At 38.8% G+C, this 69,222-nt stretch overlaps 5 protein-coding genes across 9 annotated transcripts in view; 3 read left to right on the top strand and 2 right to left on the bottom strand.

Moving 5' to 3' along the window:
• Nucleotides 1–11,630: 11,630 nt before the first annotated feature.
• On the top strand, nt 11,631–21,560 carry st8sia3 (ST8 alpha-N-acetyl-neuraminide alpha-2,8-sialyltransferase 3). The gene is made up of 4 exons (XM_079486250.1): nt 11,631–12,107; nt 13,966–14,085; nt 14,618–15,175; nt 18,107–21,560. Exons 1-4 carry the CDS (start codon nt 11,944–11,946, stop codon nt 18,387–18,389), a joined length of 1,125 nt encoding a protein of 374 aa, XP_079342376.1. The 5' UTR covers nt 11,631–11,943; the 3' UTR covers nt 18,390–21,560.
• Nucleotides 21,561–28,382: 6,822 nt separating this feature from the next.
• Nucleotides 28,383–41,548, top strand: onecut2 (one cut homeobox 2). Of its 2 annotated transcripts, none has more exons than XM_079486247.1 (2): nt 28,383–29,726; nt 40,251–41,548. In XM_079486247.1, the coding sequence occupies exons 1-2, from the start codon at nt 28,595–28,597 to the stop codon at nt 40,532–40,534; spliced, it is 1,416 nt and encodes a 471-aa protein (XP_079342373.1). In that variant the 5' UTR covers nt 28,383–28,594; the 3' UTR covers nt 40,535–41,548. The 2 variants fall into 2 exon arrangements, with proteins under 2 accessions (XP_079342373.1, XP_079342374.1); XM_079486248.1 differs by having other exon boundaries at nt 28,383–29,736.
• An 8,044-nt stretch (nt 41,549–49,592) lies between these two features.
• Nucleotides 49,593–58,449, bottom strand: fech (ferrochelatase). Of its 3 annotated transcripts, none has more exons than XM_079487422.1 (12): nt 58,396–58,447; nt 58,225–58,319; nt 56,423–56,534; nt 55,794–55,913; nt 55,365–55,513; nt 54,802–54,936; nt 54,557–54,663; nt 53,817–53,915; nt 53,630–53,737; nt 53,314–53,478; nt 52,043–52,102; nt 49,593–51,886 (listed from the first exon to the last, which is right to left on the bottom strand). In XM_079487422.1, exons 2-12 carry the CDS (start codon nt 58,259–58,261, stop codon nt 51,758–51,760), a joined length of 1,221 nt encoding a protein of 406 aa, XP_079343548.1. In that variant the 5' UTR covers nt 58,262–58,319; nt 58,396–58,447; the 3' UTR covers nt 49,593–51,757. The 3 variants fall into 3 exon arrangements, with proteins under 3 accessions (XP_079343548.1, XP_079343549.1, XP_079343547.1); XM_079487423.1 differs by having other exon boundaries at nt 58,225–58,286; nt 58,396–58,441; XM_079487421.1 differs by having other exon boundaries at nt 58,225–58,449.
• A 569-nt stretch (nt 58,450–59,018) lies between these two features.
• Nucleotides 59,019–64,803, bottom strand: nars1 (asparaginyl-tRNA synthetase 1). The gene is made up of 15 exons (XM_079487168.1): nt 64,596–64,803; nt 63,170–63,252; nt 63,002–63,067; nt 62,726–62,818; nt 62,557–62,646; nt 62,359–62,437; nt 62,036–62,106; nt 61,397–61,483; nt 61,044–61,265; nt 60,582–60,781; nt 60,318–60,453; nt 60,115–60,228; nt 59,808–59,939; nt 59,495–59,626; nt 59,019–59,355 (listed from the first exon to the last, which is right to left on the bottom strand). Exons 1-15 carry the CDS (start codon nt 64,627–64,629, stop codon nt 59,224–59,226), a joined length of 1,671 nt encoding a protein of 556 aa, XP_079343294.1. The 5' UTR covers nt 64,630–64,803; the 3' UTR covers nt 59,019–59,223.
• A 3,040-nt stretch (nt 64,804–67,843) lies between these two features.
• The window catches only part of txnl1 (thioredoxin-like 1), a 3,683-nt gene continuing 2,304 nt past the window's right edge, over nt 67,844–69,222 (top strand). Inside the window, exons 1-3 of one of the 2 annotated variants that reach the window (XM_079487133.1) lie at nt 67,844–68,172; nt 68,710–68,806; nt 68,886–69,059. In XM_079487133.1, the coding sequence (XP_079343259.1) occupies nt 68,075–68,172; nt 68,710–68,806; nt 68,886–69,059 (369 nt within the window). In that variant the 5' untranslated portion in view covers nt 67,844–68,074. The remainder of the gene's footprint in view (nt 68,173–68,709; nt 68,807–68,885; nt 69,060–69,222) is intronic. The other variant, XR_013788267.1, reaches the window with a different exon arrangement.

Genomic DNA, 69,222 nt, shown 5'->3' with positions numbered 1-69,222 from the left:
TGGAGTATGTACACCGTGTATAGGAAGCTTTTCTACGTTTGTGATATCTGGTTGACCTGCGGTATGCGACAGAGCACCCTGCATGAATAGCGTATCCCAGAATTCAATGCGCTCAACTCGACATTCCACCTTCTCCATGCATGTTCAGATGAAATAATAATCTTTTGTGTACTGTATATTCCGTTCTTTATCTTCTGTCACGATGAAGTCAAACGTGCTTAAGACAGCGACGCAAATAAGAGCGAGAAAGTGAGACATAGAGACGGGCCGAGCGACCTTCAGCCGCGTTGAGTGAGACAGTAAAAACTGCAGCGCTGTTCTTTGGGATCATAAACTCTTCTGGATTTATTACATCTTAAAATTACCGCTCAAACCACTTCAGACTCCAGGAGTTATTGATCGATCAGCATGTGATCTGTGATGAGGAATCAGAGCAGAAAGGGATTATGGGTGAATGAGGCATGATGGGAAAAGTAAGACAAACACACACATGATCTGTATTGATTGTCACTAATTATTTTGGTGAATCTGTCCGTCTGTCCCTATGTGTCTGCATTACCCTCAGACTGATGCTACGGTCTGAAACAACAGACCAATCACAAGCCCCGACCTGAGGTGGAGAACCAATCACAGCGCAGCTCCTGTTCTGCATGAGGAAATAACAGAATGTGTACAGGTGAGAAAAAAAGATTTTTCGAGCGAGAGAGGTTCATGAAGCATCACTCGTACAGGACGTGCGTACGTTTACTCATCTCATTAGCATTTTATTTTACATTTATGCATTTGGGTGATCATGTTTTCTAAACATGTTATCAGTACTGGGAATTTACCTTTTTCAGATTTCAAAATATCTATTTGTTTTTTCATTTCTCTTTATTATTAACTTTTCGTGTGACGGTACTACGAGTTAATGATGATGAAAAAAGTATTTACTGTTTTGTATTTATTTTCAACTAATTGATTGTGTTTTATTAATGTGTGAGAGTTTTTGCAAATGACAGATTCATGGATGTGTATTCTAGAGAAGACTAAAATGATTTTTATAATATTTTAATAATTTAGGCCAAATAATTATCAATCATGTTAGTGCCTTCAAATATCATTTACCATTTTCTAGTTCTGTTCCTTGATTCTGATTGTTTCAATCCTGTGGAGATTTACAAATTGTTGGATAGGATTTAAAATGTTCTTTCTGCTTCTGAGATTTGACTTTGTAGATAAAACCTTTTTTATTTTTAAAAGAAAGTCCCACAATGTACCAAGCGTAAAGAATAAAAAGAATTGCTGACCATTTCTCATCAGAGACGAGGAGAATATTGTTAAATCTGAAATAAAACCTCTGACACACACTCATAAAGCACAACAGTCTGTCCGTCTTCTGTCTTTCTGTTGACTTTGCGTCTGAGTTTTGTCCTGTGAAGAATAACTAGATTTATGTTCTCTTTATTTCCAGTGTATCAGCCTGTGATGTTTCTCCTCATTTTCCTTTAAGTGAGTTCACTTTATAAGCGCCCGCTCTCAGGAAATATGATTTGCTCTCTTGAACGCACAACAATATTTCAGGTCCGATCGGGCAGGTGGCTGTCAGACGGTGAAACTCTGGGATAGTTTAGGGTAAAATATCGTCCTCCAGACCTCGCACCCAGACGCAACCCCAAACAAGCCTGGCACGAGCCGGCCGGCCCAGAGCAGCGAGGGGTTAATGAAACGTCGCTTCTGCTCTAATTGAAAAAAGAAAGCGAGGCGGCCGAGGCCGTGTTCAACGCTGGGTTATTGCCGGGAATAAGTGGCTCCCGGAGATGAACGGTTCACCTGCGTGGAGGTTAATGAAGATCCACACGTGCCGCGTTTGCTCTGGACATGAGGGTTAACTATCTCTGCTCATACTTCTGCCATGATGCGACCCCCCCCCCCCCCCCCCCTCTGCAGAGAGGACGGGGTCATACGTCTGAAGAACACCACAAGACCAGATAAGAATGAACACAGACTTACGGTGACCAGAAACACAAACCTGTTCAATCAGCCACGGCTGACTCTGCTCATTTTAGACATACTGTATGAGATCTCCTTAATATCTCAATGATTTCTCCTGGACATCAAAAGGTTCAATGAGCTCAGTAAGGCTCAGTATGTCTCGATAAGGCTCAGTTTGTCATTTAGCTTTTATCCAATGCGATTTACAAAGAATTGAGGGAGCAATAAGCGATATGTTATACAGGAGCAATAATCCAATAGGTGCTAATACAGAGATACTAGTTTCAACAAAAGCCAGAACAAAACCTGTTGAGAGAAAGAGAGAGTTTTTTTCCTAGTTAGGCTCAGTGTGTCTCGATAAGGCTAAGTTAGGCTTTTTAAAGCTCATTAAGTCTCAGTATGTCTCGATAAGAATCAGTTAGGCTTTGCTAGTCTCAGTGAGGATCAGTTAGGCTTTGCTAGTCTCAGTGAGGATCAGTTAGGCTTTGCTAGTCTCAGTGAGGATCAATATGGCTTTGTAAAGCTCAGCATCTCTTGATAAGGCTCAGTTTGGCTTTTCAATGCTCATTAAGTCTCAGTATGTCTCGATAAGGATCAGTTAGGCTTTGCTAGTCTCAGTGAGGATCAATATGGCTTTGTTAAGCTCAGCATCTCTTGATAAGGCTCAGTTTGGCTTTTCAATGCTCAGTAAGTCTCAGTATGTCTCGATAAGGATCAGTTAGGCTTTGCTAGTCTCAGTGAGGATCAATATGGCTTTGTTAAGCTCAGCATCTCTTGATAAGGCTCAGTTTGGCTTTTCAATGCTCAGTAAGTCTCAGTATGTCTCGATAAGGATCAGTTAGGCTTTGCTAGTCTCAGTGAGGATCAATATGGCTTTGTAAAGCTCAGCATCTCTTGATAAGGCTCAGTTTGGCTTTTCAATGCTCAGTAAGTCTCAGTATGTCTCGATAAGGATCAGTTAGGCTTTGCTAGTCTCAGTGAGGATCAATATGGCTTTGTAAAACTCAGCATGTTTTGATAAGGCTCAGTTTGGCTTTTCAATGCTCAGTAAGTCTCAGTATGTCTCGATAAGGCTCAGTTAGCCTTTGCTAGTCTCAGTGAGGATCAATATGGCTTTGTAAAGCTCAGCATCTCTTGATAAGGCTATGTTTGGCTTTTCAATGCTCAGTAAGTCTCAGTATGTCTCGATAAGGCTCAGTTAGCCTTTGCTAGTCTCAGTGAGGATCAATATGTCTTTGCAAAGCTCAGCATGTTTTGATAAGGCTCATTTAGGGTTTTCAATGCTCAGTAAGTCTCAGTATGTCTCGATAAGGCTCAGTTAGACTTTGCTAGTCTCAGTGAGGATCAATATGTCTTTGCAAAGCTCAGCATGTTTTGATAAGGCTCATTTAGGGTTTTCAATGCTCATTAAGTCTCAGTATGTCTCGATAAGGCTCAGTTAGCCTTTGCTAGTCTCAGTGAGGATCAATATGGCTTTGTAAAGCTCAGAATCTCTTGATAAGGCTCATTTAGGGTTTTCAATGCTCAGTAAGTCTCAGTGTGTCTCGATAAGGATCAGTTAGGCTTTGCTAGTCTCAGTGAGGATCAATATGGCTTTGTAAAGCTCAGAATCTCTTGATAAGGCTCAGTTTGGCTTTTCAATGCTCAGTAAGTCTCAGTATGTCTCGATAAGGATCAGTTAGGCTTTGCTAGTCTCAGTGAGGATCAATATGGCTTTGCAAAGCTCAACATGTTTTGATAAGGCTCATTTAGGGTTTTCAATGCTCAGTAAGTCTCAGTATGTCTCGATAAGAATCAGAATCAGAATCAGAAAGAGCTTTATTGCCAAGTATGTTTGCACATACAAGGAATTTGTTTTTGTGACATAACCTTCCAGTACACAGAGACAACAACACACAGACAAGAAATAGGCAAATAAATAAGTGTATAAACAATTGTTCTAGAAATTATAATGGGATAGGATTAAGTAGATGCAGGGATGTACTAGGATGGAGGGGTAACAATAAATATAAGGATATTGCACATTTTTATTGCATAAGTGGGGAACATTTAACTGTTAATAAGGCTCAGTTAGACTGAAATTGTGTTTAAAGTTTTAGTCTTGCACTTGAATGGGCATCACCTATAAATGAAGTGATGTATACTTGAGTGACGGCCAAGGCAACAATCCTGTTTTAAAATGGAGATTATTAATAAATCTCATTAAGATCAAGCAGTTTAGAGACTCAGAGGATTACAACAATCTCACTTTTATTCATCTGAAATTTTGATTTGATGTCAGGAGGGAAAAAGCACACAAATCTCACACCATCCCATATACTGGCATTATTTATTAATGTCTAGAAATGTGCTTCAGACATTAGTAATTATTTTCTCTCTCTCTCTAAGTCATTGGTTTGCAGTATACAAGACAGGCCGAGCTTTAATTCCTGCTGTATAAAACGACTAAAGATGTGGAAACTCTTCCGGTCTGTTCATTAGCTTCCTCTAGTGGATTTCACACACAATCATTTATTTATGCATCCAGCACCATCATCTCGCCATCAGTGCATCCTAAATGCTGCGGCCGCGGGACACGCACACCTTAAAACACTTCAGGGGATGCTCCGAGGTGATGAAGATGATGATGAGGTGACAGAGAGATGGAGAGTGTGAAAACCACTCAGATACACACTGGGGATAAAAAACACTCCAGTCTTTGTTTTAGGTTTTAGGAAAGTAGTGTCTGAAGTTACAGAACAGTCTCTTCTGTTCTTAAAGAGAAAGTTTACTCACAAGTCTATCATATATATTTCTTTCTCAACCTATAAAACCTTTTTTTGGTGGCCAGAAGTGGTTCTCTCACAACTACACGTTCGTTCAACCCCATAAAAAATATGTAGATATTTCAGAAGAGATGTCAAACTGAGCCCAGATTTGTCAGGTCTGCATCAAACATCAATATTATTCAAGATCTCAATGTGAACTTAAACATTTCTCATCAAATGTACCCAGATCCGAATGATTTTACCTCTTCATTTTACGTTTATTTACATGTTTTCATATGTTGTCACGTGTACAGTATGTTTGTTCCAGGTCTGTACCAGATCACAATCCAACACTGTCTGATGTCAAGCCAGCAAATGAGATACAAAAAAATCGTTTTTTAATTTGTGTATTTCATGCGGCACACTATTAAAGTGTCTGGGGGCTGTGGGCGGATTCTAAACATTACACTACGTTTCCTCAGAGAGAGGAGAGAAGAGCTAACAGGATTTTAGTGTGACCTCATCTGGGATCACCTTTTCAATTAAAGATGAATATAAGTGTGAAAGTCCCCTGATGTCTTATCAAAGAGCTGGCGTGTTTATATTATTTGAATGGAGTATTTCACCTATTCTTCAGTTGTGTGTTTGGGTTTATATTGCAGAAATCTACAGTGTTCTCCTGGACCGGAACGGTTCCACATCATCAGACAGGATCAGCTGAAGACCTCTTCATGTCATTGGAGAAGATCCATTTATTTAACTGATGAAAACAGCAGTGTGGCATGGAATGCTGGGTAGATTTTCAGCCTCGTAGATCTGTATGTGTTTGACCACTCCAGATGTGTCCGCCATCTTGGAACAGTCCAATAAGCGTTCAAATGTAGATAAACAAAGATTAAAAAAATATCCCGTTAATCCTTCCCCATTAGTTAACACTGTGGTATCCACTTCAATACAAAATGACATACACATTAACTTCCATGAAAGTTCTCCTTCAGAAACCTGTTGTTCTCTCATTCCACCTTAACTAATAAAATACCACCAGCCGTTACCACACAACAATATTACAAAAACCTTTGATTCTTAACGTTATCATTTGAAGTAAACACACAGACGATTATCTCCTCTGTGTTCTTTGTGTGCCGGTTGAACACCCAGAGAGAATGCGCTCATTTATCTGTCGTTCCTTCATTTATTAATGACTCTTAAATAAATATGTGACTGTTAGGTGGGCTGACTTTATCTTGACAGAGAGACTCTTGTGTTATCCAGACAGTTAATAAACAACCAGTGAGATTACAGCATCAAGTGAAGACGATCTCTTAAACACATGCTTTACCAAGACTGGATGTGAATTGTAATCTGAAACGTCTCCAGGGTTTGAAGGTATTGAAGGGAACGACTGAGACCTTAAAATGCCCTGACTACTGAACAATGAATCTGATTGAGACGCACCCACCTCTGTTTAATTTATCACTTACAGGGTTTGTTTGCTATGTCTGAAATTGCTGCTTTACTTGATAAAATATAAATTTCTCCTTGAGAAATGTTTGACATCTTTCCATATTACCCCATGCCCAGGTCAACAGTGTTAAGGTTGGAGAGAGAGAGAGAGGTTAAGTTACAACTGAAAGTGTTTTTGAATGTAAATTCATCATCTGTTGAGTAAAGTATAATGGCCGGTTGTTATAGCAGAAATAATCCCCAACAGTGTGATCGGGACATGAAGCGGAGGGTCTTGTTTCACACCGAAGGGGCTTATATCGCGATAACAGCTGGATGACTGTACATTATCCCGCTTATCACACGGCTACTTGCCACATGAGAAAAAACTGGACATAAAATGTGAATTTGAAATGTTTTATTTCCTCATTTTTACCAAATGCTTTAATTTCGGTTTTAAGGTAAGAAACGACGTTCAAACGTCACGAACAGGCAATTTGGTTTAATCATTTGTAAATATAATGTCATTTGAAGACATATTTATATTTAAATGGACAAAAAACATCAAAATGATTTGCTGCATCCGGGTTAATGTGTGTTATTAGTTTTGAGAGGTTGTTATCTGGGAATAATAAACCTGCAAATGTCACGAATGGATAAATCAAACATTCCAACGAGCCGTGTAATAACTTAATATTCATTCAGTAGCAGAATGTAAAAGCCCAACTTCCGTCTCATTATCTCAATATTATCTCAGTGTTATCTCAGTGTTAGATATCCTCTCATCTTTATTAATGAACATGTGACATCATCAAGACGTCTTGGACTTCCTGAAGCGCTTCTTAGAAAAGAAGAATCTCTTTACCGTCTGAGAAAATGCCTTAACGTGCTTATGTGAGCTTTGTAAGCGCTGTTTTTCTTTTATTTAAGTGAATGAGAAAAGAAAATGTGTGTGTAGGCCAAATGTCTGCCAGATGTCAAAAACTGACTTAACATTGTAGGTGTTTCTCACTAGTATAAACACTCATAAAAACCAAACGTAATTCTTTTAAATCTTATCATGTTCACAGGCTTGTGTGTGGCTTTGATTTAGAAGACAGAAAATATCATTAGTCTGCTATGAAAGTAATGAGATGTCCTGACTAATCTAGAGAAAGAAAGCTGTGTGAGATCTTTCCTGTCATTGTGTGTGTGCACTGTGTTTTAATGTTATCAGTGAAGCTCTCGACAGCAGCACATCTTATCACACACACACAACCAAAGGAATGTGATAAGAAATAAACACACACATACACACACACGTGTCATTGGAGGTTAACAGAGAGCACATTCCCTCAACGTACAACTAATATTTGTTCAGGAAAATCTTCTGTTAATATAAGACTGCACATCATCAACACTTGCAAACATTGAATTCATTTCAGATATTTTATAAAGGATTTAAAGAAACTTTATATGCATAAAAACAGCATTTTCCTTTGAAGTGTCCACAAGCATAGACTGTAAAAACTGACGTGTTGACTTCACTTAAAATCTGCTTAAGTTTAATTGACTTAAAATGTATATACTACATTTCGTTACACTGTACTTGTATATGTGTAATGACAATAAAGTTGAATCTAATCTAATCTAATGTGCACCATTTTTGCATCAAGGTTTTTAAGTCAAAATAACGAGAGAATCTTGGTTGCGTTTACACAAATATATGAGTTTGCGTGACCTTCTTTACTTACAGTGCTCATGTAGGCTGTACTACAATATTTCATTCATTACCTTAATGTTCATAGTGCAAAGTGAAGTATTTTATTATAAGAAACAGTTTTGTAATAAACGATGACTGGTTTGATGTCAGTCATTAGATGATTCCTCACCTAATCACACAACTTACTACATTTCTGATGTGCGTCTTCATTATTGTGGTAAGAGATATGTTGGGTCTATGAATAATGACTTCACAGAAAACGATTATTCACTGCAAAACAACTTCAATAATACTAAATACATCTTAAATTTCGTTTCATCTCATTGACATCTATATAAATGCCCCAAAAGTACTTATTATTTAAAAAGCATGAATAATCAAACTTTTCAGGCGCAAGGGCTTATGGGTATTCCTCACAGCATCTGTACTGATAACATTAAGTTCATTGCAATGGAAATGTATGTTAGATTTACTTCATTTTAACAATAGTTTGCACAAATACATTTTTTCCATTCACTTTATGCGTACGTTTGAGCCTTTCTTGTGTTGCATGAACAAAGGATTTTAAGTTAAGCAAGAAATGTTATAAATTTGTTTATTTTTAACTACAAGCTACTTACAATATGGTTGTTGAGACAACGAATCACTTCCAAAGTGTAATTTCAAAACATGCAAACACCCAACGCATAAGACACCTTTGAAAATATTTATATTTTTATGTTATTAAATTATTTGATAATAAGATGAGATTAGGCTACTCATGCCAAAACTCTCTCTTTAATGTTTTCTGATGCAGAGAAATTCAGTTCAAACATTAAATAAATGTATATAATATATAAGTAAATATAAGATAATATAAATATATACAGTATATATTTTCATTTTTACATTTGGCAGACGCTTTTATCCAAAGCGACTTACAAAGCATTATCCTATACATTTATACATAGGTATGTGCAATTCCCTGGGATCCAACACACAACCTTGCATTGTTTACTCGATAGTCCTCTAGTTGATAGTTGACAATAATCTCTCTCTCTCTCTCTCTCTCTCTCTCTCTCTCTCTCTCTTTCAGGTTTAACATTTTTGTTGTTACCAGTGAATTATTGTTTCATTTATTAATGACATGAATCTTTATTGCAGATCTTTTCCTGATGACACGCCTGAGATTATGGGATTCAATATTTCTTCAGGTATGATTCATTTTTGACAGTATGCAATAATTTCCATAAACTCACAGGCATTTTGTATTATGATTCGCATGTTTAAGATGGGATGAGTGTGAGAATTTCTGTTTTTTATCCTCGCTTGTGAAAGGGATTTGGGGTAAAAGCATAATTTTCTTTCCGTCCTTTTTAATCTAAGCACTTGATGAGGAAAAATACATTTTGAAAAATACTGTGTGTGTGCGTGTGTGTGTGTCAGTGTGATGCATGAGCTCATGACCAGCAGGTTAAATGAGCTTTTACACTAAAGAGAGAGAGGGAGAGCGCGAGGGTGAGATCAAGCCCCTTGTGATGACAGCAACACTAAAGCCGTGTTTGCACCTTCTATTGAAACACGTTTGGAGGATCCCATCACAAGTGCTCAGTTGAGACACGAGATGTTTACACCTGATCATAACATCCGTCTAAATGCGTCTCCCATGACAGCTTGTGTTTATATGTTGAGGTTCCTGATTTAATCAATACATTCATCACTTAATACATCCGTCTGTTGATAACATGAATTTTGAAGTCAATAGATTTCTGTATAAACCATCATCTTGTGCCCTGTCTATACTGTCATATTCTCCTACACCGACCACGACACAAAACTGAGCTCAGATATATGAAACTTAAACCACACTCTTTCTCTCTCTTTCTTTGTCTCTCTTTGAATGAATGTTTCTGTGTTTGTGATTGACTCTGGTCATCTTCTACACGTGGAAATGAATCCCACGAAACTCCAATCAGATGGTCAATCTGTTGCTTGGCAACTGCATCTCTCCTTGGCCTGACTAACCATCACACACACTTGCACGCAGAGGTCTTACACCCACTGACCCCGAGGCTATACATCAAAACCCCAGCAGCCGTCTCTTCATATAATACCCTCATTCATCTGCCCCGCGCCGCTGCCGTTTCTACCTCAACATCTGCAGGTGCATCCCCCTCTCCTCTCTCTCTCTCCCCTCCACTGACCACTCATGACAAATTCTCACTACTGACCAACCATCTCTAGACACCCAGAGAATGTAAACTCTGCTATTAAAGCTCATGGTCAGAGAGAGAGAGAGAGAGAGAGAGAGAGAGAGAGAGAGAGAGAGAGAGAGAGAGGAGAACGCTGCAGACTTCTAAATACTTTAGGTGTAGATGTGAAGGTGTGGACTAGAATGTTTTGAAAGTTACAGTCACTCAAAGTCTTTCACGAATAAGTGTTTTTCTATTCTTTCTGTTCATATACACTGTCAGAAAAAGCTGTGCTTTTGAATGTGTTCATGAAACAGATACAGGATTACTGTTGCTTGTTGCAGTTCGGGTTGTTGTTTCTGCTCTTTTGTATATAAAGTTCAGTATATGATGTTTGATTTTGTCTGGTTGTTTAATGATAACTCTCTCTGCTTCGGTAAAGTTGTTTATTTTAAACTCCCCCGCATCCCATTTACAAATATATTGTGCTCCACTAAACCGATTCTTTGAACACTCCCTGAAGCTACAGAAATTGATGAGTTTTTCATCATAATTCCCTTAGAAACTTTTTAACTTTTCACGAGAGAGACAACTATTTTGCAGTGTTCATTGTGTTCTATAGAGAAGCGCGATATAAGGTATTGATGTTTGTGTTGTTTATATTCTGCCGCTTCCACTAATGTTTGTTCTTATATAAAGTTGCATTAGATGTTCAGTGTTTCTTAAAGACGGCCTCATTCATCACCTGTGTTTAATAATAGATTTGTGTAGTTAAATTGTACAGGTGGCTGATTTGACTAAAGCTATACGTGTACAGGACTGTAAATGCTTGCGGGTATCGCTTTGTTACTGAATAATGTGTGGATGTACTTATATAATGTGTATGTAAACCCTGCTGACTTTGTGGGTCAATTTCTGTACAGATGTGTTTAAAAACAATCCCACAATTCACTGTGACAAAGTTTGCAAAAAAGAAATGTTGTGTATTGAAGGTTTCTGTTGATTGACAAACATATTGATTATTTAGAAGTAATTGTAATAACAGAGCCTTATGTGACTAAATGAACTAAATAAATCCATAAGAGACTGTAGACGGGGTTAGATATCTGTCTCTTAAAGTAATGCTGCCCCTAATGTGAGGATAACAGTAATCTCTGCCACACCACACATTCACTTCATCGCTGCAAATTTTTTTTCAATTCTATACATTCTCAATATTTCGTAAATTGTGCATGCAACTGTTTTGTGTGGTCCTGCTTTATCCTAAAGCACAGAATTTTTCCGTCTTGTCACATGTTTGGGGGTGTGGCCATGAATGCAGTAGTGTATGATTATTATAAAATGTGATTAAACAATATGAATATAATGTTGTATCGCTTAAAAATGATAACATATAAAACATATAATGCATACACTGCTTGGGTTCGTTCGCCAGAATTTTTTGAGATAAAAATGTCTTAATTATATTTAAAACGATTAAGTATTATAAAAACGTATAAATAATATAATATATCAGTCTCAAAAACGGAATGTCAATATTATTTGTCTTTTTGAGCGTGTAAACAGGATCATGCGTGTAACCCTTTCATGTCCGCGCCCTCTCGCGCATCTCCGCATGCGAATCCTTGTTTATGTCTCGGATATGGGTGAATTGGGTCGAGTCTCCTTTAAATATCTGCTCGAGTAAATGCATTTGACTGGGAAAAGCCTCATTACGACCGGCGATGTTTTAACCTAAACGCAAAGATCCGACAGAGATGCACGCGGCTGGTCCTGATGAGAGACGCGGCGGACCGCAGCATCCGCATCCCTCATCCAACATCACCATCATCATCCTCTGAAAATGATGCCGCACACATTCATCATGTTGATTCTCTGTGTGTGATCGCAGTGTTGGGGGTTTGAGATGGTTCGGGTCGTCAGTGTTCTGGGTCTGGTGATGTTCAGCGTCGCTTTGCTCATTTTGTCACTGATCAGTTATGTGTCTATAAAGAAAGATTTCATCTTCACCGCCCCGAAATACGCCAACGACGGAGGACCGCGGATGTACATGTTTCATGCGGGATTTCGGTATGTAAGCACGTTTCTTTCTTATATGTCATCATGTATGTCGTGTGTATGTCTAGCGGAAAGCACGTTTCAATCCGCATGGATTTGGCATTGGATCAATAAGCGTTTGCTGTCATTGAATCATGTTTTGTGTGTCTGTTGTACGGTGATTTTTGGAAAGGCCTGTTGTCATGGTGCGCAATGCGCATGCGCGGATCATTTGCAAATAACCTACATTCTCGTATTTCGCGGAGTAATGACTTCCACACAGCAGCAGCCTTAATATTACCTGCATATACACAATAATTATTAATGATATTTCTCAAACAAAACATCTTACACCTGTAATAACCTGTAACTATGTTCAAATAAATGTTTTTTGTCACATTTACTGAAGTGTTTTTCCCTCTATAAACACTCAGAACTGTGGTTGCTCACTTAGTGCTTCTGATATGCTGGTCTAAATTTACTTTGGATTCCGTGGACCCGTTTGTGTTGTTGGACAGATGAAAATATCACATCTCTATTAGCAAGCCACACGTTTTGGTTCAGAATGTTGTATGGGCCAAATGTTTAGAACAGAAACCAAGTTGAACCCAGTCATTTTGTGAACACTCAAATCTTGGAATGCTGCTGTAAACAACAAGTACACAAGTATTGCTTTCTATCTCATTGGCAGAGTATTGTGTTATTGTGTTATTGTGTAGTTGTGTTGTTGGTGTTTGAGGGTTCAGGCCGCTGTCCTTGGTGCTGATTTACTCGTGTGGCCGTTTCATTTCTGCAGTAATCACAACTGTTTTGATGCACTCAAGGTTACTTGGCAGGAGTCATTGACATCAGCCGGAAGATGGGGAGGGGGTCCATATGTTACTCAGGTCTGCTGCTTTGACTCATTTCAACTTCTGCCAGAGATGAGACCTCAAACCAGCAGAACTGCATTCAAATGTCTTTCACTAATTCGTTGTTGTTTGGGGTTTCATCATATTAATCAACTTCCGTTCATGAAGACACACATTTGTAAAGCAACATGAGTTTAAGAACATAAAAATATAGACCACAAAATGGAAACACTGGTCCAGAAGCACTTCCCATTTCAGTTTCTTATAATTTAATTTTGTTTTTATCTTACACATATAATATGATCTTAAAGATATTGATTTATCCTTTTGATTTGGTTATACATGTTGGTAGTATTTTGTCAAACGTTAGTGTAGTTGGATGAGTGTTGTTTACATCATCCAAAGGGATCAGTTGTTCTTGACACACTAATGGTGTGTTTCTTTCTGCGAGGGTGGGGTTTAGGGGATGGACATTTTCTTAAGTCTGGATGCTTCATGTGAAAGTTAAAGTGTGTAGTTTCTGCAGTGTTTGGATCTGTTTGAAGTTTCAGAGGAATGAACTTGCACAAGAGTGAATCGATTCTTGCAGACTTCAAACACAAAACCCTTTGTTTACTGGCCTCGATCTTCACCAACATCAGATCTTTAAGCACAAAGCCAAGCATTTGAATACTGATAATCAGACAAACTGGACTGTTTTATTCTTACAGAGTCAGCGGACTGTAACACAAGCCAACGCTCTGACCTCTGAAGCGCTAACCCAGACTCTAATAAGTTTGTTAATGAAACGGAACAAGCTTTAACAAATGAGAGTGAGAAAGCGAGCAGGCGTGGAGTCTAAAAGCGCTGCTTTAATTAGAGCGGGCATCGAGCGCCCCGGGCAGGGGGTGACTGACAGACTGCTGGATGACTCGCAATTGATTGGAAACACTTTCAACATCTGCCATCCGGGTCACAACGGGACCAACTCTTCCTGTGCAGAGGAACCGTGTTGAGGTTTTTTTCCTGACGTTTGTTTCCTCTGTGCTTCTTCCCATCAGGTCCCAACTGGCGATGAAGTTTCTGGACCCTGCCTTCACATCCCTCAATAACGCTCTCAATGAAAACCTGCAGGAGTCTAATAACTGGAGGTTAAATAAGACTGCTTATGTAGAGCAGAGGTGAACATCACACACACGAGAACAATCACTTTAATAAACTTAAGAATAATAAAACTGGATTTCGTTTGAAATATTTCAAGTATCTAATTCAAGTTTATTGTCTCACCCCAAAGGCAGATTGTTTGCTTGTTTTAAACATAAACTTGCCTAATCTCATTTTCTTTCATAAAACAATATATATATATATATCTAAGGCCACTTTCTGTTTTTATGATTAATTTATTGCTTGATTACTATATAATATTTTTCATATGTTTACATTTATGTACTGTATATGTCTATATTGATTTCTATGTTCGACTATATTTATATTATATAATTCTATTACATTTAATTTATTTCTATATTTTTCCACAATGTTTTTGCAGCAATGAATTGCTTTGAAAAACACGTTAGAAATAAATTGTGTGATTTTTATACCAGTAATCGTTATAAATAAAAAAAGATGTTAAAATGCGTCAAATACATTTGTAAGTTTGTGATCACTTCTCACACTTCTGTGTTTCTGTTGGTTTTGTCTTCTTCCTTCCAGTAAAGAAATCGCCCAATACATCGACGTGCCGCACAACTTCACCCTGACCAAAAACAGCGTGCGCGTGGGTCAACTGATGCACTACGACTACTCCAGTCACAAATACGTCTTCTCCATCGGGGAGAACCTCAGGTCTCTGCTTCCAGACTCTTCTCCCATCATCAACAAGCGCTACAACACCTGCGCCGTCATCGGCAACAGCGGGATTCTCACCGGCAGCCGCTGCGGTCCGGAAATCGACAAGTACGACTTTGTCTTCCGCTGCAACTTCGCGCCCACCGAGGTCTTCCGTAAAGACGTGGGCCGCAGGACCAACCTCACCACCTTCAACCCCAGCATTCTGGAGAAATACTACAATAACCTGCTGACCATCCAGGACAGAAACAATTTCTTCTTGAGTCTGAAGAAGCTTGACGGTGCCATCCTGTGGATTCCCGCCTTCTTCTTCCACACGTCCGCCACGGTCACGCGCACGCTCGTAGACTTCTTCGTCGAGCACAAGGGCGAGCTGAAAGTGCAGCTGGCCTGGCCGGGAAATATTATGCAGTATGTCAACAGGTAAGAGGTTTCCTTCCAAACCGCTCAGCAGTTTGATGTCATTTGCTTCTTACAAAACTGCACTCTAGTTTGGCTTCACCACAGTAATGGGATGGTATCGGGGAATTTTACAATGGTACTTTTGACTGAATGGTTCTTTGTGCAACCAAAAATGGTTCTTCTATGGCATCGATGTGAACGACCTTTTAACCGCCTTTATTTGTTTCCCACCGTTATATTTACTACTTTTGTGCTTTTGCAACTTGTAGCAATTTAATTTACAGGTATGTCTGTGAGGGAATAAATTTGAGTTTTAATCTCATACTGAAGGTCTTGGCCAAGGCCCGTCCAAGAGGCCATGTGACTGACAGGTAAAGCAACCAATGACGCTTCGTTTTGCGCCATGTTCAGAGACGTGGAAATGTCCCCGCAGTAACAGACGGGTGTACATTCACCAACGTGTCAAACGTTAACAGCAACAATGATTATTTGTTTATGCCGTGATCTTCCCATACTTTCACGATGTAAGCGTCATGAATTCTTATCGCAACCGTTGTAAACACGACAGCTTCATTCTTACGATGTAAAACTTTGCTGTCGTTTTTGCAGCAGGTTTGCCAGTAGCTTACTGTAGATTTAATTACGACTTCATATACTTTCCAACTAGTAATGTGTTCAATGAAAATAAAACACTTTTGAGATTCAAAATGAACAAGAAGAGGCTGGCATTAGCACAGCAACACTGTTTTTGTTGTTTTCTGTAAAAATATTTAAAGCATCTTAAATTACGTTACATCTTCATAACAAGAAAAGTGACCCAAGATATTTGGTCTTGTTTTATGAAAGAAAAATATATAAACTGGGTAAGTTTATGCTTAAAACTAAATTTTACCGAAAGATTTCTCAGCTCAGAACTCGACGCTGTAGATGTATTTTCTGGCCTCACAAGCTCACTGCAGTTTATGCTGCATCACTTCTGCATGCAGCGTCCTGCAGCCTATAATGGCATCAGTCCAGAATCATCTTCATTGTACTGAGAGACCAGATCAGATGTACATTTAGCGAGATATCATCACTGTCAGGCAGAAACCTCCATTCGTCATGACGTTTTTATAAATCATATACCGTTAGAGTTTCAGTCCGACAGCAACGAAATCACTTACAAATTAAACTGAAGTACACTGTAATCATCGGTATGGTTTTCACAGTGAGGTTAACAAGGCCACATAAAATATCAAGGATTTTGATGAATTTCAAAGGTTGCATTCTTGCTTTATTGATTTGATCGCATGCTGATGTCATTAAGACAACACATCAATGACGAAATCATACATTTTTCAAATCAAGCTTTTATTCTGATACTGTGATTTTTATCATGAAAATTTCCAAAGAATCCAAATTGTAGTCAAGACGTTTGCACCCCACTGTGTATGAAAGGAACCGTTCTCAATGAAATAGATGATTATGAACACAGCTGAGGTTTAACCCATCGTTCAGTGTGAGCTGTTGTCCTGTAATCTTCAACAATCCCATTAAAGCGAGTCACTGTGACAGAATTAACTCCTGTAAGAGGCTCATGAGCTCTGTTAGGAGGTTTAACAGATACTGAGACAGCTAAACGCTGTACACAACATCCACATCAATACACAAAACCCTGGCATACTTTCATGCTCTCTCTCTCTCTCTCTCTCTCTTTCTGGGTTAATCAGAGCTATATCAGTTGCATTAGAGATGGTGGTTGAACTAACCTTGCTCTGAGCAAAAGTCCAGTTTGAAGACCGTGTGTGCGCACACACACACACGCACAGAGCCGCTGACCTTCATGCTTGTGTCGTTTATGTCACATTTTTCCGCAGACACATGTGCCACTGAGAGGCATTGCTTTTGTTTCCCGGGGGTTTATGGGTAACCACTGTTGAGTGTGCGATGGGTTACAAGCGTTAACTGTGAACACACATTTGTCTTGTTTCACGAAGCATTCGAGCATCTGTTTCTTGTCGGAAGGGATTTTAATCTGAGCTCTCTATGAACACACTGTACTGAGGTCAGCTCTAATGGAAAGATTTTGGTTTGTGTGGAAAACGTGCCAATGGCTTCACGTTTCACATAAATGGGCGAATCACGTTTTAAGACATCCAGGTCACATTTCACCTCTAAATTGAGTTTTTGCGGCTTTTAGTTCAAGGACATAAGGCAGCGCAGGAACACGCTCTTAAAAGAATAGTTCGGCCAAAAACTAAACCAAATCATTTATTCTCGCTCACGTGGTTGTAGATCTGTACGTGAGTCTTTCTTCTGTGGAACACAAGAGAAGATATTTAGAGAAATGTTTCAGTGGTTTTGTGTTCATATAATGTAAGTCAATGGAGTTCAGTGTTGTTGGATGATCAATATTCTTCCACATATCTTCTTTTGTGTTCTGAAGGAGAATGAAACTCATACAGGTTTGACATGACACAAGGATAAATGAATGTTGAAAGAATTGAATGGTGAAATTGTGATTTTATTTCAATGTTATTAAAAACATTTTGTGAGACTCACACAGCTGCTGGGTCATGCTTATTGATTTTGTTAATCCTCTTTCTAAGGTGCTTTTCCTCAAATTCAAATAGCAAGAGCTCAAGAAGAAAACTTTAATAATGAAACAAAACTGGTTTTTATTCCATCTTCTCAGTTTTTCAAATGCAACAATACACTTCCGTTTAAAACTTTAGGGTCACTTACTCATTCTCTTTTCATATTAGTCATTTTAGAATAATGTTTACAATTGTAATTTTGGGAATTTTGTTGTGATTTATAGTCAAAATATATCAAGCTGTATTAAATACCAGTCATACATTTTAATTGTTTTATTAAGAGAAATGAATACGTTGGCACAGTCAAATATATTTTCAGACATTTAAGCATACGAGACATTTCAGTCAAGTATCATGAATTCTTCTCTGTCCGCAGGTACTGGAAGACCAAGCATCTGTCCCCCAAGCGTCTGAGCACAGGGATCCTGATGTTCACGCTGGCCACGTCCATGTGCGAGCAAGTCCATCTGTACGGCTTCTGGCCCTTCGGCTGGGATCCAAACACCGGCAAAGAGCTCCCGTATCATTACTATGATAAGAAGGGAACCAAGTTCACCACCAAGTGGCAAGAGTCACACCAGCTGCCCACCGAGTTCAAACTGCTCTTCAAAATGCACACGGATGGCATCCTGAAACTCAGCCTCTCCCACTGCGCCTAGAGGTCAAAGGTCAGGGGTCAGAGAGTCAGGACTGCGGGTCGCTTGCTTCTGCTAATGGACGTTTGTCGTGATTCGGGGCGGCGTGAATTTTATTCTGCAGCGGGCTGATGATATTATCGGTAACTCATGATATCAATGAATGAGGCGTATAGATGATGTGAAGATCAATCTGCTCAAAGCGTCATGTTACAATATAACTGCATACAGCCTAGAAAAATACACAGAAAATATTATGGCTTTGTTCGTTTGCTTGTGACAATTCTTGCCATAACACAACTCGTCACTTCACTTCTGTAAAACAGAGGGCTTAGTGACTTGAACAATCCTGTAACCCAAAACATTTCTCTTGTCCTGTAATAGCCGTGCTACAGACATGACTGAACTCACACGTGTGTGCTGTTACTCTTCCAAATTATCAACATGACTGATTTTCAATCAGAGGGGTAAACTCGGGTCATGTCTATAGAGCAGAATATCATGAGACGTCTGGATGAGCTCCTTGGTCTTGGGCCAGCCCTTTAGAATAATAACCATGATCTTACTACTCATAAACAGAAACATAGTTACTATAAAAACGGGTCATTCTCACGAAACCACTGAAACATGGCAGTAAAGATTTCACTTATAAAACATCCAGTTTGATCATCTTAATAAAGATAATTCTGTTCTCTACCTTGGAGAAAAATCATTTTGACGAAGGAATGAATTTTGTATGTATTTTCTTGCTGAACTTCTCAAAACCGTAACGCGTCCCGATTTGTCTGAGTGCATTATATGTTGTAATTCAAATTTAAATATTCTGAAAAACAAACAATTGGATGTTCTACTAGATGAAGACGTAGAGATTTTGTAATCTCAAATAACCAAAAAAAAAGATAGACAGGATATTCATGTATAAATAAAATGAAGAAATATTTGAGGAAAAGATGTGCCCAGGACTGATATTCTCATCCTCCGTAACGTTTTTTAAAGTCTGTTTTTAACACACACAAAGATGATTACATTAAGTTTGATTTTATGTAAAGAAACACGTCTTTCAAATGGCTAACAAGTTAACAAATTACTTATATTTTTCTAGTTAAAAACATTATATTCTCTTGTCACGATGTGTACACAACTTTTTCCCTTTTCATTATCGATACTGTTAGTTTTCTACATTTGAAGAAATTTTACATGCATAATATTCTATTAAAGTATAATTCTGTAATGTCTTATTATGTACGATTAATAAAAAACTAGTGTTTCTAGCAAAACACGCAATGAGATTGAAATCGGCCTTTTGTGCTTAAAATAATTATAATTCATTGTGTTAAACTGTCAGTAAAAGTTTTGAAATCAACGCCTTTAAACATATCGTACCTTGTTTTAAATGAATGTAAAGGAAATTTGATGATACAAGAAAATCGTGTTTGACATCTTGAACGCAAGATTTCGTGAGAATCACCCAAACTGAATCATGGTTTTTCCACAGTAACCACAGTTTATCATGGTATTTGTAGTAAAACTATGGTGTTACAAATAGTGATCAATACGCCAAAACCAGCGTTGTTCTCTTTATAATAATAAACCAGGGTTAATTAGAGAGAACTCAACAGCACAGAAGCAACATAGCAACGTGCTAGAAGGCTCTCAGAACACCCTAGTAACCCCATAGCAACACCATGGCAACGAGCTGTAACGCCTTAGCATCACTACAGTGTGATTTTACTAAAACCTTCACAGCTTCTTCAGATTTCTTCAAAAGTAAAAATCTATTTTGCATAAAGTTATAATTCTAAACATACAAGACAGAGATGAAGGTAAACTTATTTTCAGCATGCAGGAGATCGTCACGGCTGGTTTGTTGTTCAATACACAGATACAGTGAGTTTATCACTTGAATGTGTCAATCAATCCAGTTTCACGGGCTGGTGGGCGGGACTTTCTTAATGAGAGGCTGCGATTGGCTGCAGAAGTATGTTTACTTACATATAATTATATGAATGTGTGCACATTATGAGCATGTGTGTGTCAGACATTAACTCACACGTATTGATTGTTTATTATTATTATTATTATACAGTATGCTTGTGTGTGTGTGTGTGCCTGCGTGCGAGTGTTCTTTAATCAAATTCTGCAATTCTTTGAATAGTTTATACAGATTTAACATAACAAACTATAATGTATCAACATTACACACATATGGATATTTTTTGAGTTTCGTCGTGGCTTTTTTGTGAGATGTGTTTGGCGCAAATCTCAGAATGTCAGACATTTTACTACATCTCATCCAATAAATTCAGAAAAACTGACTCGGTGTCAGATAAACAGGTACATCTATACACAAAAATCACACGAGAGAAGTCGTGATATATTGGCAATTTGCAGAAGAATTTAAAGAAGCATTCGCAGGAAATCAATTGTTGATTTGGTCTGACAGTGATCAGCTGTGAATTATGGGATGGCTGTTTCATCCGCCAGGAAAACTTTACTCAAATGGTTTACACATGCAGATTTGCTTTGTGTGACCAAACGGATTAGCTTATGAATGTTCAACAGAAAGAATCGAAGAAAGCTCACACAATATTTACCAAAGAACTTGACTCGCAAAAGTCCGTCAGCTGACATTTGAAAGTTCTTGTGTGTTTGTGAGACCAACCAAATCATTTCAAACAGTGAGTTTCAAGGTTTCCAGTGGTTTGGGATGAAGGTTTCTTTATATCTGTCTGATATATGAGAGTGATCTGCCATTTTTACTTTCAGATTTGTCTATTGTGATTTATAGTGCAACAGTATTCACGCACTGGGAATCTTCCAGTTCTCTTTCTTTCACGTTTTGCTCTCTGACTGTATGAATCTCTCCGTGATCATGAAACGGATCAAACCTTAGACTCTTAGAGAATCATTGGCTCTGAAAGTTTCATTATGTTTGTTTCTAATGCTCAATTCTTTCGATCGTATGTGTCTTTCTGTGTTTTGTGCCGGCGAATGACAGCAGATCTTGAGTTTGTAATCATTTATAAACCAAACTTATCTAGACATCATCTGTATATTCAATATTATTTCTTAATATTTCCAATTAATTGATTGAATCCTTTTTATTGTGAATGTAGGACTAAGTTATTGTTGATGTTTCCATGGCAACGGTTGTTCATCAAAGAGAATGTGGACGAATAAACTTCAGTTTATGACATTAAAGTTGTGTCACTTATTTATCTAACACATCACTGAAGGATGTGAAAATATAGTTTAAAATATAAAGTATTTTGTCATTGTGACATTCTGTTGTTGGGCAATTCCGTGAAAATGTCAACCGTAGCATGAAAAAATTACTATGGTAACAGCACAGATATTAACATTTGGTGGTTAAAATCCCCATGTGAGATCAAATTTGTAAAGCATTTATTTTTACTGCGTGATTTTTCATATTCAAGTACGTGCCATTTTCAGGATTGTCACATCCATAACGCTACACATTCCTCATAAATGGACACATGAAAATAAAATAAAGTCACTATATAATGTCCCTATAAAGAGGGATCCCTGCTCCTTTCACTGTGCATTTTATTTCACAGAAATCCTACAAAGTTTGCCGCCTCCTTATTTTGTCACATCCGTAACCTTTTTAAGCATTGAAAATGTGTTCATAGACTGACATGTTTTGATGTTAAGACTCAAATATAAACACATGGTTCAATATATTCCTAACCAATTCCTTCTCTAAGCATTTTTATATCACGTCCATAACGTTGTTCACTTCACAGATGGATATTTCTGCGGATGTTGCGATTGGCAGTGTAATGGCACATCAGAAATGTTCCTTAAGCAGTAAATGTTGTCAGTGTTGTGTTTACAGTTTTCATAAATCAGGATTTACATTGTCATTTCTCTTCGGTTTTTAAAGTACTGTTCAATACGGCGCCATTACACCACACTTCACAAGAGAATTTCCTTCAAAAATGCTTCTACACATGATTTAAAACACGAAACGTCAATTAAAAACAACAACACACGTGATATGCTATTGATAATCCATGTTCAAAGGAAGACAGAACATTGATCACCATAAGAGGAAAAAACATTTTTTATATTGCATGTCATGATGGCATCTCCCATAATGCACTTTACGTATACATGAAATCAATTTATTATTTATATTTGGCTACACACACACACACACAACTAGGCATTGTAAATCAGTTTTGTATGTTTATAAACAAAAAAAACAATTATGATTAAAAGAAGAAAATTCAATTGTTTAATGGTTTTGTTTGGCTCGTGTGTCTGCTTGACCCTTGACCTTTCAGCTTTAAAAGAGAGAGGTCATAGTTTAAACAGAGTGAGGCGACAATACCCTAAGTAGTGTCTTTTAAAACATTGACTAACAAGAATATAAAAACGTCTTTTAATGATGTTATTAAGATAAACAATTTAGAGATTTAGATTTATAGTGTAGATTATCTGTATTATAAATATATGAAAATATATCTAAATATATAGATGACATGTGTATAGAAAGAGAGAGATTATGGAAATATTAGATTACAATAAAAATACTTGCTTATTTTAATTATTTTAATTGGTAAAATATTATTTGGTGCGATTGATTCAACCTATATATATATATTTATATATACATACACCAAATTTCTAATAATAATAATACAAGAATTGTCCTTTACGGTGAACATTTGTCCTTTAACACTGCATAGTGTAGTTATTTGTAACCACGGTTAGATTGTAGTGTGTAGAGATGGTTTTATAGAGTCATTGATTTCCGTATTGACCAGCGGACTGACTGTGTCTATAGAAACTCACGCACCGGCCCGAGACACCACCACACCATACATGTGAGTATAGCCTACATCCTTAATTTCATTCAAAGGGTTCATGCTAACTTGTCAAACATTGTGTTTGCAGAGCAAGGGTTGGAGTCCTGACGTACACTTTGAAAATAGAATGCACCGGAACAAAATGTAATCTGCCAAAAGCATAAATGTGATGTGCTGTTGTGTGTTTTGTAAATCTACAGTTATGTGTGTGTGTGTGTGTGTGTGTGTTTGTGTGTGTGTGTGTGTGTGTGTGTGTGTGTGTTTGTGTGTGTGTGTGTTAGGAGCAATCGAGAGAAAATCAGTTCTGTAAGAAAACACAGCACACCTGCTCTTTGCTTGCTTAAAGATTTTCTACATTTTATTTTAGATGTTGCACCAATGTGCCTGTGAATTCATATTAGTTTATTAATAATAATCATAATTACAGAATATTATTTGATTTCTTCAGAATAAATGTCATTGTTTTGGGCTTTTAATGTATAAGCAGTAAGTGAATGTAATCATTAATAGTGTGTTTGTGTCTGTAATCTCATCAGACTTTAAACCATAGTGCATCATAGTTTCTGAGCATAAACACTTAAACCAGAGAGACATTTAAACCATCCTCACATCATGATCAATACACACACACACACACACACACACAGGCCTGCTGAGGGAGCGGAAGTGCTTAGCACTCCGGCAGAGTGTAAAAAAACAAAATAATGGACGTGTGTGATGTAAAAAGTCAGTTTGTGTTTGTCTAGAGAATTTCATCTTTTTTTCTACATGATTACGTCATATTGAATGGTATAAATGTAATTTACATAACGAAGCAATTTTTTACTTGTAATTTGGAAGCAGTTGTAACTTTAAAAACATTTTTCATTTTTTGTCAGATATTTGGGAAACACTTCACAACAAGCTTGTAAATCTGCTAACAGTAGTTAATGCACCATGATACATAATAATAACTAAATATAAAAATATGATATTACTCATTGGTTCATTTGATCTAATGCATTTTACGGCTTTATTGTAATGTGTTGATGCTATTTGTCCTAATGTCTGCATTACTCAACAGTAACAGAGCTGCTTTAATGTATTTGTTTTACATTCTTTAGTGACTATTTGAATATTTAGGGAAAATGGAACAAAACCAGTAAATAACTCAGAAATGAAACAATAGTCTGATATGTGATACATGCAATATCTCAGTTTATTGTTTGATGTTTACAAGCATCACACACACAGTTTTCTGTTTATATTTCTCAATGGGCTACACATAACGAAAGAGTTGAGCTGTTGTCCTGTCAAGGGTTAAAGGTCACGCGTTGCCTAAAACACAAGCAAAACAGCATTTTTAGTGAATCAGACAAATAAACAAGACATGGAATCACATGATAGATTTGAGCAATATTTAAGTGTTTGTCCAAAAAACAGTACAAATGATTTGAGGTCAACAGGTCAGTGTTAACATGCTCACACATGCAACCAAGAGAAGTTATTAATTAACCCTGAACATTCACTCAAAATAATCAATAAACTGCTCTCTAACTTCAGTGTCCAAACAGAAAAACAACATCATCATCAATGTCACAAAATACATATATTAGAAAATATTTATAGGGTATGAATTATAATTATGAAAAATCAAGATATAAATTAATATACATACATAGTTTAGCAGGTCTGAAAAAACATAACATGTCAAACTTGTAATCTTGGTAATTATATATTAACAAATATTGTAGTATTTACTATGGTAAGATTCCTATATTCTACAATGTTTAAACCTTACTATAGTAAATATTACAGTATACTACGGAATTTGGGCAGTATACAAACTTCATGTTGGCTTTATTTCTTTCGTTCATTTTTTTACCAAAACTCTTTTTTAACGATGACAGTTTATTTGATTTTCGTCATGTTTATAAGTAACATTTACAGACCATTTGGCAATTTTTACCTTTTGAATGATTAACATAGAGCAACATATATATATATATATATATATATATATATATAGGCCCATTATAGCCTATGGCCTAGTTCAGCTCTTGTAGATGTTGATGTTAAAAGCGTCAAATATACAGAAGGAACTAAATCGCGGTCAAAGACTACAGCTGTTGTAACTTTGCATTATGTCTTTAAATAATGTTCATACCTCCCTCTCTGTTCCTCAAAAGATTCATCTACACTTAAGTAAATCTTATAAATACATTTTTTTCTGATTATTGAAAGCTGAAGAACTAACCTGTTTTTATGCTTACACAATTTTAAACGGCAAAATAAATATGATGATAAAATAAACATTTTTGTCTGATCGCTCCGGTTGATCTAAAAATGAGAAACGTTCAATCGCTCTTACATTAAGATAAAATCATAATGTAGCCTACAGGTGAATCCTCGTTTTTTAGAGGTAATGATATGAGAAAAATGTCCATGCATTAAAATAAAAAACAACAGTTTCAAACGCATTTCTTTGCAAAAGCATTGAAGAATGTTTACTTTTTTTGTTATAAAAAATACAATTAATAATAACAAACTCGTAATGAATCTGTATTAATTTTGTTATCTAATTAATAATGTGATATTATTCATATAGAAGGACTGACGCTGTGTAACTTTACAACAGTTGAACTCAATTAAAACGAAATGAGTCTTTGGGCACCTGTTAAAGAATTTAATGCATGAAACAATCCAAACAAAAGATCCAAACCAACAGCCTTCAGTGTGTGTGTGTGTGTGTGTGTGTGTGTGTGTGTGTGTGTGTGTCTGTCTGTCAAATCAATGCCATGTTTTCTGAAAGCATGTTTGGACAAGACATGTTAATCATGGATCTTATTGTGTCGACTTAAGTTAGTTTATTTTCGTTATTTCGTCTAATACAATTTACAAAGCAAAAGCAAAAGTTTTCTGCCGTCGACATGGCATTATTCCTATAAATCTTCAGACAATTGAACTTAACACTGAGGAGTTTAAACGTTTTTTAACGGTGTGCTGTAAGTAAATGATATTTAAATACGCACAAGCCCCCGCGGATATTAGCACATCGAGCATGGGAGGTTTATTTCCTATTTTGATTATAATGTCATATTTACATGCAGTCAAGCCAAGCTAACCAAAACTATAAACGTCTTTAATACAGTTTATTTCAGATACTAATTTTAAAGGATCTTCTGGACATGCATGTACCCGGTTGATGTGATTTGCTTGTGCGCTCTGGATAAAAGCATGACGCGCACGATGACTCCCAAACGAATCCTACAAAGAAACCCCTCCGAACGGCATTTCTGACACCACGATCCTGTTTAACCTCCAAGAGTAAAAACACAGACTTACCAAAAGCTGTAGGATGACTGAAGGTGAAGGCGAAGCATCCGGGTCGCCCGGAACAGATGCAGCGCAGAGCGCAAACTGATGGCCACTAACGGCACACACCATCATGGGGTCCGAGGCGCATTGATTCTGATCAATAGAGCTGCACTTACTCAGCAGATGGCCTGAGAGGGGACAGAAACGAGCGAAGACAAGGCGAAAAAAACTGTCGAAATCGAGCAGGCACTCGGGCCGCCTTCAGCGTAAAAGAAACGTGGTGAATAATAATACACTCAACTGTAATTCATTCACATTGTTCACGTGCTTAATCCATTCAGACGAACACACGGTAAATTAATCCAATCAGTTATAAATCTTCGGCCTGACACGAGGTTTTTATTCCTGTAGGCCTCTAATAATGCAATTATTTCCGTTTGAGACAAATGACAGTTTTTGGATTTAAAGCATTGAAATTAATTCGAGTGTTGAAATAGATGCATTTCAAATCACCAAATGGGTTAAATAAATGATTTTAAAATACAGTGTAAAGTGATGATGTTGATAAATATTGTTTGATACAGACTTAGGAAAAAGTTTGTTGTCTTGGTTTGTGATTAGCTGAAATATTGGCCCTGTAGGCAGGTTAATAGGCACATGTTTGGTCCATTTTGGTAACACTGCCATTTAAAATATATATCATAATAATAATAATAATAATTAACACTGAATGTTTAGATTTTTGAAATGCTCAAATTAAAAACAACATCCACGCTGTGTCCGTATCCGTGTGCGTGTGTGTGTGTGTTTCTCTCTCTCTCTTTCAGATATCGATTTTCTTTGACATGAATAAGGGTCTTTTCCAGCCTGTGATTCTTCGCTTTAGAAAGGAGCAGCAGCACAAAAGCTCTTAAAGAACATCAGAGCAGGAATCAAACTTTTGTGTATCCGTCACTGAGTTTACCCCAGTCGCGTGGCAGGTACGCGCACTTTTCCTCCAATTTGTGATTTCGGCAGCTGAAAGGGCGAAAAGGGGCCCGTGGAGGACAAGAGCCCCCAGCACCTCCTGCTCCTCCTCTGACAGCTGATCAAAAGAAAAATGGGTCACGCTTTTCAGACTTCTGTCGCTCATCCTTAATTACAGTCTCTTTAAACAAAAGCAACATCTGCGCGAGCTCCAAACAAAATAGCAACTCTAAAGTAAACGGCGTACGACAAATCTGCTACTTCTGAAACAGTTTACGCTTCTTTTCACTGTCCCGACTGGATTGATCAATTAAGACCACATGCTTAAAATCTCTTGTCATCTGTTCTTTATGCACATGGCGATAAGTTTCTTTAGAATACATGTGTGTTTCGGGACGAAAAGTGTTAGTTTTCATATGAAATGTATTCACCAAATTAGTATGAAAACATGTAATATTTTTTGTATTTTGTGTATGATATTTACAAGCCATTGTTATAAAATAAATATGCATAATTAATCATTTGAATACGAATGTAAATTCGAGGATTCGCACAACAACAACAACAACAACAACAAAACCGTACTGTAGGTTTCTGCTGGTTCGTTGATATTCGTGCGATGTGTTTTTTAGGGAGGATAAAGTGGACAATGAAGCGCTTTGGAATGACAGTCAACGGGATGCGCACGCACGCACGCACACACACCGTTGTCTGACGTGATATTCCAGATGCAAAGCTTGCGCACAAATCTCAACCGGTCCTGACATCGCCAAACGTCCCCCGTGAACCTTCGACGATTGGTCGGAGACGCGTACGCGCGGCGCCAGACATCCATCGCGTTGGGCGAGAGCGACGTCGATCAAAGCGCAATCTCCTCCCCTTTCAGCAGGGTCGGGTGCGAGCGGAGCAAGCCCACCCCGAGCACCTCCAGCTGGCCAAACAGAAGACGCAGGAGGAGTAGAGGGCTCGGACATGGGGAGGAGGAATCAGCACTGGCCCGTCTGATAGAGATCGGTGTTTTGTTTTTTTTATTATTTATTTGGGGTACAAACCGAGAGGCCTTAGAGAAGCGTACGAACGGAGAGGAGAACCCATCCCTTGCACAAAGCTCGAAATAAATCAATGGACTGAATGAAGACTGCATATGACGCCTATCGATGCCTGGCCAAGGATTTGGATGCGTACGCCATGAACCCAGAGATGACAATGGACATTGGCACCCTTCACGGCGGAATAAGCCACGAGCAGGACTTGATGAGCAGCCACAGCTCCCATCACAATCGTAACGCGCCGGGGGCTTCTTTACGGATACACCAGGACCTGAGCGTGGCATCGTCGCGCTCCGCCATGGTGTCCAGTATGGCATCGATTCTGGACGGCGCCGGAGGAGAGTACCGTCCGGACCTGTCTCTGCCGCTCCATCACGCCATGAGCATGCCGTGCGACACGTCTCCGCCCGGGATGAGCGGTACGTACACCACGCTGACCCCGCTCCAGTCGTTACCGCCCATCTCCACGGTGTCCGACAAATTTCACCATCCGCATCATCACCACCACCATCACCACCATCATCAGCGTCTCTCTGGGAACGTGAGCGGGAGTTTCACTCTCATGCGGGACGAGAGAGCTCTACCGGCCATGAACAACATCTACAGCCCCTACCACAAAGACATGAGCGGGATGGGTCAGAGCTTGTCCCCGCTGGCCAGCAGTCCGCTCGGCAACGGCTTGGGCTCCATCCACAACGCCCAGCAGACGCTCCACAACTACGGAGCGCACGGGCACGATAAGATGCTGAGCTCCAACTTTGACGCCCACACTGCCATGTTGGCCAGAGGGGACCAGCACCTCTCCAGGGGCCTCGGTGGCCCCACGGTGGGCATGATGCCCCATTTGAACGGAATGCACCACAGCGGGCATCCGAGCCACCCTCAATCCCACGGGCCCGTGTTGGCTTCCGGCCGGGACAGGCCGCCCTCCTCCTCCTCCTCGTCGCTGACTCCGGGCGCCGGCTCGGGACAGCTCGAGGAGATCAACACCAAAGAAGTGGCTCAGCGCATCACGGCCGAGCTAAAACGCTACAGCATCCCGCAGGCCATCTTCGCGCAGCGGGTCCTTTGCCGTTCGCAGGGAACCTTGTCGGACCTGCTGCGCAACCCCAAACCCTGGAGTAAACTCAAGTCGGGACGGGAGACGTTTCGGAGAATGTGGAAATGGTTACAGGAGCCCGAGTTCCAGAGGATGTCGGCCCTTCGGCTTGCAGGTAAGACAAGGTATCTGCTTTTTTTAAACAATTCCCCGACTGAACGCGCTTTGCTGTACTGTGGATTTATATTTCGCACGTATTGATTCATATTGATTTATAATGACGATCGATTGCCTTTTAGAACAACAACAACATTCTTACATGTATTTTATTTGTGTAAACCACAATGGACAGTGTTTCAAGAGTGGGGTTTGATTCAAGCTTTTATTACTCAATCTTCCTTGTGCGCCTATAGTGTTTCATGAACGCAAACACACTCGCTTTCGTTTTATTTTGTAAACACTCAGAGCATCTTGAATTTAGTGTTGATATTTGTTAAAATTATTCAATTTTTATCTTTAATTAAAATATATACGCTATATATTCTGCTTGGACTGTGTGCAGCTATTGTTTACCATCACACACGGTGATAGGCTTTGCTTATTTTTTTTACTATTATTTAAGATGACATGTCATGTGGAATGCAATGGAAGAGGAGTTTTATTGTGTGTGTGTGTGTTAAAGAAAGGCGCTGAATAGGGATGTGTCGGTAATTGCTGTTATTCCCAATCAAACTGCCCTCCTGCCCCTCTACTACACGCTTGTTGCCCCCTCTAGCGATGGTTAGCGCAGGCTCTTTTTTTCCTTTGTTCAGCTGAAGAAAACGCAGGGTCTGAATTTACCTCCACTCGTTTAACATATGGGTCGGTTTGGATCTGCTGTTTAAAGGTGTCAGAAACGCTGTCGAATGGGATCCTATCAGTGCATTAAAATAAAAGCTTGGTGCGCATCGATTTTTCATTTGTAGGTTGATGCACAATTATTCACTGAAATAATGGACAGCAGTGATGTCTCGTGCGCGTCGACCAACAAAACATGTAACACGGAATCTATGCTATCTATTAACACCTCAGCTGGTTTATTTATAGGCTATTTGTTGTGTGTAAATATTATTGGATATCATCCTTCCATACAAAACCATCCAAACTGATATTTTTAATATGCATAAATAAGATTTGCATTTAGAAAAAGTGATATGCAATAAAAAGGAAAGTGTTTAGAAAATTATGTTTTGGATTCTGTAACGTGTACATTATTTTGCTCATCACATACCAAAACATTGTTTTGTAAATGTCATTGATGAACTACCGACATATGCTCAATACATCCAGTTCAAAAAATGTTCTGCAAGAGCAATCATAATAGTAAACAAGACAAATGCTTTTTTACTTCCTAAAGAAATTCATGTGGATATGATCCAGATATTTGTAGTGTTTGTAGCTGCATCGGTGCAGAAGCTCAGTGGACGTTTGGAGATGTTGCTGTAGGAGCTTTAATGCTGTGTCCCTGCAGGGTTCCAGTCTCACAGATGGCTTTGGGTTGGGGGGGTATTATGTGATCTGCAGGGGAATTGAAAAGAAGAACAGAGGCCGCAGCGACTCCATGAATTATTGATAGAAATCTCTGCGTGACCCTCAGCCTCGACGCACAAAACGTCACCTTGTCTTGGGTTAAACAGGCAGAGATGCGCGGCCCAGCACCTGCCTTTTGTTCAAGCCTCGGCGAGCGTTTTCAAAGAGAGAAACCCGACAATAAAAGATTAAGCAACTGCACATTATGACATCATACCATCATAAATGACATCATGGTTTGAGCAGGACGGAAGAATTTTTGTTATCGCTGTATTGATGTAATTTGCTGCAAAACTTAAAGAATCATCGAATGTGTAATGTAAAGCAATCCGTGCACGTCAATGTATGAAAGCGGACTGACCGTATACTGTAAATTCAGCAAAGAATCCCCCTTTTTTATTTATGCAGTTATAACTGCTTTATAAGGCATTTGTAAATGACTAATAATCATTAATGAACACATTTATAAATGCTTTATAAAGGATACCTTAATGTAAAGTGTTACCGATATTTTGAAGAATGTTGATCATCAAACAACACTGAACCCCATTGACTTCCATCGTATGAACTCAAAACCACCGAGACATTTTTCACAAAATCTTCTGTTGTGTTCCACTGGAAAGAAAAGCATTTTATAATATTAGTAAATGACGGCAGTGTTTCTTTCAGGTTAGAAAGCGCAGCGCCTGATATTCCAGAAGAAAACAAGCTTGTCTTTGTGCTATTAATTTAGTCAAATGAAAGGTGACGTTTGACTGGACCTCATTGGAGTCACAGCGCACGAGCAATCACCGCTGTCCGGTGTGGACAAACAACTTTATTAAGGAAATGATGAAAAGGGACAAGAGCTGTTCTACGAGTGAGGGACTGATTGAAAAACAGGCCAGTGCAGGGGTCTCGTGTATCCAGACCCTAAATAACATAAATAAATATACCTCTGTCTGAACCATGCTGGCAAGGCCGCGGTTTCGGTTTAAATTAGTGCAAGCGAAAATATGACCTATAAATGTCGCCCGACCGCTCCGAACATCACAAGTGACCCTTAATTTTTTTTCTAAATTGATGCATTTTCCTCACAGGATTATATGATCAGCATTACAATTTAAGGAGAAAAGAAATTGACAAATTTCACATAAATTGAAATACATCTCAGTATTTGTTATGCCGAGTAAGTAGAGCAAGACCAAACGTGTTCTTCAGATCAATGTGCTGTAAAGACTTTTAGATTTTTTCAAAGAGCTGAAAGGAACAATATGAGCTCCAATATGACATCACTACCTATGGAGCAGTGAAAACAGCCTCTTGCAACTGATGGGTATTTCCGTTCTGTCGTCCAGTAACGCGTGGGATGCGTTATGCGTGTTATGTCACTTTCTCAAACAAATATGTGTTGCCGAACGGCGGCGGATCGATGCGGGTAATCTCTTAAAGATTAAAAGGGCATTAATGCTGGCAACAATAACATAAACGTGTGCACCCGATGCGCATTGATCTGGAACCCGATCCGGACTTGTTCCAGTAAAGCTGACGCTGGAGGAACGTTCCCAGCACCCGACTGGCTCCTGCTGATCTATTCTGAGCCGGGTTGTTTAAGAGGATAATTAAAACCCAAGACAACCAAACGCAGATGTTTTCAGGTGAATTTCAGGGAATCGCTCAGGCCGTGTGTGGAAAGAGAGGCGGCCGGTGACCTTGACACGCCACGCCGGAGAGGACAGAGCTTGATCATTCTAATGGCTTTGAGGAACCTTTTAGTGATGAGATTCTCTTAACCCAATAACACACCAGAAGAGACTGAAATCATCTCAGAAATATGATTGAGAAGACAATCTAGAGAAAACAGGCACTATTCTGAATCTACATGACTAACGTGTTCTAGCATTAAATAATAGAAAAATACACTTTGTTATTATCAGTAAAATGATGCATTTCAGATTTTATTAGACCGTTTAGATCAATGTTAGAAATTTCTCTAAATAAATAATAACAGTTATTGGATATCACAGCATTTAACTCACAGAAATCTGACAAACGTCATTGGAGTTTGAGAAGAGATGTCCACCTAATGTGTCAAACTGAGCTCAGATCAAAGTCAATATCATTGAAGATCTCAATATCAACTCAAACTGTTATTTTCTCATCAAATTCACTCAAATCCAGATTATTTGACATCTTTTTATTTCTTCTGCATTTGTAATCTTAAGAGAAACATCTGAGACTAAGTGGATGTTGGTTTCAGGACAACAGTAGTAAAGTGTTGTTTTTCTGTAGCGATTGTGTTATCTGTGTTCGCTCTGAATGTCTTGTGATTTTGCTGTCAGCACAGTTCAGCTCGAGCAAAGGGCAAAGTTTTTGGCCTTGCGGAATCACCAAACTGCTCTCAGTAAGCCAACCCAAAAACATGTTTGATCAGACGAGAGGGGAATCTATGGAGGATTTTTGTGTGTCTGGTTTTGTCTGAAGTAAATCAATAGAATTAAACTTATATGTTGTGCATGTTAAAGTTGAACTCGTGTGAAAGCACAGTGTGTCAGGTAGATCTACTCTGTCACCCTCGCTGCCAATGGTGACATGATGGAACGCAACCGAACCGACGTCTGTCAATTCATTTCCTCAATTGTTTCATCGTCCACAGAAAATGACGGCAGCATCAGGAGAAACCGCCGCTCAAAACGAGAGCGTTAAGAATGATGTTTTGATTCATTGGTTTTATTCCTTTAGCATATTTGACCTAAATAAACACACAGCAAATAAAGAGCTTTGGTCCGTCCAGTGATATCTGTGAAGTTTATAAGTTCAGTGTGAGAGCGGCTGTGACAGGACTCTGTTTGCCGAAAGGAATTGGCAACTTCAGCTATGAGGAAAGAGAGAGAGGTTCATGTTTGCCTTCCAGAGGACGAGAGGAGATAACATCTGACGTGACACATCACAGCCTTTATTTACAGTTGACTTCTCATTTTAGCATCAACTTGAAATTGTTCAGGAGATATAAAAACAGACTTTTAAAAGGTCTGTTTTCTTTAAATGTCTTTGACATCTTTTTTTCTGTTTCACAAAAGGTTCTTTTAGGGCAGAAAAGTTCTTCAGATTATAAAGAAGTAAGAAAGAGATGCTTCTTTTAAGAACCTTTGGCTGAATGCTTCTTTGTGGAACCAAAACTGGTTCTTCTTTGGCATCGCTGTGAAAAACCTTTTTTATGCACCTTTATGACCTAAATAGAGTCTAGATGTGTAAATGAATGTAGTTTGTAGAGGTCAAATAATCTGGATTTGAGTAAATTTGAGATCTTGAGTTGAAAATTCGATTGACAGAAAACCTCTGACTGAGAAACACATGAGACTTAAACAAACTAATTAATTTCTATTTAATCTAGGAGAAACGCTGAATGAGATCTCATCCGTGTTTTTGTTCTTTATTTATATCAAGAACAGATATGACAAAAAATGACAATACGGCCGCTATGTCTTAAAAGAAAAAACCAACATAACATATGAAGAGTTTGGTTCCAAAATGAAATCATTTTATTGTGTTAGTCAGCTGTATTCTTTGAGTTATTACGGCTCAAACAAACCAACTGCAGTTTGATTGATATTAATTGGAATGCACAATAAAAAATGATTTAAAAAAACTGAGTTATCTCTTTTTGGCACCAAACTCTTCATATGTTTGGAATAATATAACAGTGAGTAAATAAAAACACGTTGTGTGTTCGAGTGAATTATTTCTTGAATGTATGATGTCATCAGGTTTTCAATGATGATGTTCGTAGGCAACAACAGAACGTTGAAACAAAAGCGTTTAAGTGCATCAAGCGATCGCTCCGTCTTGTTTATCCGTCTCTTTTGTGCATTTGTAAGCACTCCGTGTTTGTTTGTGAAGCTGATTGGATGGTTTACTGATGTTGTGGGAAGGTTACCTCATCAGCATTGTTTCAACACTCAGTGCGTCTGTGTTCTGATTGGCTCTATCTGTGTGCTGATGTTTCCGTCTGGAAACAAACCTTTGAACCGCTAATGTCATCATGTCAGATCCAGATGAACTCTCACCTCTCCGGACAGCTGCTCACATGCTCACATTGACTTTATTTTAGCAGACTTTTGTTTTTTTATGGTAGAGTTGAAGTGAAATTGTGGCGTTGGTTGTCTAAATGTCTTAACATGGTTTAACATCATCTCAAAGAAAATGTTTTATCATTATAAGAAAAGTAGCAGAAACATTTTATTCTAAGACAATATTTCCTTTAGTTTTTCTGTTTGTTTAGTTTGAAGTGATAAAAACACAGATTTAGTGTTCAAAACGACAGAAGTGGATCATGCTTATAGTTAAGAGCAAACACTTGTTTTAATCTCATGTTCTAATATTATTTAACATGACATTCAGGCATTTTATGGTTCTAGTCCAGAGAAAAAGGATATTTCACTTTCACAGTTTAGTATGCAGTCTGGAAGTGTAAATGAATGTCGATCATAAAGGTAAAATCATCTGGATTTGGGTCAATTTGATGAGAAATGTTCGAGCTGATATTGAGATCTTCAATAATATTGACTTTCGACAAATCTGAGCTCAGTATGACACAAACTCTCTTCTCAAACTCTAATGACAGACACATTTCTGACTCTTTTTCTCCCGTAATATGCCAGTTTGATATTTTTTCATGTCAAATTGTTCTAAAAATGAAACAACATATTATCAGACGGCAGGTACAGTAAAGTACATACAATGAAAGAACTTAAACATTCCTTTACTTTCTTGGGACACCGTATTAATTCAGCCACAGCAAACAAACCCGAGCCGAGATCAACGACCAGCGCAAGATGATACAGAGAACAGAGATGGTTTCTCTCTCCCTCTCTTTGTTCTCTCTCTCTTTCTCTCTTCCATTTCTCCACGATGTGTATAGCCCCCACATTAAGGATATCTGCACATGCACAGAATGACACAGCTAAGTGTAAGACTATATCATAATGCATTTAGCACATCTTTTCACTTTAACACACACACACACACACACACTAAGAGCGGGTGCTTAGAAAATGGTTGATATTGTGATGAGATAGCAGTCAATGGTTGACTAGAAGCTTTTGGGCGTCGTGTGTTAAGAGCGAGTGCTGGCGTGAGGCATGACTGTAGAAAACACATCTCAAATTAAAAACGTCTCATCTGTTACGAGGGTTCACAGAACAAGTGAAAACATCATTACTGATCGTGTTTTGTGGTGAAATATTGATCCGATGTCGACCTCCCCCCCTCGCCCTCCTGCTGTTTGTCACTATCTCTCACCTTTTCTCATATTCATCTGATGACTTCTGTACAGCCGTGCGATGAAGAAAAATATTAAAATCACAACATACAGTAACACTAAAAATAAAGGATGCTTCTCAGCATTGTCAAAGAGGAACCGGTTTTGGTTCTCCGAAGAACCTTTGAGAGAAAAGGTAAAAGAAGCGTCTTTTAAAATCTGAAAAGCTTGTTTCCACTATAAAGAACAGTTTGAACAGAAAGGCCGTGTGTATGTTAAAGGTTTCTTAAGGAATCGTACGGACAACATTTTTTTATCCGTTGCATTTTCATCTATTGCAAGTGTTCATGTTCAACATGTTTCCAGAAGTTGATTTATATACATCAAAACATATGAATTTCAATTCCCTAAAATAATTAAATAATTATTAGAAATATTAGAAAGGAAATGTCATGCAGATTAATTAATTGGACCATTTTTGCGCATGCTGAAGTTATTGGTTGCTCGTCGATTTATTTACCAATTAAAGCATTTCTGTGACCGTATCCTTTTATTGACTGTAGAGCAGTTTGTTTTTATAGATTCATGGCTCATATACTAAACATTTCTGTGATGATGTGAGCTCATTTACTACGTCTAAGAAACAAAAGTGATGTGATTTAGTGATTTACACATTTCGGATTGAATTGAGGCGAATCATATTCCAACAGAAGTGAGGTGATGACACACGCAGGTCCTTGAATCTCTCAAATCTGATACTCAATACAGGTTGAATCCGATCGATGAGCATTTACGGCAACGAGGAATGTGTTCAGATATGAGAAGGCCGACGGCGGTGCGCTTTGGGTCGGCCTGCTGGATGCTGTCTCACACACACATTGATTTACATTTGTCAGTCAGGAAAGATAAAGCAGTTGTGTGTAAGAGCGACTCTAACCCGTCTGATGAAAGGCAGGGAAACCTGACGTATTGATCACATTGATTTCACTCGACCGCTTTTAGAAAAGCCCAAAGTTGACCCCCTCCCCATCCCACTGTGGAAATGGTAAAGGCCTTTGAATAATATAATTGCTTTTTTGATCGCACTGTAAAGCACGTGATGGAGTCGCTGTAGCATGCCGTTCATTGACGCACCAGATTGAGTCCCATTGTGAGTGTGTGTGTGTGTGTGTGTTCGACGGGGAAAGTCTGGAGCTTTTGTCCTGAACACCGCTGAACTCCATCAGGGCTCATAAAAAGGGTTTGAGTGAGGAAGTAAACATTGATTCTGTTATTTTATTAGAAATAGCTAAAGTACAAGCACAGCTGCTTCATGTCATCTGTGTACTGTAGTTCAACAAAAAATGAGAATTCTTTCATCATTTATTTATCCTCATGTCAGGCCAAACCTATTCGAGTTTCTTTCTTCTTCAGAACACGACAGACAATATTTTGAAGACTGTTTATAACCAAACAACACTGAACTGCATTGACTTCCATTATATGAACACAAAACCACATTTCTCAAAATATCTTCTTTTGAGTTCCACTGAAGAAAGACTCACGTACAGGTTTAAATACTCTACATGAGAGAGTGCAAATACTGATTTTAGATTTTGGTCTATTCTGTTTGAAAAGCTGAAATGTTAATTATCAGTAAATGCTGAAGGAATACAGCATAATATATATATATATATATTAAGGTAATTTTACCCGGTTGGCAGATTTCTTACTACAAAAAAACAGTTTTCCACCTTTGTAAGTCACATAAATATATAAACTAGTCTAAATGTAATTTAGGAATTTGCAGGAATCCTGCGTTAGACAGAAACACTTCAGAACCGCTCTCTAGATAGATCATCATTATTATCAGATTTGGGTCAATCTTGCAGTCTCAGTATTGAATCAGTATTTCCCTGTATACACAACAGATAAACATTTAATGATCATAACGTGTTCGTTTTGGTGAACTACACAGATTTCAGTGTGTTTAGTTCATTAAACAGTCAATATTGTGAGATGTGTCAGTAATGGAGGGTTGGAGCAGAATGGAGTTTACTGCTCATGTTACTCTGGTAAATGATGGAGGAACAGCGCCATCTACTGTTGACATCGGTGTACTTACACACTGAAGCTGAGCACTCATCACAAGCTTATACAAGAAGAGCCTTTAATCATTTGAATTCATGCAGCTGTAAACTTCATCATCAAAACCTCTACATCAGAGTTTCAGTGTGGTTTGCTGGTGTGTGTGTGTGTGTGTGTGTGTGTGTGTATGTGTGTGTGTTTCATAAACACCCTCCTCTGTTTTCCGTGGCAGTGTGTTGCTGTATGAATTATACATGCAAAGTGTAGAAATATTGCTGTGCATTTGTCTTTATGAAATATTTAGCTGAAGCGCGCTGTGATGGTCTTGTGGGGGGGTGTCATTGTTTTTACACGCAGGATGTCTGGCTGCAACGCTCAGCAACTTATTCTGAGCCGAGTGCTAGACTTGCGTTTTTTTTTGTGCACTTGGCATGCTGCCGTCTTAATTTGATAACAAATGGGTCTGTGCTGCATGTGTGCGCATGTGTGTGTGTGTGTGTGTGTTTGTGTGTGTGTGTGTGTGTGTGTGTGTGTGTGTGGAAAGCAAGAGAAAGAGAAAGAGAAAGAGAAAGAGAAAGAGAAAGAGAAAGAGAAAGAGAAAGAGAAAGAGAAAGAGAAAGAGAAAGAGAAAGAGAAAGAGAAAGAGAAAGGAAGACTCATTATCAGTGTGTGAACACAGCACACTGTGTTTTGGGGACTTTCCATAGACATAATGACTTTTTACTGTTCAAACTGTATATTACTGTATGTCCATTAAACAAAATCATCACACAAACCTTCTGCATGTTTGCATCTTTAATATGCACATCATTTATACATTGATTTATAATCAACTGGTTGGTCCCACTGGTAGGTGGATCAGACCTTCACCATCCTAATGGGTCCCAACACCTGCACACACACACACACACACACACACACACACACACACACACACACACACACACACACACACACACACACATACACACACACACACACACACACACACACACGCCAGACACACACACGTGAGTGAGTGAGATGTTTCTTTTTTCATTAGTTTTGTAGTCGGTTGAGATGTAAACCTGATTTATATTGATCTGGTTCAGGCTCACTTGTGCATACTTAATTCAGAGCCGTAATCAAATCAAATGCTAACATAAACCGTAAACACACAGACACACACACAAGCGTGAGTGTGCGTGAGTGTGTGTGTAGTGCTGGGAGAAAAAAATCACTGGTTTTAAGATGAAAACCGCTCTTGAAATGTGCAGTGCATGTGATTCTTGTGTGTAGCTTTGTGTCTTCTGAGAACTCGCAGTTCACGTCTTCTTCTCCAATGAATGTTTGTGACCTCTTCAGTCATTCATCACTTTAGGTTTATAATGTTAAGAATTATTATGACATGTTTTAAGACTTTAGGGCTTGAGACTAGTCCCAGACAAAAAATAAATGTGTGACCTGTCTTAACTGAATATGAAAATACATCAGCGCCATTGTTATGTCTCAGGATGCACAGCAGTAATGTGTTCTTCTAAAAAAAGTGACTTAATTCAACTAAGGCGTAGTCCTGGTTTAAGCTAAACCGTGTCTGTGAAACCTGCCCTAGATGTTTTAATCTCATCATGTATATATTTGTTTTTTACAATAAATGTAATATGATGATCACCAGATGACCATGTGTCGAGATCTCTGGTCATAAAAGATCTTACAAATAAGATCACCGCCTCAAATTTGGACTCCTTTGTAGGTCACTAATTAAAAACATGTGTCATGTCGATGTGTCACAATAACGTGTTTTCTCTGTTTGTGTTTCCTTTCTAACAAACGGAACCTCTGAAGCGTGCAAACGAAAGGAGCAGGATCCCAGCAAAGACAGAAGCAATACACCAAAGAAATCGCGGCTGGTCTTCACCGACCTGCAGCGGAGAACACTTCTGGCCATCTTTAAAGAAAACAAACGTCCGTCCAAAGAAATGCAACTGACCATCTCGCAGCAGCTGGGCCTTGAACACAGCACTGTTAGCAACTTCTTCATGAACGCCCGCAGACGCAGCCTAGACAAATGGCTGGATGAGGGATGTCCAGGGAACATGTCCACCTCCAGCACTTGTACCAAAGCGTGATCCGGGAGGGATGGGGGGAGGGAGGGAAGCGGAGCGCGGGGGTCCTGCGGGGGTCCGGCGCTCCGGGGAGGGTCGAGGGTGGAGAGAGAAACTGCTTACTGGCTGATGTTGACCAAATAATGTTAATCCCAAAAACACTGCCTGCCCGATAACCCTGAGGTACCTCACATTTCCTTCTTTACGCAAAAATGATTTGTTATTCAAACCAAAATGATCCAAAATGACTGTTTGCACCTAAATCACACAAAGACTTTTCCGTTCCGAAGCGAAGTGAATACTGAAGGGTTTGGCACGCTTTACATTTCACCCATACTTCAGCGTTCAGACTGTGTGTTGAGAAACTGCTCAAAGCTTCAAGTTAAATTAGAAACTTCAGGAAAGCATGTAAAGGGTTAAGTCAGCACTGCGTCCCCCGGTGCGCTTTTATCTCCGTATGCTAGTTAAGACAGCAAAAGCACAAGAGACGGTAACCTCAAACTTCAATAAACGTACGGGGCGCACGCGCGCGCGTGTCATCGGCCGGCCAGGTTTGTGAGCACAATCCTGAAGCACATTCAATTCGCAATAGAACCACGCTGATGTTCTTCAGTCTTCACAAAATAACTCAGGATGATATTTGTACGATACTGAACTGAAGAACATTCATCACACACACATCTGTGATCCGCTAATAAACCAAACGCAGGCATTGCTTATCAGGGCCTTTACAAGAGTACAATCTCAACATCAATGCCTGCCATCCTTCCTCTGCAAAGACTCATGGGAAGTCAAAAAAGACGGTGTTTAGTCAGAGCATCCATTTTCCACGTTCACACACATGTTTCCTTTATTATTCAACCAAAGCCAGTAAGCACTTCTCTCTCGCTTCCACATGAGGGCCAAAGGCTTTTCGGATCACTCGAAACGGACACTAAAGACTTTTTCTATTTATTGACAAATCGACACCAAAGAAACTTTTTCTGCACCTAATGTTCTGCAAACAACACATGTTTAAAGGACAACAAAGGAACAACCAAAAAAAACAAAAACTGAACAACAAAGACGGCAAAAAGAGCCGTCGTCTTTGTTGCGTTCGCACGGGTGGAACAGCGGAAGCAGAACGGGATGGAAAGGGTTTGACGGAGCCGTTCCCACGGCAACGGGCGGCCGAACGATGCGTCTCTCGAACAAAGCTCAAGATTGTCTTTAATGTGTGCCTATGCAGTTTTTTTTGTCAAGCGAAACGGACTAAACCAAACCTCGTCAGCTACAAAACCAAAGATTCAGAATGTTTCTCCCGCCTGTCCTCTAACAGGTCCAGTGATGCGATGTGGTGGGGGGGGTCGGCTCTCTCCAAACATGGGACGTCACGGGTTCAGCTCTTTGACTATACCTCGGTTCTCCATCACGTCACAGCTATCAAACTAAAGGTGTAACTCCGCCTGACGGGCAGACCAAAGATAAACACCTTAGAGCACATGCAATCTTCTCATCATCTCACGGCAAACCTCTGTTTCTGGACCTCCCATGTTTGAGAGACGCCGAGGGTTTCGAAGGCACCACGCACCACGGTTTATTCCACCTGAAAAGCCAATAATCTGCCAAAACGTCAACTGCAGACTGTAGGTCCAATAGCTTTATCCTTCGTTCACTCTCTCGCTCTGTTTAGAGCTTCTAGTCCAAAGATTCTCCAGCGCTCGAGGTGGTTCTGGAGCTTTCATCTGCTTACTGATAGAGTCAGGTCTTAAGAAACGCAGGCCAAAGCTTCTCTTCGCTTGTCTTTGTACTTACGTTTTGCCAGCGCCTCTGTCTTTCCCAGTTTTTCGCAATATGTGATTTTATTTGTGTAATTATATTTGTTGTAATTCCGCCTCATTTAAATTGCCAAAATATCCCAGAATCCCTTTCCCCTGAATAGCTTGCCAAAGTTTACGATTTATTTGTCGTTGCACCGTCGTCTTTCGCGCCGTCTGACTTATTTATTTGCGAGCGGATGCCAAGTTGTTTACTTTCCAGCATAATTGTTATTTAATGTTATTTAATTAGATGTAATTGTTTGCAATGACTATTTATGAATATTAGCGCATCAAAGATGCAAGAGGTTAATTTATTAGTTAGCTTTACTTTAAAAAGCAACACACAAATGGGGTGTTTAATTTTCTTTTTAAGAATCATTATGTCCGTTTTTAGTTTGAATGAAGAAATTGTTTGTCTTTTTGTTGATTTTTATTATTTTTGTTTTGTTTGTCGAATGATAACAATGTGTTGTTTGATACACAGACTGCATCAGGGCTTTTGTTTCTGAGCGGGACGATATGATGGCAGATGGTACGAGGCCACACATTAAAAACAGAGATCAACGCAGAACGCACCAAAGATCAAACCCGCCGAGGGCGTTTCTTCTCTTTGCTTCACTCGTAGAGAAATCCCTTAAAAAACTAGAAGAAGCTGCTTCCAAGACTGACTTGTGTGTGTGTAAAAAAGTCTTTCTATCTCTATAGTGAGAACCACAGAGGCTACCTCACTGAATTTTCCATTTGTAATTTTAATCGTGTTGATGAAACCAAAGATACCAAAGATTTCTTTTTCTCGAGTGCGGTCTGCGCCGGACGCCATGCTTTAGATATTTTGATATTTCACTGTTTTCCCTCTTTCTCTCTCTGTCCCTTCACATGTAGTGTTGCGTAGTTCCCATCACCTCTCGCTGGTCAGAATGTAAAACACCCAGATGCAAAAACATCCGTCTCGTCTGGCACAGAAACATTGACATCGCCCCCCAACCCGGTCCAAAAGGACACTGGAACTCATACAAATAACCTGAACGATTCTAATGTTTGTTCTGGTCAAAGTTTAACCGTTACCACACAAAAACGCAGTCTTCATGAAGATGAGGTGTGTGAGTTAATGATAAACATGTGTGTTAAACAGTTATATTTACCGTAGTAAAAGTGTTTTCGTACCATAGTAAATATTAAAGTGCACTACAGTATTTACTACACTTGATCAATTCACAATAATCAATGCTACAGAATACATGAGTGTTATGTTTACCACAGTAAATACTAAAGTATACTACAGTATTTTTCATGATGTCCTCGGTTTAGACACCAGCAAAGCCGCCCTCTGGATTCTTAAAGCATCACCCGTACTGTTTTTACTCATCTCATACAGACCTCTTTTAAGTAAAGGATAATGTACAGCAGCCGGATGTTATGTCAGTGTGATCAGGACGTGAAGCAGAGGGTCTTGAGTCTCACTGAAGGGGTTTATTTCATGATAACAGACGGCTGCTTGTACATTATCCCTCTTATTACACATGAGATAAAACTGGACATGAAATGTGAATTTGAAATATATGATTAGCTCATAAAAGCCGTTTGACATTCAAATGTCACGAACAGGCAATTAGATTGAATCACTTGTAAACATAATGTCATTAAAATACACATTTATATTTAATTTGTCAAAATGATTTGCTGCATCCGGGTCACCGTGTGTTATTAGTTTTGAGAGGTCTTTATCTGGGAATAATGTCGTGACTGGCCAATCAGAATCAAGCATTCCGACGAGCCGTGTAAAAAAAGTAAATAAAACCTGTGTTGATGTTTCTGTGCACAACAGACTATAAAACCAAAGACTAAAGTCGGACAAGACACGGCAGATGAATCCAAACTGATGCATCACATCATTCCGGATGTTAAAAACAATTGTTTTATGAAGATCAGTATTTTAATGCGTTTCTGTCGCGAGTAATATTGTTTTTCTTACAGAGAACGCTTTTGTTGCAAAGTATGAGATATTGTTGGATGAGTGCCTTGCTTGAACCAAAGCGAAGTTTTGACCTCTGTTCTTGTGTTTTTACCTCAGCGACAGGACGTTACTGTGCTTTGCAATGCAATCGTGCAAAGAACACATACGAAATATACCAAAGGCTTTCTTACACTTCTGTTTCTCTCTTCCTCTCTGTTCTCTCTCTCTCTCTCTCTTTCGAATGGTCGCAAAGCTTTAAATAAAACGCCTGAGGCATGTCGACGCGCAGACCGCGCTTTTCTTACCAAAATTTTTCTCGGATATACCTCATAGAATATAGTGTTAGGGTATTGATATTATAGCGTATGTATTAAATTATTCACGTACTCTTATTTTTAGTAACTGTGACTTAAACCAAGAAAAAAAGCTTTATACATGTTAAGTTGTGATTTTTGTAATAGCTGAGGTTCGCTTACGAAAAACACAATGCTTGTCTTTTTCTCTCTTCGTGTGACAACTTGCACACGTGTTTGTGGTGCAAGATATTTTTGTTGATGAAATGCTGATTCGTTCTTTTCTTTTCTTTTTTTTAACGATGGACGGCTCATGTTCTTCACGCAGCTGTTATTTTTTGATTGGTTGTTTGAACGAGCCTGAGGTTTACAACGTTCACACTTCCGAAGAAATAAGCATCACGTCTGTTGTACAGTTCACATCGATTTCATTTTCACCATCTGTTCGTCTTTTATTTCTCGTCACGTGCGTGGAAATGCAGAATTCCGGCATCCGTCATTTTGATTTTTGCATGAACAACGTCTGCAACTTTTCTTGCTCGTGGTGTAATGCATTGTCTTTCAATAGCTTTCAGTTCGAAGGATCATCTCATTTTTGCATGTAGGCCTGAAGTCATTCCTGTTCAGATGTGTACAGAAACACCGATCAGATGGGTTTATGCCGTTCTTTTGTTGTGTACTGTATAAATTAGTGGAAGTGAATCAAACCAACCCACGTAAAACTGAATCAAACTGATGTGATTCTATACTAATGTACCTTTTCCTGATCCGTTTGGACACTGGATTCGAAATTCACACCTACCGGTAATTTGGACTGGTCATATAAATGGAGTCAAACAAAACAATCTTGGTGGTTTCTAGTTTTCATTTACAGTTCTTCCACAGGATGAAATCTAACAGACAATCGAAACAACCTTTATTTTACAACGAACCGCATACAAACGTATTATGGAACATCAGGATCCAAAACATAAAGATTCTTGTAGATGAAAGACGTGTGGAGTCGTGTGATTTCAAATGACGTCGACCAACTGAGTTCTTTCCAAAGAAGTGGATGTAAAGTTTGACCCGGTGACAAGTTATAGATTGTATTCCAAACATCTATTTTTTTACCAAATGCATTGTTTTCATTTCATTTTCATTGACGTTTGTTCACTTGTTGGTTTGTTGAATCATATACGTGTCTAAAAGGATTGTTGATGTTGGAATCAAAATGTTGATCAAAATATTCTGAATCAAACAAACATTCATGTTCTTCCACAACATGTTTGACCGTAAATAAAGAGAACATGTGATTTTATTCTTGAACGTTTTGCTTTCATGAATCACAACAATAAAATCTGTCCTGTGTATGACTGTATGCTTTACTTTGTTTTATTGTTGAGGAAAGGAAACATCTTTCAGTGTTAAAATCCAAGCTTCCATAAATCTAAAATATCACCGAGGTGAAATTTCGCAAAGATTCAACCGAAGAATGTACAAGTAGTTACTGTCCAGTTCACATGTCGGCTGTAGTTTCTATGGTATCTGTATAATTGAATGAATGTGTGTTCAAATGTCCTTGAATCTAGTGAACATCAACACAAATACACGAAGACACAGAAAACTGGGTTTCAAAGTTTATAGCATTTGATTTGACATGTTCCAAATGAAATATTTTACTGACAGAAGGTCAAATACCAGATTATACATTTTAACTCATTATCGTGTAAAACTTTCAACTTTAAGCCTAATATTATTTTTTTTAAAGCTTCAATGCTGTTTATTTTTCATTTTGATTGTTTTCAATTTCAAATAAAAATCTCTGAGATCAGATGATACCAGAAACAAGATGAAGTACTTTATTTTGCATATACAGTAAGACTAGTTTTCATTTCTGGATCCTCCATCATTTCTTCCATCATGTCAGTGTATAAACTTTCTTGCAGTCAGGTCGGATTATTTCAGCCTCTCATCTGTGCAATATTAAAATCTGTTTGAATAAAAAACATCAATAACGGAGACGATTTTAATTCAACCACATTGTTGAATGTTTCACGTAAAGGAAATTTTGGATGTTGAAAGTTGTTGCTAACCTGAGCAATCGAACATCTCAGCTCATTCTGTTTGTGTGTTTTACCGCGGTACACTGTATCATGGCATTAGTGTGTCATGCTGTTTGTTCGCTCTTGTGTTTTTCTTCACTATCATCTGATGGTAGTGCTGCTGTGCTCTCATGCTCTTCAATAAATTACCTTGATTCACAACAAAACCTGCTGTCTGTGTTCATTTACATCCATGAGTTCTCCTCCTAGAAATATATTAACAAAAAAATCATATAGATGGTTTCATCGGGCGCGCGCTCCGGGACTGCAGTTCATTTCCGGTCTGTGTTTGGTCAGTGTCTTATTTCATTTTTGTTAATATTAAACTTATATTATTGTTTTGTTGTATAATAATTTATTTAAATAAATGATTTGTAAAATTTTGTTGTATGTTCATTTTATAAATAAAAAATGTTGTAGTTTGGTTGCATTTTAAGAAACTTTGTGGTACATTTAGTATCGCAGTCTAAATTAAAAGTATTGAAGAGGCAAGTTTAGCCAAGTGACGTTCTTCTCAGTTTCTTTTGCTTGTTGTTAGAAATAATCGACATGACGTTTAGGGCAGTCCATGAACGTGTGCATGCACAGTTACGTTTGTTTGTGTTGTCTCAAACCGTCTATTCAAGTTCATTTTACTACAGTAAATTTTAACTGCATATTTGTCAAGTAGGAAGTAGACTATTCGTTTATAAAAGTTTTAGTGTAACAGTAGTCGACTTTAAGTACACAAGTTTTGTTTACTACTAGCTTCTCAAGGCAGACATGCTGGTAAGTGGCTTGATTCTGGTTTCTTTCACAGTTGCCGGGGTAACAGACGTTCATGGTCCTGTTTATCAGGTGACATTTGGCTTTTCATTACTCGTGTGAAGGATGAGGGCCAAAAGATAAGATTTGACATTAAGAGACCGTTCAGACTCGCATGCGGTCGAGAGGCAGACGCCAATCAAAGCAAATATCGTCGGCGGGTACAGCAGACGTTCATTTTTAATACAGAAGTCAAGTCAAGTTAACTTTATTTATATAGCGCTTTTTAAAATATATATTGTTACAATGCAGCTGTTCAGGCAAAACATATAAAGTTATGCAAGTCAAAACTAAAAAAGGTGAAAACACAGAAGACAGACACAGACAGACAGATTCAGACACACAAACACTCCACACAACACGCACCAACACAAGCAGACACACACACACATGCACAGGGGCCATCACCTAGAACCACACACCCAGGATAAGGAGAGAGAAAAACAGGTCAAATATCAGACAGTCTATAAATTCCTATATGCAGTGTTAATTGAATCAAACTTTAAAATTCTAGCAGCCCCCCCACACCAGACAAACAGTACAAAACAGTCTGCAAACGGTGGCGAGGAACGCAAAACTCCATTGGAGGAAAAGAAACCTCAGAGGGAAACCATCAGGCCTGACCAGGGGATTCCAGTCCCCCTCTGGGAAAAACTGCAGCCTCTGCACAAGCTCGACGGTGCTGCACAACAAGGCAAAATAACAACATTTATTTAAGATTATCTTTAATAATCTAATAGCAGCTGAAATTTTTGTGAAAACATGTCAATTCGCCGCGTCCTTCTTTATCCAGCTCTATCATCTCAGCTTTTGTCAGGTCTACATTTACATTTGTTCATTTGGCAGACGCTTTTATCCAAAGCGACGTACAAGTAATTTTTTTACAGTGTCACATTACTGCAGAGCGATCAGGGGTAAGGTGTCTTGCTCAAGGGCCTTTCAGTCATGACCTGCAATAAGCAAGATTTTAAAGTTAATGCGACGCTTTATAGGTAACCACTGCAAGGTTGACTGAACCGGGCTAATATGCTCATACTTTTTTGTACGTGTAAGAACTTGAGCTGCCGCATTTTGGACCAAGATTCTTTGCTGAAGATGAGGTTTTATGGAACATCCATCAATAGTTAAGCAGTATTCTTGGTTGATACGTAAGGCGGTTTTTGGTCCGAGTTCAGTAATTACAAATTGCTACTCATCCACTTTTTTATATCGACTATGCATTCCACTATTCGATGGAATTGCTGTGTTTCATGAGGCTTAAGAGGAAATATAAAGTTGCGTATCATCATCATAACAGTGAAAGCGAACTCTGTGTAGCTTTATTATATCTCCTAGAGGTAGCATGTATAATGAGAAGAGCATGAGCCCTAAGAAGGCGCCCTGTGGTACACCGTACTGGACTTGCGATTTGCGTGACATCTTAGTGTTTATTGCTACATATTGAAAACGGTCACATAAATAAGATCTAAACCCTTTCAAAGCTTTTCCTTTAATGCCGTCTATGTAGGAGCGTGCTGTGGTCAATGGTGTCGAATGCAGCATTAAGATCTAGCAGCACCAATAAGGAGATACAACCTCAGTCAGACGCCAAAAACGGTCAGACACCAAAAGGAAATCGGAAGGAACATAATTGAGTTGAGACAACTTTTTGGATATAGGTCTGTAGTTAATTAGTTCTCCAGGGTCGAGATTGTTTTTTTTACAAAGGGCCTCCTTATATGCTTTAGGCACATGTCCTAATGTCGGAGATGAGTTATTAATCCTAAGAGGAGGATCTATAATTTCTGGGAGCATCTCTTTCAGTAGATTTGTAGGTATAGAGTCTAGCATGCATGTTGTTGATTTAGATGTTAAGTTATAGTTTTTTCTCTAATATCTTGGATTTTTTGTGTATTCGTTCATATATTCATCACTGCTATGCTGATATACAGAGTCAGAAGTCGCTGATGACAAGAAGTGGAAAAGGCACATGTGCCACACAAATCCCTCCAAATAACACCAAACATTTTTACTAGTTACATGCCAATTAAAAAAAGTGTTGGTGCACCTTTAAACCGACATGTCCATATTCTTCAACGTTTACTGTTCTTTGGCAAAAATAAACATCACTTTTGACCAAACATTTCCCAAATACATGACGACGGTTTTGAAGTTCAAACAAATCAGTTTATTTTGACTAAATACAGATGCAAAACAAGTGCATTCACAGACTCCTGTCACTCAAACATCATGGCGAGTTAAATACATCAACAACTGCGTCTGAAATCTGATTGGAAAATGTTGAGGCAGATGTTTTCTCTTGGAGTCTCAGTTGGAAGCATGTTTTTTGTCTCTTCATCTGAGTGTCAAGAGATCAGATGATACAGTAGTTTCTCGTGTTTTTATTTCAGTGTAAAACTAGAATCTGTAGTCAGTGTGATGTGTCTAGAATAAACACTGAAGCAAGACACATGAAGGAAAATAAACCAAAACACAAGCATTCAGTTCAATCTAAATAAGAACATCTCACAAAGAAATGTCAGGTGATTTTCATCCCCAAATCAAAAGAAAAAAAGAAGATAGTCCCTTGACTTCTATAATATTTAAGTGTCACCAATTGGCATTACTGCATACAAATAACACAAATCTGATACCATGAGGTATCTAACAGCTTAACATATTGTTTATATTCAGTTTCTAAATGTATACAGGATCAGACCGGCCGGACGTCACACGAATAATCCAAAACAACATGAACTATTTCATAAGAAAATCATGAACTGGGTCATTCTAGAACACAGGTGTCGTGCCAGTAATCATTTCTTAAAAAGATTGTGACCAAACATCAGATCTGAACACATCGACTGACATCTTCTCCTGATAGTCACAAACCAAACATTTCTGGGTGTAAAACAAATCTGATTTCTCCATCCACTCCTTTCTCTCTCTCGGTCCTTCAGCAGATCTGTCCTTTCCAATCGCTCATCTGATCAGTCTCTCCACCAACAAAATCACTCACTCGTTCATTTCTCTTTTCTGCAGCCTCCCCCTATCCCGACAGTCTCTCTCCGGCTTTCTCGTTCGCTCTCTTAAGAAATCAATGCTCGCTCTCAATTAGAGGTCACAAAACCAGTGCGGCCAGCGTTCCACTTTTCAATTACCAGGAGACTTACACCCCCAGAGCATCACACACACACACACACACACACACTCTCTCTCTCTCTGTGTGTGGATGGGTTATTGGGTCCGGGCCAGCCAATCTTTCTTCACTTAATCAACAACAGTGTGTTTGTGTGTGAATCTCATGTACAGTCACTTCACCCCAAAAGAAAAGAAAGAAATTATATTTTGGTCATTGAAAATGAATTTTGTTTTAGTACCGTGAACATTTGTCCCACTGTGATATCACTTTAATGATGATTAAGCTCCCTTTTTGCCTAAGCTCTCATTACTGTAAAGTCAAAAACAAAACAAATGATTGACATTATATGGTATATTTCTTCATACTCATTTGTGTAGTTAAGTCTACTTTGATTAAACAGATTGTGTTACAATATCTCAAAACAATTTGATTCATTTATTCAAGTTAAATAGGACATGGCTGTGGCTTTATTCAAACACAGATCACACACGCCATACAGAGAGAAAGAGAGAGACATCATGTTGGGCTACTTCACACGTTTAAAACACACAGCGTTCATCACAGCATTGAGCTGCATTTCATGCACCGCAGCGAGAAGGCACGAGATTCTGAAGGCGCTGAGCAGAAAGACGCCGATCGGCATGGAGAACGAGGCACGGGTGAGGGATGATGTGCAGCAGATTATTTTAAAGCAACAGTTCAACTGAATCTTTACATGACACACTAGTCTCATACTTCAGACGAGCATCGCAGCAGAAGTTCATATGTTTGCAGGCTATGTTTGCAGATTTTCATCAGTTTCTCGCACAAGCCTACAGTCATATGAAGTATGTTTTCTCCTAAGGACTGCTTTAATGCTCGGTTTATGAAGGAATGAAACATTCACACCGTTGCAGAAATGATAGTATGTCATACGCGCTTCATGTTTGTGTGAACTGTCCCTTTAAAACCAGCACCACTGCACACGCGTGAATATTAGCACCGTTAGAAAATGATGTTTATTTGTTCCACACTGACTTTAGTTTGATGGAAGGAAGACAAGCGTTGTAGCAAAAGCATGCAGACAGACAAGCGTTGAGGAGGATGATGTTTTCTGTGGAATGTATACCCGGGTATACAAGAGCACACAATCTGGACCTGAACCCGTCACATCAGACGTGAAGTCACTCTTCTGACAGGTCAAGGGTCAGAGTTACTGGTTGGCAAAGAAGGCTTTGGTCTGACCGCAGGTGGGGTTGACACAGAGCGGACAGCGGAGGCTGAGCTGACGAGAACACTGCTCATTAGACTTCAGATGAGACTGAACCAGATCAGCCAGCGCCTGTAAGACAAACAGAGAGATTTATATTCATCAAACAATCCCAGAATGCGTTGCTGTGAGGTCAGCTAAAATATTGAAGAAGCTGTAGTGGTTGATCAGGAACATACATCATACATGTGCATGAAGTACATTACAAACAGTTCTTTGTGTTCTTACCCTGAAAAACAGAGGATTTCCATTCAGAGATTCTGCCCTCCTGATGTTCTCCACACCACACTAAAACACACAATTCATTACATCAAAAACACATCTTGTGCACAATTCATCACTTCACATTATCAGAGATAAACTGCAAACATTTCAATGTGGGAGCTGAACCTGAAAATCGCAAAATCCAATTTAAATCCGAAAAGAAAAAGGATTTAAACAAATAATTCGTAATGAAATGATACGTAAGAGAGCTTGTTAAGACAGAAGCAGCACAGATGGAGAGAATGAGAGAGAAATGTGCTGCTGTCTGCAGGTCAGATCCACGGCCAGCGCAGGGACGACCGATCGATGCGCAGGTGAGAAAGAGAGAGAGGAAACTTCAGACCCTTTAATGCTAGCTGCAGGGCAAACACCCACACACATCATCATCCTCAGAAGTGAAAGTGTGATCGATGGTTCTCAGATATGAGAGGATGGTGAGGTTAAAGGTCAAAGATCTCTCTGCTGCACTGGAGTTCACAACACACACCATTGAGAGTTGAAAAGTTTAACACTTCACACTGTTTGTTTTATGGCCTGCGTGGATTAAATCATTATTTGGATCATGATCACGTAAAAAGACATGAACCAGCCCCTATATTTACTTATAAATATAGATAGATATTTAGTTAAACTGTGGTCAAATTGAAATTCTAAACATAAGAGTACATAACAATATTTATTAGTTTATCAATTTACTATAGTTGTAGAAAGTGATGTCATTACTACAATTTACTACTTTTTCACGAGTGAATGTTGTATTTTTACTATGAAAGATATTTTAATTACGGTCTCAAATAGACATGATCAACATCAAACCCTTTTCTCCAAAGTTTATTTCATATTATTATATTTCATAAATAATATTTTGTGTCATCAAAGATATTATATAAATTACATTTCACCTCTCGGTTACCATCTCTATTTGAAAGACTCAACCGCAGGTTACATATTTTTCTTTTCGCTCACGAAATCCTACCGGACAGCTCAAATTATGAATGATTATTTTAAGCTTACTGGTTCGAATCATGTTACAGAGAGAGACGGTTGTCAACACTATTTTTATTGAGCAAATGCTTAAAACAGCAAAGTTTTTTTAACTAAAGAAAGTTGCACATTGAAGCTTTAAATTAAATAAAGAACTAAAACTCTGATTGATTTACAGGTTTAAATGAGATTTGACCAGGATGGCAGGTTAACTATATTAAATTATACACGGTATTTTGACAAACACACACCTCCTCTCCGAGGATCTGCGAGTACTCGATGTCAAGTTCATGCAGCGTCTCAATGTGGTCGCTGGTGAAGGCGATGGGCACCAGCAGGAGATTCTTCTTCCCACGCTGACACAAACCCTTGATGACATCATCAGTCTGTGGACCCAACCACGCCATCGGCCCCACCTACACGAGACACAAATCACCTCCACATCATCATCATCATCATCATCTCACACACACGCAGTTACAGCACATCACCCCCGGGTTTACCAGCTCAGTTAAGATTCACTTCTGTAATCACAAATTATCTGCGATAATCAAATTTCATTCTGACCTTTGACTGCCAGACGAGTCTGTACGGGTTACAGTGACCCAGCCGATCCATGACCCTCTGAACCGTCGCTCCCACCTCCTGAGGATACGGATCGCCCCTGTTCACCACCTCAACAACAACAGATCTGTTATATTACTGCTGAACATATGATTGTGTTGTGCGTTCGATATGAAGTTGTGTTACTCACAGACATGGGCAGAGAGTGAGCGGAGAACAGGATCACCACATCATTACGCTTCTCCGGAGGAAACTTCTCCAGTTCATTACGAACATGTTCTGCAAAACACTGAAAAAACAAGAAAACAAACACACTTCTGTACATCTGTTTTCATGCTTTTTTAAATGACTAAACAGACTATCGATGGTGACATCACTGCATACAAGAAACCTTGCAAGTGTCAAACTTCAATGTTAACGCTGTTTTCTGCAGAGCCGGTTTATAACTGTGCATATAAACATGTGAAAACTGGTTTGTTTTTAAGCTGATTTTTGATAGTTTATTTTGTGCATGTAAACGCACTCACTGACCCTCAAGTTCGCTTAGATCAGTTTTGCTGTTTGCTTATGGTATGAACATGATATTCATAAAAACACTTCAAGCGTGTTCTCTGCTGGACTCAATATCAGAAGCATTAAAAACTATTTTTAATAGAAGAAATTATTAATAATATATTTTAAGAGGGTACATTTGATTAAACAAACTAAACGCCATGCTAGTTTTGTTGTTTTTGTACTTGAAAACTGAATCAAAATCCCAGGAGAAATGTTGGCTCTGGATTTGTATTTTATGGGCTGTGATTCTGCAGTTCTGAACTAGATTAGGTCACAGCTGTGAACTACAGAACTAAAGTCATGAGAATCGATGAAAAACTGTATAAATCTGTGAAGTGTCCACATTCAGAGACTAGAGTACAGTCCACGGGTTACCTCGATCAGAAGGGGGTGTGTCGGCCACCTGTCAATCACACTCCAGCGCATCTTCGGCCTGTCGCCACGGTTACTGTAGTATCTGTAGATGGCATTCAGACTGCTGCCTACACACACACACACACGCACACACAAAATGTCTCTGTATTACTGACTATATCAATCTATCAATTAGTGAGTCTCAATTCTTAAGGCTAATTCAAGTAAACGTTGTATCTAGTAGTGTTTAGATATGCTGTGTGTACCGGTTGTGGAGCAGCTGTATTGTGGATACTGTGTGAAGGCGACGGCTCGCTCTACTCCATCTTTCTCCATCTGTTCTACAGCATCTTCAGTCAGAGGTTGAACGTACCGGAAACCAATGTAGAACTTATGAGGAGCTACACAAACACAGATTCATTACACATCATTCATTAACATATTAGTGTTCATTCATATCTCATCACGTTTATTACTTTATAACACTAAATAACACGGTATACTTTTGAGTATAGTTCTTCATCTCTCTCACTCGGGTGTTCAGGGTTACAGAGAGAGAGAGAGAGAGAGATTATTCAGCCAGTTTAAACACAGCATGTTTCTGTCAAACTCATACAGGAGTTGACACCGGTCCAGTGTCCTGCGCGTTGTGTTATCTGTGGTGTGTGTGTGTGTGTGAATCATGGGTGTGAGAGACACTCCTCTGGGTTTAATCTATCACACAAACACACCCGAGGGCTTTTCTCTGTGTGTGTTTTTATCAGCGGTCAACAGAATCATCCTGTTGCGGTTTACAATGACAGTTAGTCAGATAAGCACAAACACTCACCGCTTTCTGGACACATCTCGTCTAAAAGTTTCACCATCCCTTCCCCCTGCATGGTGGTCCAGGCCTTGATAGGAGACCCTCCTCCGATCTTACTGTATTGCTCTTGGATCTTCGGGGTGCGGCGTTTGGCTATGAACGGGCCCAGTTTACTATAACAGATGGAAGATTTGTAAAGTTATGAAAGTGGAGTTTTTTCCACAGCTTTAAAGTACTTTAATGCGAGTAAAACATATTCTTAACGAAAGATTAGAAAGACTAAGTTTCTTTAACATGAATTGAGTATATCATGCACATCGAGACCAGACGTCTGTATTAGCAGTAAATATGGTTGAATCTGATGGCATGTTAAGTCATAACTGTAAAGAATTAAACTTCTGTAGTTGGATAGAACTCATTTGTGTTAATACTTTAAAGTTAAGTTGTTTTTACTTTTGTACAGGAAGTTTCATGAGGTCAGTGTCCATGAAAAGTCGTAAGAGAAAATCATGAACGTCTTCGAGTTTCTCTGGGCCGCCCATATTCAACATCAGAATCCCTGTTTTTGGTTTCCTGCCAATTAAATAGACAAACATTTTTATGTTTTAGAGTTTTAACATAATATTTCAATCAGGCAGTAACAGAGTAACAATTGACTTTCTGAATATCCCTTAAAAAAAAATGAAGCAAGGTTTTAATAAAAAGTGTAGTTACCATGTCTGCATCTGCTAAATACATTAATGTTTGACAACTTTTGGTTCATTGGTATAACCGTTCAAATTATTCATTTTTAGGGGACATTTCTAGTTTTATCACAAATAGGTCACTTTCTAATTAAACCAACGAGACATCTGAACAGGACAAAGAGCCGATGGCAAGACGACAGTGAGTTATTTCACAGCCTCTTCTTGATCTTTATTTGGTTGACGGGTCTAAAAGGAATAAAAAAATGAGCTTTTAAATGGTGTTGCTGGTTCTAATTTTGTTCATTTGACCTGTGCAGATTTCCCAGTGTGATCGCATGATTTCCCTGCAGGACAGAGAGAGAGAGAGAGAGAGAGAGAGAGAGACTGATCTCAGACCTGTTCTCCTGAGTCTCTGGAGTGGGTGAACTGGCAAACGCAGCTGCTGCGGCTGTCGACTGTTGTCTGGGAAACAGGCTCATGCACAAACCCGATGGGCTGCGTCTGACCACTGCAGAAACAAACACATGTGATCGATCCTTTAACACACATGGAACAGTTAAACATTAAGTCTAATGCGCATTAAAACTGATTTACATTTACATTTAGCAGACGCTTTTATTCAAAGCGATTTACATTACAGTATCTGGAATCCCATGAGATCCAACCCACAACCTGCGTTGTTAACACAATGCTCTTACCACTGAACTACAGGAAAGAAATATACAAAAAACTCAAATCTGTGGAGGATTACATTCCTCAAAGAATTAAAAAAGATTTGAGACTTTACATGATAATCGTGTTCAGAATAAATGAACCACCTAAAGTACACAACCATAAAAGAATAAGCACATTTTTTCAGAATACCGTAGTACACAATGACCCTCCTTTAGTAAATACTATCATAATCAAGATGAAAAAATATTATATTATAGTATTTAAATGATTCTTCAGTTATGATTGTGATTATTAAATTATGATTATTTAAGAATGTTCCTCTTCCTCCTTAAAAGTAGTGGAATTTTTTCAATATATTATAATGACAAAAACATAATCTGAATCATAACGAACTTTCCATCCATTGTAAATGCATAAAAATAATATCAAACACTTAATAAAATATGTATTTTTTTACATTTGTCATGTAACACAATATGGCTGCAGTAGCCTCAAGTGATGTATAAAGTACCATAAAGACATTCTTGAGTAAAAGTACAAATATATTGCCAGAAAATGACTTTGGCGGAAGTAAGAGTGGCCTTTTAGAATATGACTTAAAGTATCAGATAAATATTGTACTTAAGTATCAAAAGTACTTTATCTAGGAAATCTATGGAAGTGTTTACAGTAAAGTTGAAGCAAACGTTGTTAAAAAAATTATTTTCTTTAGCATAAAGTTAAAAATGATGCTTACATAGATATTTACAACTTTGAAAAAGCTCTGTCTCAAGCTCGGTGCTTTAATCTGGATCTACATTGCTAAACTATCAAAATACAAGTTCAGAAAGCACATCTTTATTAAAGGATTATTCCCTCCCCTTACTTCTTTCTTTCCCTCACATTAACATCTGTGTCATATGATCATTTAATGAAACTCAATGTGCTGTTTCTCTTTAATAGAGCTGTCTTCTCTTCTGTTTCCATGCTTTTATTTTGTAGTAACGAAAGAGAAGAGAAAACTATACATTTTGTTCAGGAAATGTAGTGGAATGAAAGTAAAAGTCAGCAAAAATGTAAAGACTGAAGAGCATAAATATAAAGACTCAATTTAAGTTCATATCTGTTCTCCCGAAAGTACTTTACTTGAGTCTTTTTAATTTTCTACATTACAACACAGCGCGAGAGCGTCACTCGGCCGCATGGCGTCGCTGTTGGCGCAAGTTACGCAAGTTGTAAAAGCATGCGTTGTGTAACATGACGTATAACTTTATCTCCTGCTTTTTGTTGACGATTCGTGAATTTAAACATCACGCATAACGTGTCGCTAATCACACATGAACGCGGAAATGAAAACGCGCGCTTTGTGCGTAAAACTGCCGTAAGAAAACACGGAGACATTTTAACCTTCACAATGATTGTTCATGTCATTCCAGCCGTCATGCTGTTAATTCTGCAGGATTAGTCGCGTAAACGATTAACGTTATATAATCATTTGAGTGAACGCATGTCTTGTGTGTATTTGGAGTGATAAAAGCACTTACGCTGCACGAGCCGGCACGCGCTACCCAGAACTGCCATTTTTCCCAGCTGTGAGGAAATTTCTCTTTCAATTGAAACACAGTCAGAAACAGTCAAGCTGCAGAATTAAAGATGTTATTTGTCTCCTGTGGTTCTCTTAAACGCTCAAATTCCGATATAGAACTGTTGGTTACCAGTGTCACTGTTTTCAATGCGTGATGACGTCTCATTGCTCCGCCCGACGACACGCCCTTTAGCACGCCAGGAGACGAGGACGTGTGACGTCGGAGCTTAGCGGTCCAATGAAAAGCGCTCTGTTTGTCAGATCCGCATGGAATAAAAAACCGTAGAAACATTTTAATTTATAAAATAATAAAATTATTAACTAGATTGTTTATTTGACCAATAATGTCACATTTACACATAAACGTTTATTACATATGTAATTGTGTTGTATGTAAAACGCTAAATATCCTGTATTCTATCCGCAGGTGAAAGCTAATTTCTTCTTAAATTTGATTTTGATTTATTTTAAATGAATTAATCCCTAATAAAAGTGTGTTCGTTGAGTTTTAAAGAAGCGAGTGTTTTTAACAGCAACTTCAGGTTGTAACAGGTTCTGCTGGAAGCGGTACAATATAACCTGTTTATTTACTTTACTAAACACGATTTCTTAACAAAGTCACGTCACTTTTCTTATCACAGCCATTTAATAAATGAGTAAAATCTTAACTAGCCAACATCACTTTAAAATGCTTTACTTTCTACCAGAGTGTAGAGATGTGCACAATAAGACTCGCTGTAATAAAAACAACAAAAGTCAAAAACATGAGCTTTCATCATCTCTTTATTTATAATGCCACAGACGAATATAACAGTGGTACAACGCAGGTCAGCATTCAAACCATACTGTGATGAAATCTTGATGACATAAATATGGTCTCTCCTCTAAACATGAAAGTACACCAGCATTTTAATTTTAGCTTGTTGGTCTCATGGACGTGTGTGTTTGTGTGTGGCGATCATGGTCTGCAGCGCTGAATGAAACGAGGGTACAGACAAACGTCACGGATGTGATGACGGTTCAGCAGCCAGGTGAGAAAGCGTTCCAGACCCAAACCATAACCTCCATGAGGACACGTGCCGTACTTCCTCTGTAACACACACACACGGGTTACATGCTTACACACCTCAAATGTTTTCAAAATGAAAAACACTTACCGGTACACTACATTGACAATAGTCTATAATATTTGATTTTAATGCAGTGAAAGGGTTATATCTGTCTGTTACCTGGTCAGTGTACCAGTAGTAAGGTGTGGGGTCAATTTTCTCTCTCGTATACCCCTCCAAAAGCTCCTCAGCGTCCCAGATACGCATAGAGCCTCCCACAATCTCCCCCACGTTTGGCATTAGCACATCCACCTGTCACCAACACAAACATATCAACACATTTCAAAACGTTACGATGCTTTTATTCATCTGTATATTAACTTATGTTTATTTTGAATATTTAATTCAGGTTTATATTCTTTGATCGCTAGACTGTTCACAAGTGGATGCCCGCTGGATTGTGTAATATTAGAAGAGCAGGTCTGATTCTGACCGACTCAGTGAGACGTCGGTCATCGGCGCAGCGCTGCATGTAGAATGATTTGATCTCCGCCGGGAAACGACACAGCAGGATGGTCTCATTAATGGAGTCAGTCATGAGTCTCTCTGGGGCTTCTGGGATATCCTGCCACAATGTAACAACAAAAGGGTTATTTAAAGGCTACAATAAATATGTGCCATTGCTAAAGGAAAATAATTTCGACGCTGAACAAGGAGTGGAAATTCCATTTAAGACTCAAAAGTATTGATGACAATTAATCAAACCAACATCAAACCAGAGGAATCAACACAACACAAACCTCTCCGAACTCGTAATACGTCCCGTCGTCTTTTTTCACATCATGTTCTCTGAGCCAATCGATGGCTTCAGTGTAGTTCATCCTCTTGAACGGCCTTTTGGGAGGTTTGAAGTCCTGCACGAGAAACATTTTTACAAACGTTAAAACTATCTTACAGGTTCTTCACTTACACAGATAAGTTGGATGATGCATTGAGGTCGTACAGGGTTCAGGTCGTAGAGCAGAGGCGCTGCGGGAGACTTCAAGACCCGGTCCACGACATCACACACCAGATCCTCCAACCTGTTCAGAAGATCCTCGAAGGTCATAAAGGGACACTCGGCTTCGATGTGGGTGTACCTGAGGACAAACCAAACACACACATTTCTTCATTCAGCAGATCAATTCATCTGAAGCAACTCTTATTCCGTGATCTGTGAACGAACGGTTCATGATAAAGACAGCGTGTTAGATGTCACTGGACTCACTCAGACAGATGTCTGCGCGTGCGCGACTGCTCGGCACGGTATGACTGCGCGATGCAGAAGGTGTCACCCAACGCAGGGATGCAGGTCTCCAGATAGAGCTGCGACGACTGCGTCAAATACGCATCCTCACCAAAGTAGTTCAGACCGAAGAGAGTGGAGCCGCCCTCCACCTGCGTCTGCACAAGTGTGGGCGGAGTTATCTGAACATAAAATTACACAAAGGAAGTCACAAACAGGCCTCCGCCACACAAGCTAATGATATTATTGTGGCGAAAACATAATAATGTTGAATAAGGTGTAAATAAAACACCAAAGCCATACTAGACCATTTTTAGATCATTGGCCAAGTAACCTGCTAGTCAAATAAAACAAAAGGTTGGCTCAGAATCTCCAAGCTTATCAGTAAATGTTTTGTTAAATAAAATGTCATAAGTGTTGCATGTGTCACATAAGCACAGTGACCTCATAATATCCCCTGCTGAAGAAATGCTCCCTAAAGCAGTGGGTGACGGTGGATCGGACTTTGAGGATTTTGGAGACGCTTTCTCCACGGATCATCATGTGTCTGTTGTTGAGCTGCACGTCGACGTCAGACTCTTCGTTCAGCAGATTATCAGCGCCCCCTGCTGGAGCCAAACCCAGCAGCTCCCAGAAATCACAGAGCAGCTCATGACCGCCCGGAGCCTGACGAAAACAGAAAACGACAGAAAAACAAGGTGGGTGTCAGAATAATTGATAGGAAAGACATCTTAGGAATCAAAGAGCTTTCTTTTAGAAATAAAGATCACCAATGAATAACTGGAGTGAATTCTCACCTGTTTGCCTTCAGGAACGGGTTTCAGTGTTCCATACAGAGCGACGGTGCTCTCCGTCGACAAAACCAGTCCATTATAACACTGACACTACACAAGACACAGAGACGTCCATTCAGCATCACACACTCATTTCTCATTTATATATACTGTATACAATTGAATGTCACTTAAAGGGACACATCATATAAAAATAATAAAATTCTGTCATCATCTACTCACCTTGGATTTGTTCCAAATGTGTATAAATGTCTTTGTTCTTCTGATGAACACAGATAAAGATATTGGGAAGAATGCTTATAACCAGACAGATTTTGCCAAATAAATGTTTTAACAAAGAAATTTATACAGATTTGGAAAAACTCCAAGGTGAGGAAATGATGACAGAATTTTCCTTTTTGCGTGAACTAACCCTTTAACATTTCAAACAGAAATGTAAATGACATCATTTATCCCACATTTAAGCACCCCACCCCCAGTAGTGTTCACATTACATTAAAAAGAAGAAACTCAAGTAAAGAAGAAAGATAATTTCAACTGTTATTAATTGAATTCCTGTTATTAATGTCACAATGCAAAACACACACACACACACACACACACACACACACACACACACACACACACACACACACACAGTACCAGTTTATCAGTGAGAACACACTGCAGGAATCCAGTTCCATCGCGCAGAACAATAAACAGAAGGTTCTTTCCTGGAAAAAACCAAACAAAAACAATCATGTGAGAACTACCACACACTTTGAGTGTAAGAGCACTGACCTGTCTGACGACATTTAATGATCTGATTTCAAACACACGATTCTGATTGGTCGTTCTGCTGTCACAATGTTTCTGTACAATAATAATTCAACTATAACTGACCATCACTGTCACAAGTGAACGGTTCCAATAAAGCTGTGACAGTTTTGTTCCCGTCGCTTGGGTTAGCGAAACAATGATCTCACCTTGCCTTCGTATGCGATGGACCCAGCCAAACACCTTCACCCTCTGCTCTCTGAGCGGCTCCAGTTTATAGATCTTCACCTGAAGATGAAAACCCTGATGGTGTGATCTCTTCAGACAACTATGACATTTTATATTCTTAGCAAAAACAAATGAGAACGGATGTGATCTGTTGTGATGTACAGTACAGTGACACTCACAGTTTTGGGTTCGGGAAGGCTGGGGTCGTTCTCGAGGATGATCTTCACAGCTTCTTCCAGATTCTTCTCCCTGCGCTCAGCGTCTTCAGCCTGTCAATGGTAAGATCAGACGCCAGATGACACATACAGCGTGATGGTCTGTACAGTGAAACAGAAAACTAAGACATACCTCCTTCTTTTCTTTAGCATCACTCTTCATCTGCTCTCGCTGAAAGAGCTTCTTTGCATTTTTCATCTGAGTCTTCGAGATCACCGCCCAACGCTTACAACACAAAGGTACACACAGTAAAGGATTATTGAAATGTTACTACGATCATAGTTATTACTCTCATTTTTGCAAGAATATAATTACAATTGTGCCTAAACTTACACGGTTTTTAATACTACCACATTTTTAATAGGGTTTGTTAAGTTTAAATGCGATGCACTGCTAAACACTACACACCTCTCCTTCCTTCTGTGAGTCCACATAGATGGTGGGAAACGGTTCTTTTCCAGCAAACATCAGTGCCTGAACATAATGTTTACAAAGTATAACATAAGAATGAGATGAAACGTATTAAACATGAATAAATAATAAACCATGTTTTTGAAAACACAAAAGTTGTTTGACCTTCAGTGGCGCTTTGAAGGGCTTCTGCTCTGATCCATCTCCATCCACATCACTGCCCTGTTTATCAGACACGTACAGCTCTCCTACAACACAAACAACAACTAAATTCAACCAGCTGTCTTTTCACTACAAACAGAATGGACAGGTCAATAAATTCATTTTCATACTAATATATGACATGTTAAAGACTAAAATGCAGTGCAAGTCGCTGTGAATAGATGTAAATGAATCATGATTATAGAAATCATATCTTAATCTGTCACATATGATAAATCATGTGTGTGCCAAAAGGCCATTGCCTGTGTTTCCGGTCAAACCAGAATAAAAATACTTGTGCAGTCAGTGTTTGTAGAATATACTAATGTATAATATATTACTGACCTACTAAAGAAGTTGTACAGTGAAGTGTACTGCAGGTTATATGAAAACATCATGAATCTGACACAACCCATATGAATACAGTATTAGTAAAGTGGAGTGTACAATATGTTATACGATGTATAAGATGTATATCATATACGTGTAGTATGAAGTATAGAAACGTCTACTGCTATTTATGAAAACAGTATTTATAGTAAGGTATAAAGCATTAGAAAAGTGTATTGATTTTATTATAACAGTATCGGTATAGAGGAGTGCAGGTGTTATATGAACACAACATCTTACAGTAACGTGTTATATATTAATACAGCATTCGTCTAGTATATCGAGTCCCATATAAATACAGTTTTACTATAGTGGAGTGTATAGTGTTCTGTATGAATGCAGTTTTATAGTGTACAATATAAACAAACATTTTTGGCCTAAAATCAAAATGTCAATTATTTGAACATTTTCTCTCGATTGCGATTATTGAACGAATATTTTGTTTTTGTTTATTTTTTGCCCTCTTAGATCACTGACAAGGTTTGTAGTGTAAATATGCCCACGTTAATGTGGGGTATTATTATAATGAAACATTTCTTATCTCTTAATTTAGGTAACCAAAGAAAATACCAAGTATTTATGAACATTTAGAATAATAGACAATTCAATTCAATGTTGTTATTTAATGTATACATTTAGAATTAAGGTTGTGTGTGTGTGTGTGTGTGTGTGTGTGTGTGTGGGTGTGTGTGTGGGTGTGTGTGTGTGTGGGTGTGTGTGTGGGTGTGTGTGTGTGATCTTTTGCTCTGATAAGAATAAGTGAGGTATAGCCGCACGCGCCACATGGATATTAAAGGGAAAGTAATCGACTAATTCGATTAATCGCCCGGCCTGTTGCGTGTAGTGACGTTAAGTCAAGTGACGTAAAGTCAACTTTATTTCAATGTCATTGTTACAAAGCAGCTGTACAAGAAAGTAAGTGATAACGGAAGCGGGTGAATCTGACGCAACTCTCTGCAGATATTGAGGCATCACCAGCATCATGAACGATTAAACTCACGGATCGACATCTGAGCGACGCCCTCGTCCGCCATATGCCCGCTGTAGAGTAGAGATGAGCCGCTGTAGAGTTGAGATGAGCCGCTTCAGTTCGGTTTGGCTGTTCAGAGCTCAGTATTGACAAACTCAATCTCTTCTTCTACACACGAACACGAGCTACTGCAGATGCACGAGCCGGTCAGCGTTGTCGCTTCTGCTGCTGATTGGCCTGTTGGCGGGGAAAGTTTTTTTTACATAAGCTGATTGGCCAATATGCAGGTAAAGGGCGGGACTTTTAACAAGACTGTTTGCGATTGGTTGTTTTGTCCGTCGATCAGTAAAAACAGGTTTCTGCTTTTATTCTCGCTTTAAGTGCATTTTAAATTTTCATATTTATTTGGCAGACAGACACTTTTATCTGAAGCGACTTACAAGAAGTTTTCAACACGTTAAACAGTACTGATAGTTAACAGGGCCATGTTACGAGGAGGATTAAGCTGAAGTAAACACTTTACATCATGAAATTACAACATTTAAACATTTTAAGGCATAAAGCATGGACAAGTAGCTACTGTCGTGCCCTAACATCTAAAACACATTTTATGTTAAGAAATCATTCATTTGTAGATATATATTTGTATATAGGTAGGCCCAGAGCCGTTGAAAAACAGAGTTGCGACAATCGCATATACGTCCGTTGGAAGAATGGAATAGCGGAAAGTGAAATCGACCTTTTATTCAGACATGATGACACATGATGTGACCTCTGTATTAAACCCATCCAGTGAGCAGTGGGCAGCTATCACGTGGTTAGGTACCTTGCTCAAGGGTACTTTAGTGACTTCCTGCTGGCCCTGAGAATCGATCCGGCGACCTCCTGGTTGCGAGTCCGACTCTCTAAGCACCAGGCCAAAACTGCCCTAAAATATAGATGGGGTAGTAACTTTTTGTATAAAGATGTTTTTGAAACAAAATATTATTTTCCTAAATAAAAATGGCTTTATGTGTGTAAGTGTCTTGTTCATCTTTCAGCGTTCTTTGTGGTGCATGTACTTTCAATTATTGATAATTTATTGATAAATTACTTAACATCATGTGACATTTGTATGTACTAATGATCATAAAAGCATAAGAAACAGATGAATGCATGCATACTGTTAATGAATTGCACATTATACCTACTCCCTAGTCAAATGAATCACACAAAACTGATTAATACTGTCAATACATTTAATTAACATAGTAATCAGTGCACATATTGTGTTGCTATTTAGTGAAATTTGTTGCAAATAAAGCTGCTGCCACTGTCCCACCCGCTTAAATCCATTAAAACAGACTGACAGTTTGGAACTATTGAGAGCTCCATAAACCACGTGACCACGCGGCGACGAGATTAAAGTGTGTCGCAACTCTTCTTTTAAGAGGCTCAGTGTAGGCCTACTCCTTAAATATTAATGTAAATATCAATATATGAGGCACAAATGAAAACACAAAGAAAGTTTATTAAAAAACATTTTAATTTCTACATGTATAATTAAATTGCCAACAAATCTTTGTGACGATGCAAAAATATCTATTATAAATTATTATAAAATATTTGAAAGTACATACATAAACCATAGCCTATGGGTGCATATGTTTTAAACCTCTGCATTACTGAAATTTACTATCACATCTCTGTCTGTAATTTCTCCATCACGTTCTATCTTAACCATCTCAAACTCGTCTTCATTGACCTGTGGCTTTGCTTTAGCCCCGAAACATTTCTGGAAGAGCTGTAATTTGGCAAAGAAAAGAAAAAAAAACGTGTTACATTAGTCACTAATGAATAAGCCACTCAAGATTTGATAGTCTTACTGTAGAGCAGCAGTCCAGGTGCAAGAGTCCATACAGCAGGACAAGACAACAAAGCGGTGTTTGCATGTAGACTGTGGTTTTGACAAGCACTACAAAATCATGAGGAGTCTGATCCAAGTGCTGGACAGAACAACACATAACATTTCATTTAATACTTTCATGTTAGTCAACAAAGTAATCTCAGCTACAATAAAGAAAAGATAAAAAGCTTGTCTCTGCCTCCCGTAACCCTGCACAAGACGAGGTGCTTTGCAGGATAGATGGATGTTCAAAGACAATACTCTGTTTCTTTTTGTTTTCTGTAACGTATGTTTTTAAAAACAACTTAAATATTCTAGTTAAACCAAGGCCTAGTACTGGTGTAAACTATTCCCTGTCCGGGAAGCCGCCCCTAAGTGTTTTTAAATCTCTTTAAAAATTTTTAGTGTTTGTTTTTATGTGATTATCAGTAATTGAGCAAATATGCTGAGGCATTCTGTATTTTAATGTATTTTTTTATGTTATACTCATTTTACATCTAAATGTATTGATTGTATTAAGGTGCGATTTTCAAAGGTACTAACATTACAGAAAAATATTATTGTTATATTATTAAGTCAAGGGAAAATGTCCTATTTGCATATACTTGTTTCATCGCCTTTCATGTGACCAGGCCTTACATTAGGTTTATTTGATATCTATCTGGACCTGTGATAACCTGCTCTTGTTGTCCAATGGTGTTGAGCAGATCAAGCAGAGAATTCAACTGTTTCTTCTTTAAGGACCTCGAGGTCATCACATCAAGTCTCCGCTCTTGGGCTTCTTTATCCGTCACATACATAAAGGATTAATACAAAAAACATGAAACTTCAAATCAGAATGTAATTCGTCATTAATGCAGATACTAAGCCATAGGAATCAGACAACACGTGACATAACAAACCTTCGTCAGCAGGTGCTGCTGTTACCTGTAGCATCACCAACCACATCAGCAATGAAACCACGCAGATTTTGCTTCTGGCCATGTGTCTATCTGAAACACGACCATGTAATAAAGAGCTCATTTTAGTTTGACATTTTAGTTTTACAAGTCTGACCGTCACCGTGGTAACGAGGCTGTGCGCGTGCGCATACGCCCCCGGACTCTCGCAAAAATGCTTTTGTTTTTATTTCTGCTTATTATTGATTTATAGCATTAATGGAATATGCTAAACTACTGTTATAATTTATGCATAAATGAATACAAAATAATGAATTGTGAAGTTGTTAAGCTACATACATACTGTAATATTTACTTGTATTATTTATGATATGACATTATCCTGTAAATGTTGATGTTGTTGTTTTTCGTTAATAGACAAATGCAAATAAATGAAATCAATCAAAGCGTCACATTTCACGCCTGCAAAAAGCATGACACTCCATTTTTTCAACTCGGTTACTGTGGTAACTGTGCTTTGCGACACTTCACGACCGCGTCCGTCAAGCCCCTCCCCTCGCCTGTCTTTCCCGTCTGTGATTGGTCATACCGCTCGCCTTCGTCATCGCTACACAGGAAGTGTGAGCCGTCGGGCATTGCGGAGCCGCTTAGTGTTTCTGCTCGATCTGATTGTTTCGAAGCGAAAACAGCGCTGATCGGTGATCGGTTATCTGCGTGTTTGAGTCATGGTCGGGGTGAAGGTGATCGGGACGGACTCGGAGTTCCAGGCGGAGCTGAGCGGCGCGGGATCCAGGCTGGCCGTGGTGAAGTTCACCATGAGCGGGTGAGTAACGTTAAGCGTGTTTGAGGCCCCTGCCGCTGAACCGAACCCAACCAACCAACCAACGCAAACCCACAGTTTAACCCAATACAGAGAGATTAAACCGGTTCTGATCGACACGTATATAAACGCTAAACGCATCCGAACCGGCGAGATGTGATCGAGCAGAACCGACACAGCATGACGTAGCAAAACACACGCACGCGCACGCACACTTCCTCTCTTTCTATTGACACGACCATATTAAAATCACATCTAAATCAAAGTAATGTGTTGTTACCATAACAATAAACTGGCATGTTTTTGGATGCTGCTAGTAAGACCAGTACTATAATGTTGTGCTATGGTACTTACATGAGTGTATCTGTTACATATCAGCTTCCACACTGTTTCAGATCAGTGGAAATATTGAATATCAGCTTTATGAAGCAAGTCCTCGTTTACATTTAGACAGTCGGTGGACGTTTTTCAGTATTTGAGATACAGAAGTTTTCAAAAATGTCATTTCTGCAGGACCTGATCATTAATGTCTTTGTTCAGGTGTCGTCCTTGTGTCAGAATAGCTCCAGCATTCAACATGTTGAGCAACAAATATCCTCAGGTGGTGTTCCTCGAAGTGGACGTCCACGTGTGTCAGGTGAGACCACTGAAGAAATGCATATGTCATCGTGATCTGGGCTCCTGACTGCATTTAAAGACTACTTTCTGTTTCCTAGGCAACAGCTACAGCCAATAATATCTCGGCGACACCGACGTTCCTGTTTTTCCGGAACAAAGTACGCGTGGACCAGTATCAGGGCGCAGACGCTTCAGGTCTAGAAGAGAAAATCAAACAGCATGTGGAGAATGATCCCGGGAGCAACGAGGACTCGGATGTTCCTAAAGGCTATGTGAGGACGCCGCGTCTTTTCATCATTTACACTAAAGGCCATTGCGCTGAAATGTCCGCAGGTTAAAAAATAAATACGACCTCACGTTGTGTCAATCACATTTACACACTGCCTCCGATATTTCGGCCGTCGGAAAAAAATATTAGGACTGGCTTAGATTTTC

The sequence above is a fragment of the Barbatula barbatula genome (assembly GCF_947034865.1).
Source record: "Barbatula barbatula genome assembly, chromosome: 22".
NCBI classification, from domain to species: Eukaryota; Metazoa; Chordata; class Actinopteri; order Cypriniformes; family Nemacheilidae; genus Barbatula; species Barbatula barbatula.
The sequence above is the reverse complement of the archived record's forward strand: the minus strand, read 5'-3'. Positions and strand labels throughout refer to the sequence as shown.

What these genes read in the sequence shown, in the direction of transcription:
- st8sia3 (XM_079486250.1), top strand. Translation starts at nt 11,944, where the DNA reads ATGGTTCGGGTCGTCAGTGTTCTGGGTCTGGTGATGTTCAGCGTCGCT. An exon ending in ATGTTTCATGCGGGATTTCG is followed by an intron (nt 12,108 to 13,965) that starts GTATGTAAGCAC and finishes TCTTCCCATCAG; the next exon opens with GTCCCAACTGGCGATGAAGT. An exon ending in ACTGCTTATGTAGAGCAGAG is followed by an intron (nt 14,086 to 14,617) that starts GTGAACATCACA and finishes TCTTCCTTCCAG; the next exon opens with TAAAGAAATCGCCCAATACA.
- onecut2 (XM_079486247.1), top strand. Translation starts at nt 28,595, where the DNA reads ATGAAGACTGCATATGACGCCTATCGATGCCTGGCCAAGGATTTGGAT. An exon ending in GTCGGCCCTTCGGCTTGCAG is followed by an intron (nt 29,727 to 40,250) that starts GTAAGACAAGGT and finishes GAACCTCTGAAG; the next exon opens with CGTGCAAACGAAAGGAGCAG.
- fech (XM_079487421.1), bottom strand. Translation starts at nt 58,261, where the DNA reads ATGGCAGTTCTGGGTAGCGCGTGCCGGCTCGTGCAGC. An exon ending in GACTCGTCTGGCAGTCAAAG is followed by an intron (nt 53,479 to 53,629) that starts GTCAGAATGAAA and finishes TGTCTCGTGTAG; the next exon opens with GTGGGGCCGATGGCGTGGTT. An exon ending in CGCAGATCCTCGGAGAGGAG is followed by an intron (nt 52,103 to 53,313) that starts GTGTGTGTTTGT and finishes TGTGTGTTTTAG; the next exon opens with TGTGGTGTGGAGAACATCAG.
- nars1 (XM_079487168.1), bottom strand. Translation starts at nt 64,629, where the DNA reads ATGGCGGACGAGGGCGTCGCTCAGATGTCGATCC. An exon ending in ATGCTAAAGAAAAGAAGGAG is followed by an intron (nt 62,647 to 62,725) that starts GTATGTCTTAGT and finishes TACCATTGACAG; the next exon opens with GCTGAAGACGCTGAGCGCAG. An exon ending in CGTATTACGAGTTCGGAGAG is followed by an intron (nt 59,940 to 60,114) that starts GTTTGTGTTGTG and finishes ACATTGTGGCAG; the next exon opens with GATATCCCAGAAGCCCCAGA.